The sequence below is a fragment of the Miscanthus floridulus genome, chromosome 16 (genome assembly GCF_019320115.1).
Source record: "Miscanthus floridulus cultivar M001 chromosome 16, ASM1932011v1, whole genome shotgun sequence".
Taxonomy (NCBI): Eukaryota; Viridiplantae; Streptophyta; class Magnoliopsida; order Poales; family Poaceae; genus Miscanthus; species Miscanthus floridulus.
The window spans coordinates 112497132-112569220 of NC_089595.1; the positions used below are offsets into that span (position 1 = coordinate 112497132).

Sequence of the window (72089 nt, forward strand, 5' to 3'; positions counted from 1 at the left end):
AGCCAGCACGCCGTATGTACGGCGCATAACGCTCGTCCCACTGGTGCGCCCTGGTGTGCGTGTGGGGCCTCAAAGGAGGCAACGACACCTCTGCGTCATTGTCACTCAAGATGTGTGCTCGGTGTTGATCGTCGTACTCCACTTCAAGAATAGGGTACAACAGGTGCTGTGTGGGAGGAGCAATCTTGTTACGAATTGATAAACAAAGCGTTAGAGTATTCAAATTAACAAAATTTAAATTAACATTAGTAAGTTCACAAATAAATCACTAACCTAACTATCCTAAATCCCTAAACCCAAAATCATAACTATACTAGATAATAAATATATAATCAATCCCTAAAATACCTAAATCCTTTTGGGTTTAGAGTAAACTAGTATCTATACCCAAAATCCCTAACTAAATAACTAACTATAAACTAAATAATAAATACATAAACAATCCCTAAACCCAAAATCCTAACTAAACTAGAACACACAACCTCAAACCTACATAAATCACAAACAAATTCACTAACCTAACTATACTAAATCACTAACTATCATAAATCAATACCAATCATAAAACCCTAACTATCCTAAAATACTAACTATCCTAAATCACTAATTATCCTAAATCAATAATAATCAAAAAAATATAAAATCAACCCTAACTATCCTAAACTACTAACTATCCTAAATCACTAACTATCCTAAATCAATAATAATAAAAAAAATATGAAATCAACCCTAACTATCCTAAATTACTAACTATCCTAAATCACTAATTATCCTAAATCAATAATAAGCAAAAAAATATATAAAATTGAGAGGAGGTACCTTAAGAGCGGACGGCCTTGACGCGCCGGCGTTCGTGGCGCGGCAGGCGTGGGCGCTGCGCGGCTGCTGGCGGCGCTGGCTGCTGACGGGCGACTGTAGGCGTTGGCGGCGGGCGGGCAGATGCATGCGGGCGGGCGGACAGTATTTATTTGGCTCTGGCGCGCCATGGATCAGAACGCGGCACTGCCGCGCCAAGATCGGTGGCGCGGCAAGAGCTGCCACGTCACCGGTCACCGAAACCGATCGCCGCCACGTCAGACCTGTGCCGCGCCACCATGCATGGCGTGGCACAGGCATTTAGCCGCGCTAGGGCAATAGACGTGGTCAAAAGTGTTAGTTTTTAAAAAAACTTGCAGTGTTAGATTTAAATTAGTTATCAAAAAGTGTTAAAATTAAAAAAAAATCCTGCCCCCCCTCTAGCCGAGCCCTGGTCGCCACGGTCTCGCCTCTGCCCCCGTCCCGCCCGAAGCCCCAGCGGCCATGCTCACACGTACCCCCGCGTCCGGCCCCGTGACCTGGCGGCTGTGCCAACTCGCGCCCCGGCGGTCGCGAGTAGCCTCGACGACCGCGCTCGCTCGCGCTCTGGTGGCCACGCCGCTCGTGCCTCGGCAGCCATGCCCGCTCGCGCCCCAGCAGCTGCGCGTGGTTGCGGTGGCGGTGCCCGCTCGTTCCCCGGCGGCCACGCCCGCTCGCGCTCCGGCAGAGCTCAACCGCGCCCGCACCCCGGCGTCCATTGGCCTGTTCGGCAGGACTGAAAAATACGGTTCCGGCTGATTGTTGTGAGAGAAAAATACTGTTTTGGCAGGACGTGAACAGTGATTTCGTGAGTGAATAAGCCAGCCAGCCGAACAGCCTCCATGTCGGCAGCTACGGCATCCGCGTCCCCAGCGGCCGCGCCCAATGGCATCCGCGTCCCCGACAAGCAGAGCTCCGCGGCGGTGCCGGGGGCACCGCTCATCCCTGCGTGCTCTAGCTGAGAGAGAGAGAGAGGGCACCTGCAGTCTTTTATGTTTAGTGGGCGCACTTGTGTCGTATCAATATATGATAAGCTATTTTTTCAGCTCATTCCTTGGAAGAGAAGAAAAAAACAGCTTTATGGACGAAGTTATTTAGAAAAAAAAGATAGTTAGTAAATAAAAATGGTCCCTTTTAAAACTGTAGTAAACTGTGCCAAATATGTCCTTATTATTATCCTGGCTTGGGAGGCTGATGGGTGATCCCACGTGCGTTGGTTGGATTGGACAAATGCCTCATATCGCTTGGTGTACTCCTCCTTCGTCCCCATATCCCCACCGTGTGGATGCTTGTAGCAATTAGTACTAGCAGTTTAGTTGCTTGTTAGTACTTGCTTACTTGTCCACGTTCAAGTATGGGACATTGGGACTTCTATTTCCATTGATGAAGTTTACTAGTTTAGGATCGAACGCACCCATCAATAGTTTTTGTAATTTAACATGACATCCATTGCATCCTTAGAAGGGTTCCTTGCTCATAAAGAAGGTCCTCAAATTTCACAACAAAAAACTGTTACTCGCTGATATTGTGATATCACAGGACCAAAGTGCTTTCAAGTTTCAACTCACAGTTTTGCAACAATTCAGCACCCACACCCTATGGTAGAACACACTCGGCTACCAAGAGTCCAAGAGTGTGGGTGAACAACACTCAAGCATCAAAAGAGTGAATTAAGCTCTAATGAATAAGAATTTCATGTTCGGAAAAAATACGTGTCAAGAGGTATTTATAGAGCGGGAGTATTGATAATCCTATTGCAATTCCCCTTTTGCCCCCAATTCGATTATTACATACGACTTCGGTCTTCTCTATTTTGAAAGGCATTTTTGGTCACTACATGGTTGGAACAGAACTTATACTTCGCCTATTTGTCTTCGTTAGGCAAAATGGATGAGTCTTCCTAAGCCTGAATCAAGCTAGCTTCGTTCCATTCACCTTCGGCTACGCTCCATCCCAAAGTAGGTTGAACATCTACGGTTCTCCGCCTATGACTTCATCACTTTGCTCTTGGCTTTGCCCTCGTTTTGGCTTCATCGAATATCTTTGAAGGTTCTTCTTTAATTAAACAACGCGGAGCCCTTCATGTACAACGAGGGCAATTTGCAACTTAAGATAACATGTTAGTCAAAGCTTGTTAATTAGTTTTAGGGATTGTGTTGTCCGAGATTGAATCCCTCACAAACAACAACTTGTAATTACATAGTATAACACTATTGGTTATTAATATTGTAATTTGGCACCAATTTTCCTACTATAGTCTATATGCTGTTTATTACGCTATATATCAATGTATATGTATATATGTATGCATTAATCTGCATCTGGTCAGTGATACTACCTCGTCTCTGATCCCTCCTCCAGTCTCGTGTGCCACTGTCCAAGATATATATGAAACCTCGCATCACATTTCCTGTGGCCCCCAGCCTTTCAGTTTCAGTGCAGCTTTGCTACGCAAACTTACACAAGGCACACGTGCTTAGACCGTCTCCAACGAGGAGACCCAGACCCATTTTTAGGTCCCCTATAGTTATTTGCCTTCCCGAAAACCTCCTCCAACGGCAGACCCATACACCCGACGCATTTTGCCTGCTCCCCTGAACGCCAGGCAAAAAAGCGTCCCCTCTCTCCTCGCTACGCAAATCGCCGAGCTCGCCAGCGCAGAAGCGGAGCTCGCCCTCGCCGTGGCAGAGGCGGAGCTCGCCCGCGCCGTGGCCGAGGCGGAGCTCGCCCGCGCTGTGGCAGAGGCAGAGCTCACCCGAGCTCGCCCGCGCCATGGCCGAGGCGGAGCTCGCCCGCGTGCAGAGGCGGAGCTCGGCCGCGCCGTGGTAGAGGCGGAGCTCGCCCGCGCCGTGGCCGAGGCGGAGCTCGCCTGCGCCCGCCGCCGGTGTTGGAGGAGGAGCGCGCGGCGAGGCGGGGAGCGGGGCGCGGCCGTCGGGGAGCGGGGATCCGGGGTCCTCCGCGCATGGGCGGAGCTCGCCCGCGCGCCGCCGCCGGTGTTGGAGGAGGAGCGCGCGTGGAGGCGTGGAGGCCGGAGACAACGACGAGGATGTCCTTGGCGCGGTCCTGGACGGACGAGCGGCGACCTCCGGCGGATTTGGGGGCTTTTGCGTTTGCGGTCTGTTGGAGAGGCTCACTTTTGCGTGGTGACGTTTTTCCCCTGTGCCGGACCCAAACCGAGATATAGGTGTTGGATTTGGGTATCATGGTTGGAGTCAGTCTTAGGGGAGAAGAATTGGCTCTCCATTGAAATAAGAATTATCTTCAAACAAACTAAGCCAAAAAAAAAGAGGAGCACGCATCTCTTTGTTTTTTTTCGATCACGCAAAAGACTTACGCGTTTTTGTATTAAGTGGGAAGAAATTTGATTACATGTGGGGGGGGGGGGGTCTTTTAGATTTGCAACAAGCATACATTTGGCTATTGGCCACGTTCGCTGGTTTGAATCTTGGCTCAAACTGGCTGAAAAACACTATTTTGGGTGAAAAAATAAGTTGAACAAGCCGAATATAGGGTAAACCGAACGAGGCCATTGTGTATGTACTACTCTCTAAAGAAGACAACCAGGTTATTCGCGCCGGCTTGCACCCACAAGTTCCACAACTCTACTTCGTACTTGATGAATTTGAGTAGATCGGCCACCTGGGTGGTTGCTCCGCGGAAGCACCTTGCATTCCTTTCTTCCCAAAGTTCCCAAGCAACCAGCGTGAAGATTGAATTAGCGCCTCGGTGACACTGTCCTGTCCACTGCTCTCTCCAAATGTCCCAGCAGTCAAGAGTGGAGTTGGCATGTGCTAGTTGGTGTGTTTCTCGCAGCGCTGATCGAATGCACCACCAGACTTGCTTGGAGTAGGAGCAATCCACAATGATACGCACCCTGTTCGTTTGGATTGGTTTAGTTTATAAGTCATGGTTGAAAGTATTATTGGCTGATTTGATGTGAGAGAAAAATATTATTCATTGACTGATAAACTAAATACGACCCAGCGAACATGTTGATGGTCAATGGACTCTGGTTCTTGGTCGCATAGGAAACAGCTGTCCTGCGTTTGTAGGTCATGTCGCCTCCGCCGGTCTGCTGTCCAATGACGCCCCCTGAGGGCAAGCCAAAGGAATAGTTGTCCACTGATCTTGCTGGGCAAATGCTAGACAAGGGTCGATAAAGAGAAACCAAATTATTTTTACCAAAATTTGCCTTCCACCGTCACCTGGGGCTGGCCACTGGGAAAGAGCACCGGTACGCGAGTCTAGAATTTACCTGTTCTATTTTGTTTAAGGGCGTGTTTGGCTGGACTCCCGCCGGCTCGGGCTCTCACACTGTATCGCAACTGTAACGTGCAGAAGCTGGAGCCGGAGGAGCAAAAAAAAAACGAGCTTCTCCGGCTTCGGCGCTGTCAGTGAGAGAGGAACGGAGGAGAGAGAAAAACGACTCCGGAGAACAATGTCGCTACATGAAATAAACAGGGGAGGAGTCAGAGGAGCCGGAGCCGCTCGGAGCCCGGCCAAACGGGCTCTAAGAATAGCCGTATTGGCGAGTGTAAGGAAAATGAACCCTAGTCCCATTTACTTTGGATTTGGTGTTTGATGGCCAACACAACCAAATTGGACTAATGAATTTGCAAGTGGTTGTTTTGTAGTTCAATAGGGTGCAAGACATGACTTGGACAAAGACGACGTGATGATCCGATGATCAACACCATAAGCAAGACCTTAGGAGCACAAGAGAAGACCCAAGATATCAAACAAAGTCCAAGCATGAAGATAGGAACCAAGCCATACGCAGGATCGCGAAGAAACGAGCTCACAGAAGTGACCGGACGCTGGCAGTAGCGACCGGACGCTGGACCGGACACTCCGATTGTGGCTCGGTAGACAAGCGACCGGACATGGACCGGACGCTGGCGGCAACCGACCGGACGTAGGGCTGCAACGTCCGATCGAGTACAGAAATGTTCCAGAGCGGCGAAACTACGACCGGACGCGTTCGGTGGTAGGTGACCGGACGCTGGCAGCGTCCGATCAAGTGTTCGCGGCTCCAACGGTCGGGACGACCAGACGCGTCCGGTCAGGACGAGTTCAGCGTCCGGTCAGTAGCAAAAAAGCAAGATTTCGTCCCCAACGGCTACTTTCTCAGTGGTGCTTATAAATAGACCCCCCCAACAGGCCATTTGAGTAGGGTGGAGCTGAGGAAATATACCAAGGGTGTTATACACCATTTTAGTGATCTCCACTTGCATAGTGCTTAGTGTTTTATTAGGTGATTAGCGTAGGTGCTTTGCGAAGTGCTTAGGTTGATTAGACCACCGCTTATGCGCTTGCTCTAGGTTTAGGCCTAGTGTTTAGTGAGATTTGCATACCTCTTACCACTCGGTGTTTGCAAGCACCATTGTTGTATATCGGAGGGGCTTATAGTCTTGCGAGATCACACCAACAGCGTTTATGGTGTGGCCGCCACCGTGTACCGGAGGGAATAAGGCCCGCGGCGTTTCGACCGGAAGCTTGATAGCGAAGACGGCGGAGAGCATCCAAGAGAGGCTTGCTGGAAGGCACGTCGGAGATCCACTTGCGCGTGGGGAAGGCTCGAGGCTATCCACGGAGTTACCCGACCGGGAGCTTGGCCCTTGCGAGGGATTCCTTACGAGGGGCTCCAACGAGGACTAGGGAGAAGCTTGCGTGCTTCTCGATACCTCGATAAAAGTACCAGAGTCATCGATGAGAGTTTGCATATCTCTACCTTGCTCTTTAGCTTCCACATTTACTTTGTTTACATTATTTCGTTTGCGATAGAGATAACAACACACTAGCAAAACCGTAGTTGCACATTTAGATAGTTTATCTATTGCATAGGTTTTGCTAGGGTTAGAAAAAGAGGCCATAGTTTAGAGTTAGATTTTTAAGTTGCCTAATTCACCCCCCTCCTCTTAGGCGTCACGGTCCCTTCAATTGGTATCAGAGCCGGTTGGCTCAATTTGGACCTTTGGCTTAACCGTCATTGAGCCGACACTACTTAGAGTGGTTGGGATGGATATCTCTAGGCCTCCGCATTTTGACGGCACTAACTTCCCATACTATAAGGCTAGAATGGCTTGCCACCTTGAGGCGGTTGATTTGGGTGTATGGAGAGTCACTCGTGACAGGATGAAACCCATCAAGAATCCTGAAAAACCCACAAAGAGTGATGAAAAAGAAATGCATTTCAATGCTAGAGCTAAAAATTGCTTGTTTGAATCATTTAGCATGGATATGTTTAACCAAGTGTTCACTTTAAATACGGCACATGAAATTTGGTTAAAACTCCAAGAGCTCCATGACGGCACAAGTAATGTCCGTGAGCAAAAATATTCTCTAGCTAAACAAAATTATGACTCTTTATAATGAATGATGATGAGCTTGTTCGTGATATGTATTCTCGACTTGAATCTAATTATCAATGAGCTCCATTCAATAGGATTAATAAAGCTAGATGATGCGGACATCGTGAGGAAGATCATCTCCGTGCTACCACAAAAGAAATATGCAAGCATCATCACCATCCTTCACAATATGGAGGACTTGAGCACCATGACTCCAGGCATAGTCATTGACAAGATAGTGGCATTTGAAATATCACGCAAGATGGGTCAAGAAGAAGCTTCTTCATCAAGCAAAGGCAAAGCTCTCGCATGTAGCGAGAAAAAGAAGATGAAGGCAAGCAAGTTGAGACAAGCTCAAGCTCAAGCTCCTCAAGTGAAGATGAAGAAGAAGATGAGGACGATGATGATGAATGAAGATTCAAGTGATGATGATCAATCTTCCTCCTCCACCTCCGACCTTGATGAAGAATCAATCAAATTAATTAACAAGGTGGAGAAGATGATCCAAAGGCTCAATGTCAAGGGTGTGCCCATCCAAATTCAAGATCTCATTTTCACCAATCAAAGAAATGAGCAAAGAAAGAGAGGATGCTATGGATGCGGCGAGTTGGGACACTTTAGTGGAAGTTTGTCCAAAGAAACCCACACCCAAGACAAAGAAGAAGGACATGCAAGAACCAAGCCCTCACATCAATAAGATCATGGGATGATTCTTCAAGTGAAGAAGAACACCATCACAAGAGGCGAGGCCCGCAAGCACTCATCATCGAGCTCTTCTCGTGTGTGCCTTATGGCACGAGGTAACGAAAGCTCATCCTCTAGTGAGAGTGATAGTGATGATGATATGCCTTCTTATGATGAAATTGTGCAACAAAATCTTAATTATGCTAAAGTTTGCACTAGTCAACAAAAGAAGCTCAAAAGTTTAAAAGAAAAGATAAATAGTTCACAAGAAGCATACAAAAACTTTGCTTGAATAATATGAGAACTTTGCTAATCTTAATGTTGAACTATCTACTAAAATTGAGCAACTTAAGGCTAGTGTAACAACAAATGAATGCACAATCAATGATGAGCAACTTACAAAGAAAAATGAAAAACTAAAAGAAAAGTTAGCTAGCTCACAAGATGCTTATAAAAGTTTGCTTACAAAAATGGAAACCATGTGCAAACATTGTGATGAGCTAACTAATAAAGTTGCTAATCTTGAAGCCGTTAGTACAACCCCCACCAAGGCATCTAAAAAGAAAAGTTCTATGGTTAACATGTCTAAGAAGGATGCCTCTACTTCTTGTAATAATTTGTGTTTAGACTCATCTTTGTGCAACCAAGTTTGTGTTGAGAAAGTTGTTGTAGATACATGTACACAAGAGGTTGCAAAGGAGAATGAGCAACTCAAGCAAGAAGTAGCTCACCTCACTAAGGACTACTCAAGTGAAAGGCAAGGCGAAGCAAACCCAACTTCATCAAGATAACACCGTAAGGGAGTGAAGAAGCTTGATGAAGGACAAACCGTGGTTTGTTACATGTGCCACAAGGAAGGTCACAAGTCCTATGAGTGCAAGGTGAAGAATGGGGAGAGGAGCAAAGAAGAAGGAGAAAAAGCAAACAAGCAAGCTCTCCAACACCTACACCAACAAGGTGGACAAAAAGGCCTCCACACCCTTATCTTTTGAAGAAGAAAAATGACAAGGTGGTGGCCATCAAGGTGAACAAGCAAGTCAACAATGGGGTCAAACGCTTTTGGGTGCCAAAGGAAATCATCTCCAACATAAAAGCACCAAGAAGGTTTGGATCCCGAAAGGGAAGTGAGAAGTCCAATGAACTTTCGGGGAATTTGGAGACTTGACAAAGTTTGGGTGCATTTCATGGGGTGCATCAGTGATGGACAAAGTCATTGCCTAAGTGGGTTAGTGAATATTATGGACCCAAATTCCCCTTCCCATGTTAGGTGACTAGATGTTATTACTTTCAATTGGTATCTTTAAGCATCTAGTTACTCTTAATGCCTAAATTTGCATTTGCATACTTATATCTTTTGTCATGCATACACTAGGTATATCTTATGGTAGACTTGCTCGGTTTCATTCTTAACCCTTGGAGCAAATCTACATGGTTTAAAATTGCTTAGGAGCACGACACATAGCTTGTCTCTCAATTATTCATCTAATATGTGCCAAAGTCCAAATTGTAGATAATTTCTCCCGAATATCATCTTAAAAAATGATTCTCACATTCATGTGATGTCATCTTTCAAGTGGTATTTTGATTCTAAAATCAATGTGCATGACTCCTACAAGAATTCCACACTTGTGTGCGCAAATTTAGGGAGAGGTTATTCTACAAGTTGGATGCTTTGAGACTAACACCTTTTCAAGTTTATCATGTGTGTAGTAGTCTCATTGCAAGGAAAATGGAGTCCCCAGAGTTAAGCATCATACTTCAAGTATCCACCACCTATTGCAAGTGGTAGAAATCAAATTGGTTTTCACATGTGGTATTTCTAAACCGATATCATCATGTTGATTTCATTTTTTGATATCTATATGCTTTCTCCATGCACTATATAGATTAAATTTCCTTGAGAAACAATTTGCCAATTATGCATATGCTTTGCTTTCTACCATATGTATGCATATATTTAGGGGGAGCTTAGTCTATATAATGTGAGAGTCAAATTTTATGATCTATTCCACTCTACATACAAAAGGATCATAAAGTTTGACCCTCTCTTGTGCTACTAATGTCTTCCTTTTCGGAGTTTGATTTCAAAGGGGGAGAATTTAGAGGACCAAAAGCAAGCATTATTTATAGGACCTATTGGTCTACAAATGGTAATGGTTCGAGAAAGGGAGGACAGTGGATTATGTATTAGTCTAAGTAATGGGGATAATTTATAGGAAGCAAGGCTTAAATCCATAATGCCACATGGGGATATTTGCAAGGGCAAGATAAGTTTGCATGTAGTATCTTACATAGAGTATCTTTTAGCATCATATAATCTTGTCCCTTGCATTGCATCCTAGCAAGTAGATAGTTTTAAATTTCAAAAAAAATTATTTGCTTGCTTTGGTCGTGTTGTCATCAATCACCAAAAAGGGAGAGATTGTAAGGAGAATGGACCCTAGGCCCATTTACTTTGGATTTTGGTGTTTGATGACCAACACAATCAAATTGGACTAATGAATTTGCAAGTGATTGTTTTGTAGTTTAATAGGGTGCAAGACGTGACTTGGACAAAGGCGACGTGATGATCCGATGATCAACACCATAAGCAAGACCTTAGGAGCACAAGAGAAGACCCAAGATATCAAGCAAGGTCCAAGCATGAAGATAGGAACCAAGCCATACGTAGGATCGTGAAGAAACGAGCTCACAGAAGTGATCGGATGCTGGCAGTAGCGACCGGACGCTCCGATTGTGGCTCGGTAGACAGGCGACCAGACGTGGATTGGACGCTGGCGGCAATCGACCGGACGCAGGGCAGCAGCGTCCGATCGAGTACAGAGAGGTTCTAGAGCGGCGAAACTACGACCGGACGCTGGCAGCGTCCGATCAAGTGTTCGCGGCTCCAACAGTCGGGACGACCGGACGCGTCCGGTCAGGACGAGTTCAGCGTTCGGTCAGTAGCAGAAAAACAAGATTTCATCCCCAACGACTACTTTCTCAGTGGGGCTTATAAATAGACCCCCCAACCGGCTATTTGAGTAGGGTGGAGCTAAGGAAACATACCAAGGGTGTTGATACACCATTTTAGTGATCTCCACTTGCATAGTGCTTAGTGTTTTATTAGGTGATTAGTGTAGGTGTTTTGCGAAGTGCTTAGGTTGATTAGACCACCGCTTATGCGCTTGCTCTAGGTTTAGGCCTAATATTTAGTGAGGTTTGCATATCTCTTACCACTCGGTGTTTGCAAGCACCATTGTTGTACATCGGAGGGCCCTGTAGTCTTGCAAGATCACACCAACAACGTTTATGGTGTGACCGCCACCGTGTACCGGAGGGAACAAGGCCCTCGACGTTTCGACCAGAAGCTTGATAGCGAAGACGGCGGAGAGCATCCGGGAGAGGCTTGCCGGAAGGCACGTCGGAGACCCACTTGCGCGTGGGAAAGGCCTGAGGCTATCCACAGAGTTACCCGACCGGGTGCTTGACCATTGCGAGGGATTCCTTGTGAGGGGCTCCAACGAGGACTAGGGAGAAGCTTGTGTGCTTCTCGATACATCGGTAAAAATACTGGAGTCGTCGATGGGAGTTTGCATATCTCTACCTTACTCTTTAGCTTCCGCATTTACTTTGTTTACATTACGGTAGAGATAGCAACACACTAGCAAAATCGTAGTTGCACATTTAAATAGTTTATCTATTGCATAGGTTTTGCTAGGGTTAGAAAAAGAGGCTATAGTTTAGAGTTAGATTTTTTAGTTGCCTAATTCACCCTATCCTCTTAGGCGTCACAGTCCCTTCAGAGAGACAAAAATACGATACTGAAAAGTTGTTTCGGGAGATGCTTTCGGCCCTGTTCGCTTCGCTGGAAAATAAGCCGAAACACTGTTCCGACTGATTTGTTGTGAAAGAAAAACACTATTCCAGCTAAAAAAATAAGATAAAAAAGATGGATTATAAGAGAAACGAACAGTGCCTTCGTAGTACTAGAACAACACCCCACGTGTTGATGTGGGAACTACTAATTTAGAATAAAATTTCACTATTTATACAATTCTTAGAAAGAGATTAACTATTATAAACTAATGTTAGTGGATAGCGTCACACTGATGTTGACAATTAAATGTATGTTAGTTGATGATGTGTTTCGCTGACATGATATCATAATTGCTTGTGTTAGGGAACTTTAATTGCAAGTGATAGTGAACTATTGAGATAGACATCTTGTATGTCAAGAAAAATTATTACTGGGGTTTTGCTTTATAAGAGTATACGACTAGTATTTTGATTGTGAATATTTAAGGCCTCGCACTCAAATTTCACACGAATCACTTCTATTTTCATTGAAAAAAAACGGACGAACAGAAAAAAATCCAACGTTCTAAGGAGGCCTTACACGGGATGTTTTCTTAAAAAAAAAATCTAAACAAGCTCTATTCTCCCAATATTGTTTTTTTAACATGACCACACTGTCTAAGATAAGATGACACTCACTCAAATCTTTTCTCAAGGACTTGTGGTAACATTAGCATGACAAAATATCAATCCAAGTTTTTAAAACCCATCATATAGGCATATAGCAAAAAAGGTAAGGCAGGCCAACACAAATTTTTTAGAGTTAAATGCATAACAGGTCCATAAATTTGTCGTGGGGTGCTATTTAGGTCTCTAAACTTTGAAAATGCATTTCTGGGTACATAAACTCGTTGAATGATACACCGCAGGTCTAAGTTGCCACGTGGCGGAAAATTATGCACTGACCCCCCCTGAAAAATATGTCCCCTGAACAGATCAGCCCCTGAACCGAACCACCTCCCACCCGCGCTGCTCTCCAACTTCCTCCCTGCTCAGGCGCGCTGTGCCCCTGCAAGAACACGAGCCTGAACTTGTACTTCGCCAAGAACAAGCACATGCCGGTGACCAACTGCATCTTCCGCGTGGGCAGCGCGGCGGCGCTGGTGACGGACGTCCCGCACGGACGCAAGTACGAGCTGGTGCGCACCACGGCGTGGACGACGTGGCCTTCAACGCAGCGCTGCAGATGGAGGACTAGGAGGGCAACCTGGGCACGGCGCTCGGGAGGCACATCACCACGCTGGGTCCGCAGGGTGCTGCTGGTGTCCGAGATGCTCCATGAGTCGGCGGCTGCACGCTAGTACGTGGTGACCGACGGCCTGACCTTGAGCATGCTTTACCACAAACCCCTTGGGCAGTACGTCGTCGTTCTGTTCTACCACGTCGCAGGCGACGATCTTGCCCGTCACCTCGGCACGCTTCAACAATGGTGCCGCCCACGGTGGACGACACGTGTGTGCCGTGCCCTTCGTAGTCCCGCGGTGACGACAAGTTCGCCTGGCTCGCGTGCTGGCCGGCACCTGACGCCCAACACGGCGAGGCACATGGTGTTGGTGTCGAGCAGCGCGATCGACCTGCTGACGATGACGTAGAGGATGAGCAGCCCCAGACCGCCGAGGGCGCGGACGCCTCCCTGCCAGGAAGATGTCGCCGCGGCAGATCGCCTAGTGTGGAGGTGTAGGGCCCTGCCGCAGTCGCAGGCATAGGCGTCGCAGAGGCCCTGCCGCAGGGAATTCAGGTACGAGGAGCATGCTGGGCAGCGCACCACGTCGGAGTGGCGCCAGCATCGACACGACCAGCAGCGACGCCAGCATCGCCACGAACAACAGCGGCAGTTTCGTCTTCTCCGTCTGGGACTGATCTGTTTAGTGGGCATAGTTTTTAGAGGTTTTAGTGCATAATTTTCTACCACGAGGCAACTATGGACCTGCGGTGTACCATTAACAAGTTTATGTACCCAGAAATGTATTTTCAAAATTCAGGGACCTAAATAACACTCCACGACAAGTTCTAAGGACCTCCCATGCATTTAACTCTTTTTTTTTTTACGTAAATGAGCAAGTTTCTTCTAAAGGGGAAATTTCATTTCGACGCCAACAAACCAAACGCATGTCGCCCGGAGTGATCCAAAATTTCCAGCCTAATCAGAGATTGTAGCTCATGAATATTATTTTTCGACACAAGATCCGTTTGCTCTTACACTGACGGAAGCTAGGGTAGTATGCAGATCACTGGAACGATTGGCATCGTGCCACTTCTTCAGTGTCAAACTCGCCTAAAGAACAACTGCGACTAAGCAAATCCTAACTCTGAGCCCCTTGGTTGTGTATTAAGGTCCTCCAAGTATGGCGTTCTCGATGTCTTCTCTGCTTAGGGCATAGCTAAACCTTCTCTCCACATCCTTCTCAAGATTTCCAGGTCCGCTTTTCAAGTACCTAGTTGAAGATAACATTAGCAATTTTGCCTTCAACTGACACACAAATGAGTAATCGATTCATATTAACAGTGATTTGATGTAGTTCTTGCAACTCAAGAGTAGCTGAAAAGGGGTAGGACAATGATACAGTGAAGAAATCTTCAGAACTATTAGATGAACAGTCCTTCATTCCTCCTCAACAAAATAATATACTGAAATCCTAGCTGAACAAGTTGCAACGTGCATGTACAGAAGAACGAAACCCACAAACCGCAGGTTCATTCCACACGCTCACATAAGCCGATCGAGCAAGCTAAAACGCAGGAGCATTTTGGTCAAACTACGAGCATGAATTGAATCCCCAAGCAAGCTAGCACAAACTGACATACAGTACCTGATGTGGAGGTCGGTGACATCGAGGCTGAGACGCGCGTGCCAGAGCGGCTTCTCGGCGACCCAGACGGCGGGGTCCTCGCGGGACTGCGTGAACCCGAGGCTGCGCAGCCACGCCTCGATGCACGGCAGGCTGTGCGTGTACAGCGGCTTCTTCTTCTCCGGCAGCCGCTCCAGCCACTGCGCGTCCGACGGCAGCGCCGCCGCCAGTGCCACGACCCCCGCACCTCTCCCCGGTCGACCGCGCGCGCGGGGTGCCGGGGCCGCCGCGGCCCCGCTCGGGCGAGCGGAAGGGAGGGCCGGCGGGATCAGGGCCACCAGGGCACGGAGCGAGCTCGAGAGGGCCATGGGCATGAACGATTGCTGCTGCTCCTTTCTTCTCCCCCTCCTTTACCTTATCCATCTGTTGGGCTGTCATTTATGGGCCTAATTGTCCGGAGCCTCCCGGCCCATAAACTGTGGGAGGGCAGTCCACGGAGCGGAACCAAAGCGCGGGAAAATCCGCCCCGAAATAGCGCGCGGCGGCGGGAAAATCTCCATTCTCATCTGCATCCCGGAACCGATCTCGCTGCCGCTCCCCCACTTGGATTCACTCTCTTCTTCTCTCATCCTCCGTCGCGCAGGCGCAGCTATCCTTCTTCCCCTCTTTCGCCTCCGCTCCGCATCCATCCGACCGTGGCGAGCTCCAACTGCGCGCACGGACCAGGCGGCTAAACCCTAGCGCGCGCCGCCATGGACTCGGTGGTGCTCTCACTTACCTGCGCGGGCCTCGGCGCCTCGCAGGAGGACGAGGACGGCGCCGTCATCGGCTACGCCAAGAGCGACCACTGCCTAGGTACCCCCGGCTCCCTTCCCGCTTCCTGCGCTTCTTCGGCGACGGCTTGGGTTTGACCCCATTTCTGATCGGCGGATGTGTTTGCTGACTAATTTCTGCTGTGCGTGCGTTTTCGCCATTTCTGTAGATAATCTGAAGGACCTGCAGAGATTCCTGCGGCGGGACGACCCGCAGCGGCGGGAGGTTTTCAAGCAGGTCTGCAAGTGGAAGATTGCGTCGAGGGATCTGGTGCCCATCATCGAGAATTACCAGACCGACCGCAATCTGGTCATCACTGCAGGTAATTGTTCTTCCATTTTGATTCCTTGAAATCTGAAAGTTCTGTGTATGGGCTTTCAATGTGAATAGGATCTCCGATAAACACTGTATCTTTGTTCCCCACTAATATAGCTCTGAAACTACGTATTCGAATACCTTTATTTTAACTAATGGTGCTCTGATGTAGCGCCCTATGACTAAGCCTTCCCCACTTGTTTTTGTATCGTAGTGAAAGTATTGGTGTTCCTTACGATGCCTGTGGAGCCCTCGTCAGAGGATGTTCCACAGCAGATTGAGTATCTGTGGGATTTGAAGGCTGCACTGACACGCAATGTTGCAGTGACTGTCATTGTGTCTCTTCTTGAGGACCCATTGGACCGCTTGGAAAGGTGAATCTATTCTCTTGTTTTTATCATGGAGCTCACACAACTGACTAATTGAGCACACTGTTGTTCATGAGGATCACAGAACACTGTTACATAGTTAATCTTTATATCTTCTAATATAGCCTGGCGCAAACATATTTTTTTTCCCAAAAGGCCCACATTATGAGCTACTGCCTGATACAGTTGGAAAGAGCAAGGTCAATATGAGTAACCTGCTGCAAGCTCTTGGAGGTTGCAGTAAAATTTTTTTTACCCCCTGTTGCACTTGTCTACCAAAACATCTCCAAGACCAAGCTGATTGTATTCAACAAGGGTAGTGTAGGTGCAAAACAGAGAACTCGAGAATTTCAGGACTATTTCTTCAGAACTGTTTATCTATTTTTTTTCTTGAGTGCTCATTACTAATCTTAAGCATTTGTGGCCCTGAGGCTTTCAATTAAATCAGTTTGCAGACCAATTAAGTTTCTATGTTATAGTTTCTGAGAACACTTTTAACGTTTGTCCCTAGGAATGCAATGCTAAACTGAAACAACTGTTCTTTTTTTCCCTCTACTTGCCCAAGGAGAGTGGTGATGGAATTTGAATGAGAAATTAAATCTTCAACTAGATGGATTTGTATTAACTTTGAGCTTTACATGAATTAATCAATCAAATACGGTTATATTCTGTTTCACAAGATTTTTTTTCACATCATTCGACCCACATTCCAAGCATATTGTTTTTGTGGATTCCATTTGGCAATCGGATGACAGAAAGGTGATAAGTTTCAGTGAGATTTTACTTGTGCCATTGCCTTATCAGCAAAACTAAACGTGGTGTTTGTGCTATACATGTTAATTTATCAGCATGGTTCTTCCACTATCTTCACCTGCCTCTATGCTCATTAAAAATCCTATTTGGATACTGGTCTATATATATATCCTGTTCCCAAAGGGCAGAAGTAAAAGTTTTATTTGATTCACTACCATTATTACTCCATTCTGTTCCCATTTATATTATGCTATTTACTAGTTTTAAACGCTATAAGTATATATTCTTCATCATAGTGACTTCAGCTGACATGATTTTCTATTCAATAACAATCAGAACTTTATTCTCAGAAGATGACTGGAAGTTAGTTCAGTTGGTGCTTACTTTGTTCCGCAACGTCTTGGCTATTCAAGAAATCACATTGACACAGAAAGCATCTGGAGAAGCTACCCACTTACTCTTCCTGGCTGACAGCTTTTTGGAGCTCATGTTCCAAGAGAATGTGATGGACATAATCTTAGTTTTGACTCAGCATATTGATGAGCCCTCTGGTTATCTTAAGGAGGAAAACCTTCTTTTAATGGAGATCTATCATTATCTCTTCTTAGGCCGAGACCCAGGACTGATTGCCCGAGCTTCTAATAAAGGTTCAAAGGTATTCCTTCTTTTTGTTATTTTCTTTCCATTTTGTGAGTACTATTCTGTATTTTGGATGCCCTTTTTTCTGTCAACTATCAGTGGAAAAAGCTCAAATTTGTTTACTCCATTGATACTCTATAGGATCAGGTTAACGGAGATATTGTTTCATCAGTTGATTCATTGAGATTGATGATGGAGGAGGAAGAAAGGAAAAAAAGAATGTTCAGGCAACGGAACTCCGAAAATAGCTCACTTAGTGGGACTTTTACGTGCTTTTCAGTGGTACTACACATTTTTGAATTCTACCAACTGGCTCCTACATCATAACCAGATAATCAGATGTACTTGTCTCTGCTTGCATTTGAACTTACAGGATGGATCTAAATCATTGTGCAAAGGGAACCCAAGCTCTGCATCTGCAAATAGCCTCTTGAAAATACGTAATGACCAAAGAGGTCCTCAGAAAAGGATAGCCTGGGACAATGAACTTCTGTACATACCAAAGGAGGGTATTACAGAAATGCTTAGAAGCTTCATGGATCAATTTTTATCTGGAGCATACAATAGTAAGTTTGTCTCATTTCCATTTAACAGAACCATTTTGTTTTGTTCATGTAATCTTGAGATAACGCGGTTCTTATCAGTCCTGATGCAGTCAGTTTGTGATGATATCATGGATGAGCACCACTCTATTGAGAAATCTGATATAATTACATTCTTCAAAGTTGCTCGATTTGTTCTAGCTTTTCAACATGAGAAGGCTTCAAATGATCAGGTCCGGAACAGAACTCATGGGCTGTTTATTCTTCATTCACTTATGATTTATGAATGTTTTTATGTGCTATCATGGAGATTCTTGTCTCATTTCACTCTTTGTCCAACAAGGATGACTTGAATTGCCAAGAGGCACACTTACATAACTGATTTCTATTTGCTATTGGACTACATGAAACTTAAGCTGCAGTTAGTTACATCTTTGGCTTATTTGTCATGAATATCATAACTATGTCTATCCAGACAGATCTGATTATAATCCTTTCTCTTCCATGATGATTCATGACAATGTGAGATTTCTTTTGGCCAGAAATCTGTTAAAGGGATTCAACCATCTGAGGTTTCTCCTAGCAACGAACATGATGATAATCAGCCATTCCATGGTGATATATGTGGACCTGTTGCGGCCACATTGAATGAAGATATGTTCAATATAGTCATTTCCAGGTGGCGTGAGACGTATGAGGGTCTTAAGGAAACTAACGACTACAAAACTCTTTCAGCAGCTGGGTCTTTAATGAAGAACATGGTAAGAGAATGTGTATTTTGTAAATTTTACAATGACAGTGATGCTAAATTTAGTTTTCCTAATAACCCATGGTTACATGCACATATCAAATTTGCCTTGTTTCTTGCTTTGAAAAGACTGAACAAGAAAACTAGAGAGCAGTTTGCGAAAACTGGCAAGGGGAGAAGCACTTGCCAAAAATAAGTCAAGTTTGATCAAAATCCCAATGCTTAGCTCTGAAATTTTGATGCAGCTCACTTTTTAACCTTGATTCACTATCTAGTTCTTTAAAGGTTTATAACTCAAGTAGAGATAGTATTAAGTCCGAAGGGGCATCTATATTCTATACATATACATGTGCGTAAGCCTAACCAAACTGAATTAGAGCTATGTAGAGCTTGACTTCAGAAAAATAGAGATTAAAACAATGTCGAGTTTAAATTGTCTTAGTTTTGAACCATTGCCAAACTTTAACCTATATTTTGCTATCAGCAAGAGTTTTTTTTTTCATTCATCAAGCTAAGTGCTATGAGATTTTAACTTGATGAACCTTGTAAACTGCATACATCCTCATGTCAGGATCCTCAACAAAACTTGGTCTGAATGGGAATTACAATGTCTTACTGTCATGTGGGGGCAGCAGTATAACTGCAGGCCCAGAGCACGAGATGCAGCCAGGGCTGCCCCCGAGGGCACAGGCCAGCAGGAGCCTGAGGTGGTTTAGGTGGCTGGTTGTCTCAGCAATTAAGAAGTAGTTGAGAGGATAGAGTTAATGCAGGAATTAGAACCAAGGAGCCAGCCGACTCCTATATGTATCCAGGACTCAGTTGAATGAAGTAAGCAATGAACAAACCTATTCCTAATCTCCCTGTTCTCTCTTAATCTCACCCCTCTTCATCTTAATCTCATCCCCTTCAACATAGGGCGTCCAGGGGATAAACCCCACGCCATTATCAACCCAAGCTACGAGCTTCGTAGTCGAGGGCCAGCTACCTTGAGCACCAATGCCCTTGACACTTACCGACTTTAATGGAGAGATTGTCAATTCAAAACCATACGAGTACTTATTTTTCAATTGTGATGTCCATTAGAATATCCTTGTGGACTATTCAGTTAATACTGCAGGCATCAAGTCTCTCTCTCCTCCCTCTGTTTGTGTATGTGTACTCTGTATATTTCTTCTTAATGCAATTATGCACACTGTGTTTGTACTCTATGTATATTTTTCTTGATGTCATTATGCACACCTCCCCTGCATTCTCGAGGAAAAAAACTACTGCATGCATCTTGTGGACCCTCATAGTGCAGTACCTTGCATTGCAGATTGACATGATATATTTGGTGCTAAAAGTACTTCCTGAAGATTCAAGGGAATCTCAAACAGCTCGTGTTTTACTGTATAAACTGTTCTATGATCAGACAGAACATGGTCTCACTCAATTTCTGCTGAACTTGTTCAGATCGTTTGATAGTCACAAACAACCCAAAAGGTTTGTACGAAATATACCCTTGGGAATTTCATCTCTGTCATTTGCTACTAAAACTGAAGCTTCAGGACATACAATAAGTCAATTAGTAGGCACACTTCCTACACTAGAAAATTCTCGTCGAGGCATTTAGAACATTATCTACATAATACATGTGTCCCTGACTTTACAAAAGCACAATATATAGCTTTAATCTATGCATCAAGTAGATGATAATTCATTTCCTAAAATACATAAGCTGCTGGACATTCTAGACTGGAAATTTGTCATCCTTAGAACTCACAGGCTAGATTTTCATGCTCTCAATTCCTTCAATGGTATTATGCAGTTTGGATGTTCATACTCTCAAAGGTTAGATTTTCTTTTTTAGAACTATAGATGAAATATCCCCTTCTAAACATGTAATCAAAATAATCCTTCAATAACCAGCAAGTTGTTGCGGACCTGTGTTTCTTTTCTAGTTGGCTGTACTTTTTGGTTTGTGTTTCTATTACATGGTTTGAATTATGTTCCCTTTCTGGTTAGTGGAGATCGACACTACCTTTTGCAATTTAATCCACTAAATGTGTACCATACTGTCATTTACTCTTATTTAACTTCACCGCCTGTTTTATTTACCAGTGATCTAGTGAATTTATTAGAAACAATTCATATCATGCTACAGCTCATGGAAAAGCTTCAAGCACGCGGTGCATTAAGGGTATGATGTTCTCTTCCTGTCTGTAATATGTCTCTTGCTCCAGTCATAGTAATGTTCTCTGTGCATCTTCATTTTTCTAGCAACTTTTACTCCTATAGGTTCTGAACTGTTTTAAGTGAAGATGGGTAGCATCACACTCAATCAATCATTGCTCTATTTTTCCTTTAGGTTGCAAAAAAGACAAAAAAGGTCAGAAGAAAGAAGGCAACAAATGGTAAAAACGAGAATTCAGAACCCAAAGTGGAGAATGTAGAACTAAACGACGCTCATCCTACAGATGGGACCAAATGCTCACCTGAATCACTTCCAGATTTGAGGATTGATGGTCCTGCTTTAGAACCTTCTCCCTCAGAACGTGGAAAAGTAGACACCAGTGGTGCACATGTACCGGATACACTTGACACTGCAGTTAACATGGAGAGTACTGCACATGCTGAAGGTGGCCCATCTTGCACAGACAGTGGTGTAATGAAGAATCTCATCGATGAAGAGGGTGAGACTTCAGATTCTTCAGTTGATCACCAACCTGCTACAAGTGAAGTTGATTTTAACGTTTCCCGATTAATATCTAGCCTTGCAAACAATTCTGTTGTGCAAAATATTTGCTGGTTGTTGAAGCATTACAAAAGTAACTCCTACCGTACAAACCATTACATAATATGCATGCTGCGGAGATTCTGTGAAGATCTAGAGTTGTCACCAATGCTCTATCAGGTAAAAGAAACGCCTACTATGTTTCCTCACAGTTGTTTCTTCTTTGGGAGCTTATATTGTACTGCCTTTTGCAGCTATCGCTTGTAACAACTTTCTATGATATATTAGCGGAACAAAAGTCGTCTAGTTCAAAAGAGTACACAAACATTGTAAATTTTCTTTCTAAAGTTGTGAGGAAAATGTTGAGGGCAATAAAAAAACAGCCATTGCTATTTGTCGACATACTATTTTGGAAGACACGAAAGGAGTGCCACTGCATTGATGCTGATCTACTACTGAATGAGCTTAAGAAAGATGTTGGAAACAAGGATGGTGAAATTGGTTCAAGTAAGGGGTGGAGAGGTCCAGTAAATATAGCAGATTCTCTTGGTGACGATGAAGTTGACTTGGTTATACCGCAGGCACCTTATGATGCTGATAAGTAAGTTCTGTGCATTTCTTGAATGATGTTTTGTGTTACTATACATACAAAGATGTGCAGTGGTAAAGTGAACAATATCACATGTTAATTTCCATTGACATGCATACAGGGATGGAGATCTATCAGCTGATGAACATGGGGATGATTTTAGGAAGAGTAGTACTACATATAAAAGGAGCAGATTAATGTCACTTTCAGATAGTGATGCTGAGGAAAATGAGAGGTTCATTTTGTATGCTCTTCTGTATTTGAACACATAGCTAATTATCTGAACTTCAATCCTCACTTTGATATGAATGGATTTAATTCAGGAACCATTCATCGAGAGATTCGGTGCCCAAAGTTCCAAAACGACGAGGTCGTTCTCTTTTTACGGAAGAGCAAGAGAGGCTTATAAGAGACCTTTATGAAAAGTAAGGGTTAAAATTTCTTCCGAAAAAGAGCAATGATATGTCAATGTCCCTCAGTGTACTTTATAAAGTTAGCATTATGCAGAAATCACTGGATCTTTTTTACGCAAGATTATTTTCATAGTATGGATTGCATGCTGAATTGCTGATGCCAGAATGTTTATTCCTTTATGTTGTACTTTGTAGATATAAGGATGATCGCAAATGCAGTCATGTAATAGCTGATGCTTTAGACCCCAGCGGGAAGATATCTTCTGCTCAAGTTTCTCGTAAGCTTGCACAGTTAGGTCTCAGGAATGTCACAAGGAGAAAAAAGGTTGCAGATGAATCTCTTTCAACTGGAGATCGGGCTACAGAACCACAAAACAACTCACTTGATGATCTGAACCCCATGCTAGCTGAACATAACCATGTCCCCAAGTCTAAAAGCTCCAGGTGAGTATTATAAATCGTAGTTTGTGCGTCCATTCTTAATGGTACCTAATCTCTATTCAGATGCCCAACAATTAGATAAACGCATTTTACCTGTAGAATCGATACATTTGCATACTGATATGTTCAAAATAAGTACATCAGGCCTATCAGCTTCATTGGGAACTATATCTATATTTTACTTATGTGGTAAATGTTTCTGGAAAGTTAGTGTGAGTTCCTTAGTTTTTTCTCTCGAACACACAGGACAACCGTGTATCTTTTTATATCAAAGAGGTGATTTCCTTAGTTTAACTATCCAAATACGAGTTTGCTGGTATCTTATTAAACCTTAAGTTGGGCGGTGAGATCAGCGTGTTCGTAGTGCCTGACATGGAAGTAGTTTTTTTTTTGTTTCTTTTGTTTTTTCGGTTCCTTTTGGTTTGTACTTGTCCGCTTGGATCATTTTCTCAATATAATATAATGCTGCACAGTTCTCCTGCGCGGTCGTGGAAAATAATCTTCTTATTAAACCTTAACTTGCATTTTTCCAGGGCTAGAAGGAAAAGGTTAAATGTGTCAAGCGATGGCCATGATGACACAAGTCATGGAAGATCATCCGATGAAGAAACATTACAAGTACTTAAAAGCAGGTAATAATATACCCACTTAATTTTAATCAGCTGATAAAGGAAACTCAACTATGGGTGAGAAGACATCACCGTGGCTTTGCCTAAGAGAGGTGTACACCCTTAGGATGTACTCATGTGACTTTGGGGCCACCCTGTTTCAACCATTCTAGTTCGGGTGGGCAGCCTCCCACAGATAGATGAAGCTGTTGTGATTTTGGTTTTTCTTTTCTTTTCCTTTTTAGATATGCTCATTGCCTTTTAATTATTGCAGAACAAAAAATAAGAAAGTTCCATTGGTGGATAGTTCACTGAGTGCTGCACTACAGCATCAAGAAGCTCAGCATGACCCAGACTCTGATGATGTGACCATAGGATCCATGATTAGGTGAACTCATTCAGCTGTAGTATATACATAAATACATGCAATTTAAATATCCATGATACCAGCTGTGAACCCTCTCATTAATTATATAACGTTCTCATTTGCCTCACATTTGACAGAAGTAGAAAAAAGAAGAGGTTATCCACGTCAGATTTTGAAGGGAATGTACAAAACCATCAAGAATCTTCAGACAACACCAACGCCAAATATTGTTCACCGACTATATCCCAACATGAGAAAACTTTGCTAGACACTTATCCTGATGATGAGACCATTGGATCCATCTTTAGGTGTGGTCATGCATTTTTATATAAACTTCAGGACTGCATTTGTTTAGATTTCATTAACTCAATCTGTTCCCAATTTTATTTATTATAAATCATTTCCTTTTCATTTTAACAGAAGTGGGAAAAAGAAGAGGTTAGTGACGTCAAATTTCTCAGCGAATATAGAAGACCAAGAGTCTTTGAGAAATATTAACCTACATGATGAGACTGTTGCTTCTAATATCACGTAAGTACATTCAACTTCAAACAAGAAATCCTTCAAATTAACAGGTTGCCTTAAGTTCATGACTATTCTTATTGCGAGCTTCATAAAAAATCAGGGATGGTTTTTGGTTGCTTGTAGAATTAGCCTGTGAAAATGTCATAAAAAGAGCATAGCCTGCATAGCATGAACTTCGAAAACAGATAACTTCCTTATTTTGACATATAACCAAATAAGCATGTGAAGTTACATGGCAGACGCCAGATAGACAGATAGTGGCAGTGGCTTCTAAGCTGTAGTCTGCGGATATGTTTTTTTTTTAAAATACTACATAAAGGAAGAATGGCATCCTCTCTTTGAATGTAGCTATAGATGTCGTTTTGTTCTGCCAACATGCAGAGTTTATTTGTGAACATTATGTAGGAATTTGCATTTTTGTAGAGCATATGTGCATCACATTCTCAAGTGTTTATTGATGCAGGGAGCCCTTTCTTTTCTTAGTTCCACCTTTTCAGTATGGCTTAGCATTCTAGGATTGTGCTATACTATTGTTTGTCATATTATGTAAGGCATTTATGCCTATTGATTGAAAACAAGTAGCTAGATCATCTCATGCCAATAACTACAGTACGCATTAATCAATTACAAAAGATTTTTTCTCACTTGCAGGGGTGCTTCTGTAAATCATGGGTCTGATCCAGTCGATAACAGTGGCAATACCGTTGAAGCTGAACTTTTGGATGACTTTGAAGTCGAGCTAGATAATCACGAGAATACTGACCAAAGGATCACTGATGATGGAAACATGACTGAATCGGGGGACGGAACAAACTCTGATGCTAATCGAAGGGCTGGTTTGAAAAGAAGACACAGATTGGTTATTGATGACGACGATGAGGATGAGTAACTGTTCAGGGCCAGAATTATTACCAAATCAAATGTGGGATAAAAAAAAAGCTGTTTCAGGATGATCTGCTACTATTTCCCTCGTGCTGCTGAGCTCTGAGCAGGGTTCAGGATGGCCACCTAGCTGTATCACACTTCCCAGTGCCAGATGTTCTTCACAGAAACTTCATTCTGACCTGCATTTTCATTTGTAATAGTTAGTGGGGTCACAATCAAATGGAATTTTGCAGATGCAAAGTTCAGGCTGTAGAGCTGTCCTGTGTGGCCTCTTGTACAGAGTCCTTTTAGGGGGTGTTGTGATGGTAATTTCGAGTACTGTTAGTTGTAATTGAAACTACCAGCACTGCAACTCTAGGGAATGTGATCAGTTATGAAGCTCCGTAGTTGAGGAGGACATGTCTCCTTGCAGTGTGCTGGAGAAGCGCCGGCGCCTTCCCCCGCCTGTCTGCGTTGATCTTCGCGCGCAGAGCATCCCCAGTGAGGAATGGGGATCCAGCTCCAGCCACGACGGAACTGACGTGGCAGTCAAGTCGCGCCAACCTCCGTGGCGTGATTCAGTTGTGTCAAGCCTGATTAGCATGAATGGCTACTTTAGTCGTGCCGAAGCATCTGCGTGACTCAAGATATTTTTTTTTTGAAAACCTGTGACTCAAGTACCCGGTCGAGTCTACCTAGATTTTCAAGTTGTCTTTTCTGCTGTTGTATAGGAAAACCGTCGCTGCTTTACTTGAACTGGTCCCTTAAGCTGCTGCTCTAGTTTCGAATTATTGTTTCTCTTGCACCATCTATACACATACTACACAAGATGGCATTTTTGTATGGTCTCAATTTCAGCCTTCAGTTCCATGTATTCGCGCCACCAATTTCCCTGAAGCTCATGTCTTTTTTTTTTAACTGAACATAAGTTTGGCCCACTGCAGTCAGCTACTTAACATCAATTTTGCAAATTAAAGATAAGAGCTGACACGTAGACAATACTTTCAAGAATTCAGCTTTATCATATGGTTATCTAAATATTGGTGCAGTACATTGAAGCAAATTATCACTTGCATTCTCCAAACATGTCATCACAGTAATGCCAAAATCAATAATAACTCCAGGATCTGTACAGGTTCACTACAAGTAGTAATGCCAACCTCTATGAGTGCTACTACTACCACAGTTTCGGGAGTCAAGTTATAGCACTCAAATTCACTACAAACTGGTTTCATATAGTGTTTGTGTCATGCGGCTGTGACATTTAGGGTTGGTAGGGGGCACTCCCCACGTCCGTGCAGTCCTATCCCTACGAAATCCAAGAGGGGTGAGTAAGCTGGGACACTGGTGGAGTATCACGCAACAGACTAATCCCAATCTCGTCGGCTCTAAACCTGAGGTCTCGTCTCACAGTTGGCGTCCTGATCAGCCTCAGGGTCTGCAGCCTTTCCTCGCTCTGTCGAGGTCGATTTTTTTTAATTTTAACCCTTTTTTAATATAATTTTAAATTTAACACTGTCGGATTTTTTTTTAAAACTAACACTTTTGGTCGCGCCTATTGCCCTGGCATGGCCAAATACCTGTGCCGCACCATGCATGGTGGTGCGGCAGAGGGCTGACGTGGCGTGGGCCGGCCTGGGGGACCGATGACGTGGCAGGTCTTGCCGTGCCACCGAACTTGGCGCGGCAGTGCCGCGCCCTGATCCGTGGCGCGGCTGAACCAAATATATACCGTGTGCGAGCCTGCCCGCCCGCACGCACCCCTGCCCTGCCCGCCCGTCCGAACGCCGCCGCCGCCGCCGCCAGCCGCACGCGCCCCACCGCCAGCGCCCTGCCTGCGGCCGCACGCGCCCGCCCGGCCTCGCCTCGCCTCGCCCCGCCCGCGCCCGCTCGCCCACGCCGCGCCCGGCCACTCCCGCCGCGCAGCGCCCTAGCTGGCCGCGCCACGAACACCGGCGCGTCAAGGCCGCCCGCTCCTAAGGTACCCCCTCTCGATTTCATATTATTATTATCTAGTATAGTTAGTATTTTTTGTATCCCTACGGTACCCCCACGTGCCCTCGCAATCCTCAAGCGGCCAGCGCAGAAGCAAAAGAGTTGATAATGGTCTGCTAGTGCTAGCATTTCTAGGAGCATGTAGGGGCATCGATGCTATTTTCATTGAGTATTAGTGTCTTTGCGATATCTTAGAACGACTATTGTTATGTGACGGAGGAAGTACCCCTTCCGTCCTAAATAAATGCACATCTCGCTTACTGAAGTTAAATTTTTTTTAAAAATTTGACCAAATTTATATAATAGCGTACTAATATTTATGATACATAATAGGTACTATTGCATTAAGCATGGAGTATACTTTCGTAATAAACTTATTAGGAGATACAAATATTGATATCGTTTTTTTAGTTTTGATCAAACTTAAACATATTTGACTACTCGAGAAGCAAGATGTGTATTTATTTTGAGACGAAGGAATTACTTGTAATTTTGGAACCAAAGTTTTATATGGATTGATTATGTATGTATTATCTAGTATAGTTAGAATTTTGGGTTTTGGGATTTAGGCTAGTTAGGTTAGTGAATTTGTTTGTGATTTATTTGTGAACTTACTAATGTTAACTTAAATTTTATTAATTTGAATACTCTAACGCTTTGTTTATCGATTTGTAACAGGATGGCCCCTCCCACGCAACACCCGTTGTACCCCATTCTTGAGGTGGAGTACGACGACCAGCACCGAGCACACATCTTGAGTGACAACGACGAAGAGGTGTCCTTGCCTCCTTTGAGGCCCCGCCCTCACACCAGGGCGCATTAGTGGGACGAGCATTATACGTCGTACATACGGCGTGCCGGCTTCCTCGAGCTTGTCCGTGTTGTCAACCACGGTCTTCCGCCCCTTAACCCAGCACTACTTACTGCAGCTGTAGACAGATACGAGTGCATTATTTGTACGTAAACTTTCTTGTAACAAATTAGAGGCAACTAACAGTCGTTCTATTCTTATAACAGGTGGAGGCCTGAGACCCACACGTTCCACCTACCTTGTGGCGAGATGATCTTGACGTTGCAGGATGTGAAGGCTATTTTAGGCCTTCGGTTGGGGGGACTTCCAGTGACAGGGATAGTTGACAACGATCACTAGAGGGAGCTGATGGCTCAGTTTACTGGCTTTCTTCCACCGGACGACGATGCTTCCAAGAAAAATAAGTGAGTAATTCAAGCTTATTTAATACTTGCATTGCTTTACAGCTGGCATCAGGTCTCATTTTCTTTGATCAATTACAGAAAAAGTTCCGGTGTTTCGTCGTCCTAGATCACAGAGCGCTTTAAGTACTTGGACCCACAAGCTGAGGAGGCACAGATCGATAGGTTCGCTCGAGTGTGGCTCTGACACTTTCTTGGTGCTTTCCTCTTCCCAGACGCCTCGGGCAACACCATCAGCTGGATCTTACTTAACATACTTCGCCAGCTGTGGGAGAACATAGCGGGGTACAGCTAGGGCAGCGCAGTCCTGGCATGGACGTATTGACAGCTATGTGTTGCCCGCCGTCGCACCTCAAGACATGCGAACCTTGGGGGTTGCTCCTACCTACTCCAAGTTTGGTGTTGGGAACGATTGCCCGTTGGGAGGCCCCTTAATAATGGTTTACCGGTAAGTACTTCGGTTCATTATATTCTTCTAGGCAGTTAGATATGATGAGATTATTTGTTGCTAATTCATTATCGTGTTCAATGCAGCGATGGAACGGGCATGATACACTCCCTACAGCTCTGTATATCTAGATAGAAGCATAGTTAGTTAGAGGGAATGCGTGGCGCAAGTACAGGGAGTATACGGATGGTCTCGACGTCCTGACACAGCACCAGGTTACACTCTCTATACTATCGTAGTAGTGTCTTCTTCGATGTACACTATATCACAATGTAACACAATTATGAAATTTCAGGTGTTTTGGTGTCCTTGGGATTCTCCGGAGCTCTAGGGCTATCTGAGTCCTGTCACTAGGGACGAGTCACACGAGTATCGCTGCGACGTCCCTCTTATTTTCTTCCATGAGGTCGAGATTCACTTGCCCATCCGAGTCTGTAGACAGTTTGGAAGAATGATAGGCTGCCCACCACCGCTTTACTCCACCAATCAAGAATTGTACGGGTGCGTTATCAATTAATAACAATACTACAATTCAGAGGTGTGTTTGGTACAACTAACATCGTTTTGTTGCAGGTTTGACCGTAGGAAGAGGTACAAGACCAAGGATTGGCGCGTGACACATAGCTCGTACATCCATTTGTGGTAGACCACGGTACCACATGCGGTCCTTGTGGGTCCTCCACACGACTAGCACACCTTCGACGAGTACCTGCGGTGGCTTCATAGGTCTACGAGGACACATATCAAGCCCCCATACACTGATGTGGCGATTGACGAGGACTCGGAGGAAGATGTCATCGAAGATGTGTATGACGTTACCACTAGGGAGGATACACAGCTACAGAGAGCCCTGCTTCAAAGATGCGTGGTAAGATACTTGAATGGTACAATTTGTTATCCTTTTGGTATTAAGTATGTGTACTAAAACTGTCCAACCGCGTTTCTGTACCCAGGTGACACAATTGTCAAGGCTGTCCAACGAAGCAGCGTTCTGGCTTCACGAGTCTAGAGGGCAGGGGCCAGGCGTTCTCGCGGCTTTTGTGGAGGTAAACATAAACTTGTCCGTTTCGAAAATGTTTCTTTAGTGTATATGCGTTTGGGTAATGAACTAACTTTAACGTCTATTTATGCAGAAGGTAAAGAAGAGCTGCAGGAAGCTAGCTCAAAAGTTGAGCTGCATGGACACTCCTTATGAGGAACCGCCACTCCCCGCGTGGTCGGGTGGCACGTCTTTAGCCTCTTTGAGGACACCAGCTAGCTCTTCTCAGCCGATGACGCAGGGTGCCACTTCCACGGTGCGTACATCACCACATCATAGCACTGGGAAGGACCCTGCAACCGAGGACGAGGAGGAGGACGGTGACGACAACGATGAACCCCCGGGCTTTTGTGGACAGCATGACCAATGGGACGAATGGCCACAGGACGAGATCGGCATGTCTCAGCTAGGTGATGCCCCGCTTGGCACCCAAGGAGCCTCACAGGTACTAACAAAGATAGTTTGTTTCAATACGTAGGCTCCATGAACTAATGATCATAAAGAATTATAAGTAATCGTGCGTATCATATACCTGCAGGGTACGAGCCATACGTACCGTCGACGCGACCATACTGATGTTGGCTACACTCCCAATGTGTTGCCAACAAATCTGAAGAGACAGAGGCGTCCGAGGGATCCTTACACTCCTAGGTCTTAGTTTGTTAAGTCAAACGAATATTGGCATCCGAAACTTACGGGGTTATTTGGTTATGTTATCTCAAACTTATGTCAAAACAATGAATATGTTATGTGGCAGCTTGTCAACTTGCTTCTTATTTGTTTCTTTGAGTCACGGCAGCACTACCGGTGAGATTAAGTACCCTGCGTTCGGGAACCGACAGTCCCGGTGTATCTGGACGCCGGTGGCAATTTTTCGTAATTAATTAGTTAAAATGGTGCATAACCGTATTATGAAAGACGAAAAACTAATCATTGGCTTATCAAATTCTCTATTCGGCCATGAAAAAAACTCAACAAAATACGGGCGCGACGCGTTTCGATTCAACCATCCAGGTAGCCCAGGCGGGCGGTAGGCGCAGCGGCCAGGTGGTGTGGTTGCTCGGGCGGTATATTTGGTCCAGTCACGCCACGCAACAGGGCGCAGCACTACCGCGCCAAGGTCAGTGGCGTGGCAGGACCTGCCACGTCATCGGTCCCCCAGGCCGGCCCACGCCACGTCAGCCCTCTGCCGCGCCACCATGCATGGCGCGGCACAGGCATTTGGCCGTGCCAGGGCAATAGGTACAGCCAAAAGTATTAGTTTTAAAAAAAACCGACAGTGTTAGATTTAAAATTATATTAAAAAAGGGTTAAAATTAAAAAAAATCTTGAGGTCCCAGCACAAGCACAAGCTGTTACACCTACAGAGGTGTAACTACATCTATTTGTTGTTTAATTAAGGTAATAATATAGAATGGACCACCGAACATCACCTGCAGTTGATGTTGTGCCTCTGGAGGTGGTGCAACCGGAGTCTAGAGGAACCGGTGCCATAGTGATAGTGGTACTTAGATAACCGCATTGAACTTTGGAGTTCCCTTAATAATAAGTCTATCTAGCATAAATCCAATCACGCACTCTATCGTGTCTTGACCGGCAAAATAAAATGTCCTAACTTATACCTGTACCTTGAGCCTATACATTTTGTTTTTCTCTTTCTTCTTTTTCAAGAATTGAGCACTTGATCACAATTTGGCCACCATCATCTTCTCTATGAGTGTCATCCTTGCTTAACCTTGGTGTAATGGCATGGACTTAACCTATCTCAATCACAACACTTTGAGTAGAGTTTAGTCCACTAGTTACCTCAGTTACCAAAACCAAATGTATGGCTTTCAACATGTCACCAAGTGCCAAACATGGGACTTTCAACATGTCACCAAGTGTTAGATTCTCAGCCCCCGTTCCTCAGCCATGAAAATCTAGAATCATGTACCTAAAAGAGCCTAGCCTCTTAAGCACACCAACAAGGTAAGTAGAAAGGAAAACACACAATGGGAAACAATGGTAAGACATGAGTTTATAAGACTTACTCATAGGACAATAAATAAAGCTCCTTGTCATGACTATCCTCCCTTCCCAATCAGCATTCCTAGGTTAAAGTGCATAGCAACGCACAAATGCTTAACAAGCGAAAGCAGCAGCTTGCGCCCAAACAGCTGAGCAAAATCATCTTGTCAATGACATGGAATTTCTGGTTAGAGCTTGATTAAGAAATATGACAGACATTTAGAATCACATCTGCTCTTCTCTAGCTATAACGTTCGAAATTGGTTTTGTCAACCAATGTGTGATTGCTCAAAGAAAGCCGGAATGCATATGTTGCGTTGGATTTGTGGTCACACAAGGATGGACCGAGTTCGGAACGATGAATACGTGATCGTCTAGGGGTAGCACCAATTGAACAAGAGCATATCCAACATTGGCTGAGGTGGTTTGGCCATGTCCAAAGAAGACCTTTAGAGGCACCAGTGCATTGTGGAGCCCTAAGTCGAGATATCAATGTGAGGAGAGGTAGAGAAAGACCGAAGCTAACATGAGAGAAGGCAATAAAAAGATATTTAAAGGGTTGAGATATACCTAGATATCTTTGTTTGGATATGAGTGCTTGGAAAACAGCTATTGACGTGCCTGAACCATGACTAGGGGCTTATGTTGGGTTTCAGCTCTAGCCTACCCCAACTTATTTGGGACTAAAAAGGCTTTGTTGTTGTTGGTGATGGTGGTGGTGCTGCTGCTCAAAGAAAGCTGAAAACAGAAGGAGTGACCTATTTCAACCTTACCTAAAAAATAACCTCAACACTAAATCACTAAACCTTATTTGCCACTTAGCATGTCTAAATGTCAAACAAAAGGGGATTTGGTCCCATAAAGGAACCGTAAACATCTGGTACCGGGCTACAAGCAGGTCCACCGTCCACAAATCACTCACCTCGCCAAACCCCGCCGCTCGATCTCACCTCCACTGTCGCCACCACCTCGGCTCTTCCACACACACCACTCACTGACTCACTCTCTTGCTCGCTCTCGGGTGTTGCTGTGTTGTGTTGGGTTTGGGCCATTTGGGTCTCCAGTAGTTATAGACTGGTCCACATGCAAGGCCACAAGTGCTGACAGACACCATTTCTACCACACGGCATGACGATGGATGGCAGCCGCCCAACACCTCGCTAATCGAAACAAAACATATTTAGAACAAGTTTCAAAAGAAATTGGCAACAAGCTTCATTTCGTCAATGAGTATTTACACCATTTGTAGCTTCTAAAATAGGGTTATTTTAGGCTCAAGGTCGCTACCCTTCCAAAGGAACCTGCACATGGTGGGGAGAACTTTTGACCAAATGTCAGATTTGGGACTTCTCTTCAGGCCTAGCCGGAACAATGGAGAGCTTTGGAAACAATCCGGAGCATAAAGTATTGAACTGCTACCGCTTATCAGTGTGGTGGTGCACGCGTTCACTAGGTACAAGGACAAAGCAGTCCTGAAGAGGTCCATGTCAGTGAAGCATTTGCGATTGCTCCCATTTTTGTTAATAGCTCAGGTAGCATCACTAAGCTGATGTTGTTAGCTCCAGTGTTGATCTTGAATGTCCAAATCTTCCCATGAGCTCCCCATATGTGAGTATGGCATATTGCAATGGCAACTTCCACACTGCTCATGTGCATCAAATCTTGATGTTCTGTGTCATAATTCTCTGTCCTTATCTATTCTTTAGGATAGAACTTCAACTCTACTGACATAATACCGTACATTGGAAATAACTTCTGCATTTCTATTCCCTCCCTTTGAAAGTTTTTGGAGTCCACAATCATCACCCATGCATATTGTAACACCTCGATGTTAAGCATGCATTACCATTTCATCCCATGAGCATAATCATCATTACCTCATGCATAAGCATCATTCATGCATTTCATTTCTAAAGAAATGAAGTATCATTTCATGTGGTGCTTAAGTTGATTGAAATTCATTATGTTTAAAACAATGTGAAATGCCATGCTCATGTTTGGATGCCATAATTTCTTGTTTTGATCACTAAGATAGCTTATAAATATTTAGGATACAATTTGGAGCGAAGTTCATATTTAAATTTTTACCAAATTTTGCCTTTAAAAATAATTCTTCAAAATTAGGGTTTTGAGTTAATATTGATTTTTATTTTGTAATTCAAAATCTATTTGGAATTAGACTTTGGTCATAAAAGCAAAATTGTAGGTCTTGAAAAATGGAACAACTTTCATTTTTACACCAACTTTTGAAACTGCTTTGAAATGGTTCAAAAATTCATTTGAATGAAAAAGGAATTGAAAATAATTTGAAAAAGAACATTTTTACTTAAATGGGCCTTACGCCTCGCCTTCGGCCCAGCTGCGCAAGCCGGCCCGGCCTGCCTCAGCGCCGCGCCCCTGCTCCCACGGGCCGCGCCCGTCGCCGCGCACTCACCCGACCGCGCTAGGGTGCGCACGCCGTGTGGCCGCCATGCGCCGGCGAGCACGCCGCGCGGCACCGCCGTCCTGCCCCACGCCCTCCTATCGTGCCTACACCTGCCCGACCACGCTGTGCTCCTCCTCACTCCTCCACTTCGCTCTCTTGCCTCCTCCAGCGCTAGCAGCAGCCACAACGCTCGCCTCCGCCACCGCCCGCACCAGCCGCTCGCCGGAGTTGGTTATTCCGGCTGCTCCAGTTTGCCTGAGCCATCTCCATCTCGTCAACAGCTCCGTCTCCACCTCGCATAGCTTGTGCTCGTCCCCATTTGATGTGGTAAGGCTTGAGCCGGCTGCTATTGCTCGCCGAAGCAGGGCCGAGCTCACCGGAGAGCTCCGCTTCTGTGGACCTCCCCTTCTTGCTCCCTTTCTCTTTCTATTTTCGCGCGCGTTAGCACCGCCTTGCCCTCGCGAACCTCATGCGCGTCTCTCCGCGCCCTGCAATGGCCGGAGTCAGTGTACCACCGACGAGCCGCGCCACCGCTCTACCATGCATGCCATCGAGCTCCCTTCCAAGCTCCTCTAGTGCCCATTCTTGGCGCATCGTGTCTGCCTTGTTGCGGAAGAGCCCCTGGTGGTGACCTCACCGCCAGCGAGCTCACCGGCGGCGAAAGCCGGCCGGTCAGCGATGGCCCTGCTCGGCTTCGGTTGACGTGTGGGCCTGGATTGACCATGGGTCCCGCCTATCAGCACCTCTGGGTGCACAGCACCGGGTGCACTCAGCGTTTTCGTCGGCTGATTTTTAAAAGGGTTTCAGAAATGATTTTCAGATTTCTATTTAAATGCTTTGGGAATTTATAACTTGCTCAAAATGGCTCCAAATTTGTTGAAACAAATTTTGTTGTGTTCCTTGTCACCAGATCTACATGATAAAAATATTGCATGTCATTTTTGAGATACTTTAATGTAGAGCTTATTTAATTCTTGATATTGTTGATATCTTGTAAAATGTTTAGTAAATCCTATATGTATCAGAAAAATATGATTCTAAGTTTGTTACTCTTCTTGTGTAATGTACTTTCTAGGAAAAATATATGCCATGCATGTCCTATAGAAAAATTATGAGGTGTAGTTCAGGTGCCTTTAATGGCTGATTTTTGTTATTTTTGCTAGAGAGCAAAATTTGTATAAAACATGCATGTGATAATTTTTGTACAGTGATTATTTACTATTTAGAACCTAGGAAAAATTCTAAATCTGTTGTTTGACACTTTTCATAATACAAAGTATTTTCATGCTCATATTTAGGTCCAAGCTTGTCATTTTTGTGTAGGCTATTCCACTAATCCAAATGCCATAAAAATCTGATGGTAGACTACTTAGGGTAGTACTGTGCTATGGTAAATTTCTAAGATTTTTCTATACTATAAAAATAGATGTTGTTATTCAAACCTATTATTAATTAGGGTTTAATCAAATGTTGCTTTATGCATGATTAAGAAATTAGTGAAGCTTTGGTGTATCTTTGAAGCATTTAATGAGATGTGTTGACTTAGCATATTAGTAGTAGAAGAGAATGCAGTAGATGACATGTGCTTGTAGTACATGTTCTTGGATGATGTTGACTACCTTGCATGCAAGCATATTCATTGTGTTCATTTCATCCGATGCACCTTTTGCATAAGCACTTACGCACCTGCATCATATAGGATCACAAACCGAGAGCCCAGTCATTGTACCCGAGGAGCCCGAGGAGCAGTTCGAGGTGCAGCCACAAGAAGTGACCGAAGCAGACGAGGAGGACGTTGAGGAACTTCTGGAGTGCCCCGATCACCGCCCGAGCTCCTTTGAGAGAGGCAAGCCCCGGAGCATTTTCTCCCCAGTTTGCGATTATTAATTAATGCTTTACTTTAATTGATGCATTATGTTCAGGAGTTGTTTGCAACCGTTGCTGCATTATACCTTGTCTACCTTTGTTATACTATATCCTTGTTATCCTGGTATCCGCAGTCGAGTCAATGCTTAGCTGGCTTAGACCAGTAGAAGTCGGGTGATTTCCTGTCACCTGCGAGCTATAGGTGGTTACCTGGATCTGCTTGGATAACTATGTAGTCATGGTATAACTAAGTGTTAATTTGAAGTTGAGACCGGACGGAGACTTATAGAGTTCTGGACTGTAGTGCTTTCCGTCTGTGTCGATTAAGGACCGACTGTTGTTGGGCCTCAGGTCATGTTGAACGCATGCCTTACATTTAGCTGGCCAAATAAAGTACCTTTCGACCATGAAGCTGGGAGATTATTTGGGCCGAGTAGATTGCCCATAGCGCACTGTATCGGAGCAGGTGTGGTAGGACACGGGGGCGCGATGATAAGACCAAAAGGTAGTCGGTCGGCCCCCGGGTACATGTGGTTCCTAGCAAACTCAAGATTTTTCCTGGATAGTTGACTCGGTGACCGATACCTCACTTTAGCGGGCGAGTGAGGTTTGTGTAAGGAATAAATTACCAGCTGGTTAATAATCGATTTGAATCACCATCGTTCACTAGATAGTGAACACTTGACTTGAGTTACTTCATCGTAGTAATGTTGATGGAACACTTGGATAGTTATAATGGATATGATATTATGGAAGTTGTTAATGATCATTGGTTATCATTATTTGCTTAATCACATGCTTGCTCTAGTATAGGTGCAAATATAGTCAACAGGTTAATAATAATTAACTTGACAATAATGCTTTTGGAAAGGTTCTTGAAATACTAAAAATGCCTTTTTGCAAATGAGTCAGCTACCCTACTATAAAGCCCTTCATAATCCTTGGTGTCACTTTATTTTCGGTTATGTCGGGTAAGTCTAGCTGAGTACCTTCTCGGACTCAGGGTTTTATTCCCACTTGTTGCAGATGGGCAGATGTATTATGGCTACTATATCAACTGCCTTTATCCTGCGATGGGTGATGCTTAGGACCATGGGCATGGTCATTCCTTACGTCTCGTCTAATGCTTTTGTTGGAGATGATCATTAGCTGGCACTGTGTTTGAACTCCGTGTGAGTGTGTGTGGTTTTGAACAAATGGCTTCCACTACTTCTATTTGAACTCGTTTTGTAATAACTATGTTTAAACTCTGATGTACTGGTGATGCAAACTTTTATGTAATATGTGATGGTGACCGCTAAACTTATTACGATCTTGGCTGGTATGTGAGTTGGTTTGAAATCCTTCGTGATTTTACGGACTACCGGGTTATACGGGCTTAAGTTTGCTAAATCGTCTGCTCTGGCGGGTGATTTTCTTACTTAATTTCGTATAATTGGTCGGTTCTGTTACACATATCTATCATAGCTAGGTGTGACAAGGAATAGAACCCCCTACAATCTTAACATTGGAACAAATGGTAGCTCACGAACAACAATTCTAGAGAAGCAACACACTATCAGCAATGCATCTGACCGAGCAGTATGAGCTATACCAGTCCTCTTGTCTCTTAACCTCAACAACAATTCCTCCAAGTTTGCTTTTCCCTTCTCCAATTTCTCACACCTAAATTTCTCACACCACAACCAATGTGGTGAAAGCTTTTCAAGTCGTCATAACTCTTGAGGAAAATGTTCTTGAATGAGTTCAGAAAGTCTCTCCTATTTTATGGCATCGTATGAGCTCTTTCTAAACCTATGATCAGATAACCATAGTTTGAGAAACCCTTTACATAATTTAGGTCATTGTTGTGTTCTTAAGAACACCACACTTCCTCACTTCCTTAGCAAATCAATAAAGTCATTGAGAAAAACTCCTTTGCCACCGTGTTCCTGGAGATGCGGATTGGTCTCCTTTGAATTTGAATACATGGTCTCCTGGGGGTAATCCAAATATGCAATAGCAAACCCAACTTGAAGCAAATCACTTTGGTCAATGCTCAATCACATCTTCGCATAAGATTCATATACAAGAGGAGGATTCATCATGGAGGAGCTGGTAGCTCCTATGGACAAAACTCTGTATCCATTCCAATGATCCAGCTATTAGCATAAGGTTTTAAATCTGATCCAAAGCATACTCAATTTATCTTTCCAAACAACCAAGATAATGTCTTCCTTCTGAATTTTTTATGAAATTGTCTCATCATTGGTAGCAATGGTACCATGTTCTAATTTGATACAAGCATGCAACAAAAAACATTGAACTATTTAAGCATTCTCTAAATTCAACAAATATGTATGCACATAAATAAGCTCTGTCCTTTCTCTAAATTTGACAAATATATTTCCAAGTCCATTATGTTGGAACTGGCAATTCTGAACAAGAGAGAGGGGACAGAGAGAGCTCAACGATGGGTTTTGAAGAAGTGGAAATGAGTGGAGGTGAGCTCCCTTGGCCTCATGCCTTTGGGCACTTATATAGGCGGTGGCTATTTACAGTTGATCCCTTGGTGGGCTTGGATTTCACAAGACACTACTCTAGCTACTAGTTGGGCCTCTTCTAGTGGAGACTTGGCCCGTATACCTCATGGGCTCCCCCAACATCGCTCCCCAGCAGGAGAGGCTTCGCCAACACTTCAGTGACTACAAAGACTCACCCATGCCAACACTTCAACGGGATGGGCCTCACCATCATCTTCAGTGACTGCAATGACTAACCTTTGATGCCAACAGCTAGAGGGGCTTCTCTAACATCTTTGATGTCAACACCGACAACATATCTTCGTCGATATCTTTGGTGACTACAGCAACTTGCCTGCACCAAAACTTCGACATGAGGACTTCATTGACATCTTTGGCATCTACACCAATATCGCCTTTGTCAATACCTTCGGCATGAGGGCCTTCGCCAATATCTTCGGTGTCCACAACGACTCACCTCCACCAACACTTTGGCATGAGGGGCTTCGCCAACATCTTCAGCGACTACAATGACTCATCTCTGGCAAGCCTTGTAGAGACCTTTAGCATCAATGTTTATGATTTCCTTCATCGCCGAGCTCTAGGGGCTACATCAACTCCTTCGGCACCGAGGTCTACTTCACCTTCCTCCACCACTTCGGCTCGAGAGGCCCATCGATAACTTTGGTCTGGACATCTACTTTTGCTACTATAACTATGTCAACTACAACAAGCACAACTAAAGATTCGGTCATAATTGCCAGCCAAAAGGAGCAAACAGAGCATATTGGAGGACCTGGCACTCTATAGGAAGTTTTTTGCCCGATGCTCATGAGAGAAGATTTAGAGGCTTCCCGACAACCTTCAACTATGACTACTTTGACTACATCGACTATGACAACTACACCCATTCGTGAAGAGAAGGTGTGTCTCCAAGAGAAGCCTCAAACGAGAAGGCCCCGGAGGCAAAGATTTGCACACCGAGAAGGTCTTGGAGATGAAGATCTACGCAACAAGGTCATTTTGGCGTATCGTAGCGTACACGTCGACCCACATGAGCAAGGCTCTAGAAAAACGAAATTCAGTTCTATTGCATGGGACGAGGTTTTGCATGCTATGAGCCTAGTCTGTCGCATGCCCAACCATTCAAATACCCGAACACTGCATGGAAGGAGCTAGGCTGGGGCTCTGATGCCTTATGGGGGCATGGTTAGCCCATAGAGACTAGAGCTGGGACTTGGGCCATGCCATTTGATGGCAGGCCACGACATGGTCATTTGGTACGGCTCAAAGCATGGCACATCACAAGATATTTTGGACCGTGCTAGCATGACACGAACGCGAGGGCCGTGTCGTGCCTAGGATCTCAGCACAATAGGCTACATGGCCCGATCCGCATGTTGGGTCGTGCTTGGGCCGACACGACATGAAAATAGCATGTAAGCACATCTACAACCCTACGATGCAATTCTTGCATTTACTATACCATCTCTCATCTAATTCTTGAATACATTATGAAAATCATTAAAACTGTCATGGAACTAGTATACACAAAGTATATGTTTTTGTATATCACGAGCAAACGAAAAATTAGTAGAGATATCTTGAGGGCTATGCTTGGGCCACAACGACCTAAAGGTGTGCCGACGTTCCACGGGGCGTGTTTGGGCCGAAGAAAAGATTTATTGTGCCATACCAGCACGGCCCGATATGCCTCGCGTGCCTAGAGGGCACTCTAGGCACGACCCGAAACGGCATGAAGTACGAGAGGGTCATGCCATGCTGACTTGGCTCGGCCCAAGTCCCACCGGAGACAACGACCACCCTCGTCCCGTTGACCATCGATGTAGAAATTAGAACGGGTAACACACAATTAACTCTTTTGCGAGGAAAACACAATTAACTTGATGCGAATACTATATAGTTGATGCAAATACTATATAGTTACAGCTAGGCGCTTCTGCCCCTGCTCTCATTGAACAAAGGATTTGAAAAGTTCAGTGGCACCGTGTCAGGCGAGTCGAAGAAAGCATGTGGCACGAGGCTCTCGCTGAACCCCCAAAATCGATTTTCTTGCCCACCTTATTGTAGTCTTTGAGAACATGACCGTCCTAGCCCGTGGGAATCCGACGAGGATGGCGCTACTCCCATGGGGTGCATTGCCCATGGCCATGATAATGGACCGCGGTCGCTTCACCTTGAGCCGATGGCGCAGCGTCCACTTCTCCGCCTCGTAGTCTGTTAGCAACCTCAATACTGCTTCACTAACAACACCCACAATCAGATACAATCGAGATGGAAATTGGGGATAAGTAGCAAGCAAGGGAATAAGATGCTAGAGGAAGGTACTAGGAGGATCTAGAAGGACTGGAAGTAGGAATCCGGGTACAAGAGGAAGCGGGACTGGAGGTCTCGGAAGCCTTCAGGCGGCCGCGGCATCAGCCTGAACGTCTCGGAAGCCGTGTCGAACGCCAGCATCTTGCCCGTGCTGCTGCCCTGGGGGTGTCCAGACAACCAATAGAGGGTCTCGCGGTAGGACACGGGGTGCTCGTAGTAGGGAAAAAGCTCCTCCGGATCCATAGGAGGAGCGTGAGCCAGCCGCCGAGGCATATGTGCGCTGCCAACCGAGACGACGCGGCAGTAGCGCTCCAAGTCCCGGGGCGAAGCTCCCCTTGCACAGTGGAGGAGGAGGCGGTACTGGCCGGACGAGGCGTGGAAGTAGAAGCCGCAGGCGACGTTGGTACGGAAGTCAAGAGCGCTGCGGCGGCGGGGCACGGGCACCACGGTGAAAGGCGAAGCTAGGTTGGCCCACTGTCTCGTCACCGGGTTGCAGATGACGTGACGTAAGTGGACGGGCCGGAGCCGGACCTCCTGCAGTGCTGAAGCACAAGAAGGCCGTCGAGCGAAGCATACAGTAAGAACTCGGAGCTCATGCCTTCTCCGTCCGCAGGTGGTGGACGCGGGTCGTAAAGGTAGCGATGATGATGCCCGTCGTCGTCGTCGCCGCCGGCCGTCATGGTGTCGAGATCGTCGTCTGTTGGAGGGAGAGGGACGGTGCTGTCGTCATCTGAGTAGGCAGCCGCACAGATGCCGCGTGCGGGAGTCCCGTAGCCTAACAGCCTAACAGGTGCACCGAATTGGTTGGGGTTCAAGACATTGAGATGCCGATTTGGTCTGTGTGCAGGACCGAGCCACCGGGGCCTTTCTTGGCGCGCGTGGCGCGTGGGCAAGAAGGCCAGGCCGCTCGCCCTCGGCTCTACACAATTGGGCCTGCAGCCCTAGATCGAACAGGCCGAAATAAAACCTCTAGAGGATTTGGGGGCTGTTAGGTTATATTGACTTTGGCAAGAGTGGTCTGAGAAATTAAAACCATGGATTAGTCAAGGCTAGGGATGAAAACGGATCGGATCGGTGCGGATAATGTCTTTCCCATATCCTAATCTGCTTTTCTTTGTCGGATTCGGTGCGGGGCGGATAATACACGAATGTGGATGCGGATGTGGATGTGGATTTTTTTGGATGTCGGAGGTGGTCTGGATGTGGAGCGAACCGGATTGGAGACGGATTTAAATAGTCGAGTAATATGTGCATTCGTAAAGACTTATAAGCTTGTCAAGAATTGATTTAGTAAAGAACCAAGAACAAGCAATAGATAATAAGCTTGCATTGCATTCCATATTGCGGCTATCACACAGATAATTAACACTTAACATGATATTTTCACTAAAAATGATAAGTTACTAGCCAATAAATAATAACACCTAGCAAATTCTTAATTTAAAAATTAGAACATCAAACACCCACATCACAAAATAAGAGTTCTCAACTAACAAACTTTTTTAAATCCCAAATTCTTTCATCTAGGGAGAGAAACTTTCGGATATCCTATTTTAAACATCGGATAATTTGCATAGAAATTGCGGATAATCCATATCCGCTGGATTTTACCTATTCCATATCTTACCTCGCATTTGCACAAAATCGGATTCGGATTATCCATATTCACATGGATATTAAAAGTTCTTCTCCATATCCTCTTGATCTCTGCCCTTGACATCGCGTCCAACAAAATTTTGATAGTTAAACTTTTCTTTGCAGCCACAACTTCCATAAATATTGGCGACTGTAGAAATTTTCCTTTTGGCATGGAGCATGGGTACAAGGGCATCAACATTGCGATTTCACGCTCAACCTTTTCAATATTTATATCTATATCTATACCTCTATCTATATCTATATCTATACCTACTATTAAAGAGACAAAATTTCTTCCCACCTAATTTTCGTCCGTCTGTCTCTTTCTTTTTCTCTCGCGAGGTATATGAATGCATCCACATATCAGGTCCGTCTCCTACCAATGTGCGGTGTTCCATTACATTTCCGATTCCCTTTCCCTTCAAGAGCATGTTCTTTTTTTCTATTGGTTGGCCGGTTCCCCGTAGAGCAGAGAGCATACGTTCTCTTTTTTTTTTTTGAATTTTCTATTCTCCCTCCGCCCCCTCCCACCCCCTCCCCAATTGTTTCCTGTTCGGTTGGATCCTATATTTCTTTGTTATACAAATTCGTGCTTGGATTTCTCAAGAATTCTTTTTTCCTTTTTCATGTTCAAGTAAATATGAGAAATAGAAATAGAAAGATGAATAATATAATAAAAAAATATTTAATAATTATCCATAATAATATAAAAAGCGAAAATTTTGCTTCCTTTGTCTTTTATCGCTCACAACCGTCCGATGTGAATTCAATGTATTCAATTGTTTCTCGTTCCAACTAAATTGGAGGATGCGATGCGATCCATCTATGTGACTATACCTAATATTAAAGAGTTAAAATTTCATCTTAGTTTTAGGTTCACCTCCCCTCTAACTACGTGAACATGAGAGAGTTTTTTCCGTCTCACTTTTTTTACTTGACCCACGCTTATGACCCATACTCATTCGAGGTAGAACGACTCACGTCTACCGATGATAGATACAAGATCCTATTACAGTACATATTCGGTCGCATCCTGGTATCTCATATGTGCTCATATTTGACAATTTTTGAATTTTCTATTTTCCCTCCACCCCCAATTGTTTCCTGTTCGGTTGGATCCTATATTTCTTTGTTATTATATACAAACTCGTGCTTGGATTTCTCAAGAATTATTTTTCCTTTTTCATGTTCAAGTAAATATGAGAAATAGAAATAGAAAGTTGAATAATATAATAAAAATATTTAATAATTACCCGTAATATAAAAAGCAAAAATTTTGCTTCCTTTATCTTTTATCGCTCACAACCGTCCGATGTGGATTCAACGTATTCAATTGTTTCTCTGAAAGTGCATTTGCCCCCTATGTGGGTTTTGGTGTTTGATGACATCCAAATTAGGTACTAATGAGATCGTAATGAGATATATTGCAGCTTTAGTCCCATGAAAGTTTTAAAGAGTTGATCTAAGATGAAATGATATCCCTCAATTCTTGAAGTTGAAAAGGCAGATGAACTCAAAGCGCTCTCCAAAGTTTTATCCTTATTTTGAGTTTAGGTTTCGCCGTACTACAAAGAGGGATGCAAGTTTAGGTGGTCTGAGGAAGATAGAGTGCTCAAGCATAAAAATAAAATCAAAAGAGTGACAGAAGTTTGTGGACTTTTGGTTGCCGGAAGTCCCGACTCCCGCCAGAAGTCTCGACGCTCTTGGACTTAGTCGCCAGGCTCAGCTGTCTACCGAAAGTCCCGGTACGAGCCGGAAGTCCCGGCAGTCGGAAGTCCCGACTTTCGCCAGAAGTCCCGGCGCCTTAGGACTTAGCCGCCTGGCTCGCTTGTCTGTCGAAAGTCCCGACAATCGCCATGAGTTCCGACGATAACCGAGCTAGCCCAGTTGACTGCCCCATGAATAGTGTTCTATAGTAGAGCCGAAAGTCCCGGTGATTTGTGTCAGAACTTCCGACGCAGATCTGAACAGTTGGATTTGCCTATGAGTATAAATAGCTCTCTCCTCTCTTCTAACTGTTACCCTACTCATTCATTGCTCACCAACCTTCATCCAAAACAGCTCCCAAGCATTCAAGGCGCCCCTCTCCTCTCCCATTTGCTCCAATTTTTTATTCCCCTAGGGTTTTGAGTGAAAGGAGAGTGGATTGAGTGAGAGAATCACTTTGACAAGCTTGAGTACTTGATTTCTTCGTCAAGCTAGTTGGATTTACGTCTATTACTCTTGGAGCTTTGCTCCTAGCCGGCTAGGCATCGCCCAAGAGCTTCCAACTTGTGGAAGATCTATGGAAAGTTTGTATTACCCTTGATTTCTTAGTGAAAAGCTCAAGTGACCTTTGTGGTTTTCTTGAGAGAGGCAAGGAGGTGAAACAGACTCTGACTTTTGTGGTCACCTCAACAACGAGGATGTAGGAGCTTCCTTTGTGGGGTTGCCTGAACCTCGGGATAAATCCTTGTGTATTGCGTGCTTGTTGTTATTGAGACTTGTGCTATCATATTTGTTATTGTTTGTCTCTCTTCCTCTCCAAAGCTTTTCTTAGGGTTCGGACTCGATCTACAGAGTGGTGACCTTTTCAGAGTCAAAGGAGCAACCCCAATGCTTCACCTTACCACTAGAAAGTGGAGTTGTAAGATATCTTGCACTCAAAGTTCATTTCCGCACTTATAGCGAATTCCACGTAGGTGTCGGAAACTCCTAGCTGTTTGCGTCGAAACTTCCGGCTATCAGAAGTTCTGGCTCAAACTATCAGGACTTCCGACTATTGCTGATATTTGATTTTAAGATTGTGTAGAAATTTTTTAGATATGCCTATTCACCCCCTCTAGGCATTGTTTAGATCCTTTCAATTGGTATTGGAGCAAGGTCTTCTTTTAGTGCTTCACCGTGTGAGAAGAAACAATGTTCAGAGTCCGACAAGATGCAAGCCGATGCCACCGAGATGGCTAAGAAAATAGCTGAAGAGTTGATGGCTGCTCAAGTCAAGTTTTTCCAAGATGAAATAAAGAAAGATGAGATGAGCAAGATGAAGGAAGAACTAAGCAATAAGGTTGAATATGCTGTGAGTGGCAAGAATGATGCAACCAAAGACACCACAAGTGATGTTGGAGCTAGGCGAGCATGCTCATGGAAAGGGAATGTATTCAAACATGGGCTTCGACTATGGACAACTCATCAAAGGTCCAACTCTATATTCTCCTTCCGTCAACCTGATGATTCCTACCAATAAAGATAGAGAGATAACTCCAGAAGAAGCATTCAACCTCTATCAAAATGCACAAGCCATGTCCTTACTTATCTCAAGTTTGGGTCCGAATGAGTTCAATAAAGTGAATGGAATGAAAAGTGCTAAGGAAATTTGAGAAGCCTTGAGAACATCATTTGAAGGAGACAGGAGTGTGAGAAAAGGCAACATTGAGCTACTTCATGGTGAATTGGAAAGATTTGTATTCTTGCAAGGTGAAACAACTCAAGCTATGTTTGATAGGCTTATGGCATTGGTCAACCATATAAGAACCCTTGGAAGCACCTAATGGGATGACAATAAGGTTGATAGGAAGGTGTTGAGAACTTATAGAGCTAAGAATAACATGCTAGCATCCGTGATCATGGAAAGGTCCGATTATGATAAGATGACACCTCAAGAGGTTCTTTCAAAGCTCAAGCTTCATGAGTGTCTAGATGAAGATGCAATCAATGCTCACAATCAAAATCCTAATGTAATGGGATACAACAAGAGTGCAACCCTTAAAGCAACTCAACAACATGAAGGTAAAGGTTCAAGTAAAGAATAGGAGAAGAAAATAAAGGATGATTCCTCAAGTGAAGAAGAAGATTCCAATGAAGAGGTTGTATTTGTAATTAGAAGAAGAGCAACCACAAGGCTTATGGTGATGGAAGGAAGAGGTACAAGAAGAGATTTTGCTATGGGTGTGATAAAACTGGTCACTTCATTGTTGATTGTCTCGAAGAGAAGAAGAACAAGTACAACAAGGATGAAGACAAGAAGAACAAAGGCAAGAAGAAAGGTGAAGCTCATCTTGGTGAAGAGTGGAAGTCAAATGATAGTGACTCAAGTGATGATAAGAAGAAGAAAGGAGCCGCAAACATCGCCATCCACCACTCTTCGTCACCTATCATGATCTTCCCCTGACTCAACTTCACCATCAAAACTCTTTCCTAACCTATCTTCATCACCGATGCTCTTCTCCAACCTCATCGACAATGAATACTACACTCCAACTTGCCTCATGGCTAAGGGGAAGAAGGTACATGTTTCACCCAATCCTTCTAGTGATGAGTATGATAGTTATGATGAGAACATAGAAGAAATTGAAGCAACCATGATTAAGAAATTTGGTAAAAATGCCTTCACTAAAATAAAAACCCTAATGAAGAAATTAGAGAGAGGGATAGATGCTTGGAGTTGCAAGATGAAATAATCACTCAAGAGAGAGATAAAAACCATGCACTTGAAGCATCTATCAACAAAGGTGTTGCCCTTGATGAGCTCATATGCAAGGCAAACAACAAGGAAGGTTGCACCTACAAGTGACAAGACAAACAAGACGAAGCAAGTGGAGGCCCCCAAGCCACAAGCACCACTCCCACGATGCTATGCTAGTGATTACATGTGTTGTTGGGGCAAGGATGGTAAGATCGTGGTGAAGTATGTTGGTGCCCAAAAGAGGAAGGAGATTATGAGGAGTGTTTGGGTGACCAAGTTTTATATGAATAACCTCCTAGGACCCAAATCTTTTTAGGTACCTAAAACCAAAGCTTGATTTGTCTTTGTAGGAATATTCCTCCGGTGGAACAAGTTGGGTGTTGGATAGTGGATGCACCAATCATATGACCAGAGAGAATGACATGTTCACATCATTCCAACCTAGTCATGATAAAAGTGGAAATATTGTGTTTGGTGACAATGAAAAAGGAGAAGTTCTCGGTTTGGGTAAAATTGCTATCTCAAATGACAATTCAATTTCAATGTTTTACTTATGAATTCATTGAGATACAATTTGTTGTCCGTTTCACAACTTTGTGAGATGGGTTACAATTGTATATTTATGGATAAGGGTGTGGAAGTCTATAGAAGAGAAGATTCCTCTATTGCATTTATGTGTCATTTAAAAGGGAAACTCTATCTAGTTGATTTCACATCAAATAGAGTAAATCCTTAAGACTTGTTTAATGGTAAAATCTAGCATGGGTTGGTTATGGCATCGCTGACTTGCCCATGTTGGGATGAGGAACTTGGCCGAACTTCAAAAAGGCGAACACATCCTTGGACTAACAAATGTTTCTTTTGAAAAAGATAGAATTTATAGTGCATGCCAAGCCAGAAAGCAAGTTGGTGCCAAACATCCCGTGACAACCGAAAAGCCATTGGAATTGCTTTACATGGACATATTTGGACCCGTTGCTTATATAAGCATTGGTGGTAATAAATATAGTTTTGTAATTGTTGATGATTATTCTCGTTTCACTTGGGTACTCTTTTTGCGTGATAAGAGTGAAGTGCAAGGCATCTTCAAGAAGTTTGCAAGAAGAGCCCAAAATGAGTTTGATGTCAAGATCAAAAGAGTTAGAAGTGAAAATGGGATAGAGTTCAAGAATACCAACATTGAAGAGTTCCTTGATGAAGAAGGCATCAAGCACGAGTTCTCGGTTCCATACACTTCACAACAAAATGGAATTGTGGAAAGAAGCAAGTCAATATTGAGATTGTAGGTAATGAAGAAGCTCCACACAAAGCTATCAAGAAGTTTGCCATTGGTGAAGTAAAGCCCATCAAAGTACAAGATGAAGATGAAGAAACCATTGTGCATGTTGATCATGATCCTACCATTCATCATGTTCCATGCAATGAACATGGTGAAGCTTCTAGAAGAAGAAATAATCAAGATGGACGATCAAATGGTGCACAAGGTCATTCTCATGAAGATGGTGCTAACAATGAGCAAGTCCAAACTCAACTCAACAATCAAGAAAGAAGTAAAGACAACTCTCCACAAGACCATGGTGTTGATCCTCCAATCAATCATGACCATGATGATGAAGATGATGGTCCATCCAAAGATCAACTCAAGTGTCACATCCTAGAGTGCATCAATCCATCCAACGGGATCATCTAGTTGATAACATATTGGGGAGCATTCGATGAGGGTAATGACATGTTCTCATTTAGCAAGTTTTTATGAACATTACTCGTTTGTTTCTCCTTTGGAACCCTGTAGGGTGGAAGAGGCACTTGATGATCTGGATTGGATGATAGCCATACAAGAGGAGTTGAACAACTTCACTCAGAATAAAGTCTGGTCCTTGGTGGAAAGGCCCAAGCAAAATATGATTAGAACCAAGTGGGTCTTTCGCAACAAGCAAGATAAGTATGGCATGGTGTTGGGGACCAATACTAGGGTACCCGAAGAGGAGGGGCTAATGGTCGTCAACATTAATTCATCCAAGAAGTCAAGAGCGTGACTATAGCTCCAATCAACCCCCTGGTACATGGGCTCTGCCTCACCCGACCTCTAGGGAAGGGTTCCTCCTTGCCCGACCCTAAGGTCATGCGATCTGCCTAGCCTGACCCTAAGGTCCTACGATCTGCCTCGCCCGAGGGTTCTGACTCGCCTGACCCCAATGTTGTGGGCTCCGCCTCACCCAACCTCTGGGGGCAGGCTCCGCCTCGCCCGACCCAGAGGCCGTGGGTTCTGCCTCACCCGACCCCAAGGCCATGGGCTCTGCCTCACCCTACCCCAAGGCTGCAGGCTCCACCTCACCCAACTCTTGGGTTTTCGCTCTGCCTCGCCCAACCTGTGGGGGCTGGCTCTGCCTCGCCCAACCCCGAGGTCGTGGGCTCTGCCTCACCTGACCCCAAGGCCACGGGCTCCACCTCACCCAACCCTTGGGTTTGCGCTTTGCCTCGCCCGACCCCAAGACCATGGGCCTCGCCTCACCCGACCCTTGGGTTTGCGCTCTGCCTCGCTCGACCCTGAGGTTGTGGGTTTCGTCTCGCCTGATGGAGACCCATACAGCCACCAACCACTCCAGGTCCAAGCGTATGGGCCTAGATCAAAGCTCTGATATCAAGGAAGAGATCGGCACACCCCGAGATAACCCATGGCCATGATGGGACATACTTGGGGATTCACATTAGAAACAACATCGAGCATACCAGTGCTGTTCTGCCTAACCCTCGTACGAACACTGACAGGCACATCGGTTCACCATGACGTCCATTAGGATGGAGTGGAGTGCCATGACTGGCAGACGATGCCTGCGCATGGCGCCAGTGATGGACAAGACCACGATGTGGCCCCATCCCTGTTGACCTCTATAGGGTCGTGGGACCACATAAAGGAGAGGAAGGACCCAACAATCCTGAAGGACTTCTTCTCTCTCTCGTTCTCCTCTTTCCCACCACTATAACCTATGCTTTCCCTTGACCTATAAAATAGAAAGCAGGGCACCCCATTAAAGGGCATCGACTCATCTGACCATCGTTCGATTCAAGCCAGATCCAAACAAACCCATCGAACCCCGAATACATAGCCGAGCATCGACCGAGCTCTCGGCACCCATTCATTCTTTCCATCAGAGACTTGGGACCTGTCCCTCTCTTGCCCGTTTATAACCCCTTCTATGGACTTTCTATGCTAGTAACACGAGCAACAGCAATGAACTGGATATAGGGACATTCTGCCCGAACCAGTATAAACATCGTGTCCTTTAAGCACACCATCCGAGCCAGGTTTTATTATTTAGCAAATTTTACTTTCAACAATTTTTGTTTATAAAAATTGTTTTCATGCTTAATCAAATAAACAAGCCATTCGCTATTTATTTGCCATCAGACATTTTTAAGCACTAGTCCAAACATCATACTAACTCATGGAAACAAAACATCTAGGAACTAATTAACCCATTGTTCAATATAATTCGCCAAAATTGACACTTTTAAATCCAAGTTAAATTTTAAAATCCAAGAAAATTGTTTTGGTAAATCCTCTTAGGTCTAAATCTTGGTGCTAAGCAAGCTCGTAACACCAGAGGTGTTACAACCAACCCCCCTAAAAAGAATCTTGTCCTGAGATTCGAAACAAGAATCAGAAGAGGGGAAAACATGATTACATTTCGTAGACTAGAAATTACACGAAAGATTACACGACCTCGAATACTACACCACACGGGGATTTAGGGATACATTGATAAGAGCAACCTAATCCAACCAAAACTTAATCTAGAAGGCGAGATAGTCAAGGGCAATGGAGAAACAACAAGATAATGATTATCCAAAATATGGTGTATGACCAACAGATCTAGGAACAGGAGACTGAGAAGTCAAACATCGTGAACCCTAAGACCATCTAACCAAAGGGAATTTGAACTTCTTTGGAAACAGATCCTTTCTTCTTAGATTACACCATTGAAAGCTCTAGTTTGGTTTTGGTGAATTGATGAAACCCTAAGTGCTAACCTAGTTTATCAAGTGATCATGAGATAGGTAGCACACTCCAAGTGGTGAAGCAAATGAAGATCATAGCATGATGATGATGATGCCATGGTGATGATCAAGTGCTTGGGCACATAAGTAGGGTGAGCAAGCTCATGAATTTGTATGGTGCATTTCATATGTTTGCTTGCATGGCACAAGCTTTTAAATTTCAATTTCTATGCGTGTGTGGTGTATGCTAGTTGTAGGTTTGAATGATAGAATGAAAAACTAGCATGCATAGGATATATAATGATTTTATTTCCAAGTATTTCCAAGTGGTGTCTTTTCAAAGTATGTTTTCAAGTAGTATAAAGCTAACCATGGTGCTAAGGATGGTATAATGGTGCACTCCGACTGGTATCACGCTTCAAAGGTCCATCTTTTATACCTTAGCATCATTTGGTAGACATTAACTCCTACATTTCCTATCTAAGCATATGTGCAAGCTATAATCCAAACTCTTAGCACATATGTAGGGGGAGCAATTGCTACCATATGAAGTTCATGAAACTTGTCCATATCCTTTTACACATGGTAAATATGTTTGGGCAAGCAACATGGATTCAATTGAATTTATTTCATATCTTTGAATAAGGGTTGTCATCAATTACCAAAAAGGGGGAGATTAAAAGCTCTAGTTTAGTTTTGGTGAATTGATGAAACCCTAAGTGCTAACCTAGTTTATCAAGTGATCATGAGATAGGTAGCACACTCCAAGTGGTGAAGCAAATGAAGATCATAGCATGATGATGGTGATGCCATGGTGATGATCAAGTGCTTGGACTTGGAAAGAAGAAAGAGAAAAAATAAAAAGCTCAAGGCAAAGGTATAAACCATAGGAGGTATTTTATTTTTGGTGATCAAGACACTTAGAGAGTGTGATCACATTTAGGTTTGATAGCCGTACTATTAAGAGGGGTGAAACTCGTATCGAAATGCGGTTATCAAAGTGCCACTAGATGCTCTAACTCATTGCATATGCATTTAGGATCTAGTGGAATGCTAACACCCTTGAAAATGTTTGTGAAAATATGCTAACACATGTGCATAAGGTGATACACTTGGTGGTTGGCACATTTGAACAAGGGTGAAGAAGTTAGAGGTGAAAAGGAGTTAGTCTCGCTGGTCACAAGGTGACCGGACGCTGGTCCCAGTGGAACCGACGCATCCGGTCAGTTGTAACAGCAGAGATGCTGGCGTCGGTCAAACTGACCGGACACTGGGTCTTAAACGATCGAACACTAGAAGGATGTGTCTAGTCCTATTGTCAGGCAGCGCACAAAGGCTAGGGTCTCTGACCGGATGATGGCAGGGTCCGGTCGTGCATGACCGGACGCGTCCGATGGGCGAAATGCATTTTGGAACCTTACTGGAAATTACCGGACACTGGTGGCTCATCGTCCGATTAGTTATAGTACAGCGTCTGGTCAACTCAAGTGACCATTGAGTTCAGGACACGTGGCTATCGTCGGGCGACCGGACGCTGAGGTCCAGCGTCCGGTCAACATGATCGAAGCGTCTGGTCAGCCCGCGTTGTGCCCTGTGAAGGGGTACAATGGCTCTATTTCATGGGGGCTTCTATTTAAGCCCCATGGCCAGTTGAAGCTCACATTTTTGGCCATTTTCATTGACATAGCAACCTTGTGAGTCTAGCCAAAGCCCTTCTCACTCATCTCCATTATTGATTCATCATCTTTGTGAGATTGGGAGAGAATCCAAGTGCATTGCTTGAGTGATTGCATCTAGAGGCACTTGGTGTTCATGTTTCGCTACGGGATTCGCTTGTTACTCTTGGTGGTTGCCGCCACCTAGATGGCTTAGAGTAGCGAGGATCGTCGAGAGGAGGGTGGTGATTGTCTCCGGCTCCGATCATGGTGATTGTGAGGGGTTCTTGACCTTTCCCCGGTGGAGCACCAAAAGGTACTCTAGTGGATTGCTCATGGCTTGTGTGATCCTCATCTTGTGTTGGTTGTGCGGCACCCTATTGAGGGTTTGGCATGTGATGCCAATTAGCGTGTGAACCTCCAAGTGAGTGAATAGCCACAACGAGGAGTAGCTTGCCGGCAAGCAAGTGAACCTCGGTAAAAAAAATCATTGTGTTCATCCTTTGATTCTGAGGTAATTAGTCTTCATTGTTATTCACTCTTGTGATTGATTGGTTCGTTCATCTACACGGCGGTATAACTTTCTTGATCACTCTCTTTACATTACCTACAAACTAGTTGTCAAGCTTCTTTAGTGTAGCTAGTTGTGAGAGCTTGCTTGCTTGGTTGGTGTGGCTCTTTAGTTAGCCTTTGAGAGCACACTAACATAGGGTAGTGTCATAGCTATTGTGTGAATAGATACTATCTAAACTAGAATTGTAGGAAGGTGACTTGCATTTTGAGTAGGCTAGCGCAACTCTTGCTTCGCCTCATAATTGTCTAACCATTTCTGTTAAGTGTTGTTGTAGAAATTTTTATTAGGTCTATTCACCCCCTCTAGCCATTAGGACCTTTCAAGTGGTATCAGAGCCGAGGTCACCGTGATTTGAGGCTTAACAACCTTCGGTGTAAAAATGACTCAAATCAATAACACCAAGAAGCCACTCCATTTTGATGGCTCAAATTATCCTTATTGGAAGGCTAAGATGAACAACATATATCAAGTCAATCAATAGGAAGATTTGGAAGGTGGTAGAAACAAAAATTGAGATTAAGATGAAGATGCTCTCACCATCACCGAAGAAATACTTCTCCAAAACAATGACATTGCTCTTAGTGCCATCCATGATGCTTTGGATGAGAGAACCTTTGAGCAAATCAAGAACATTGAGAGAGCTCATGAGGCTTGGAAGAAATTAGAGGAATCATTTGAGGGCACTCAAGCCATGAAGGGTGCAAAGGCATATATTCTCAAAGAGAAGTTTGCAAGCTTCAAGATGAAGGAGGATGAAAGTGTGACAGACATGTTTCATCGGATGGAGGTGATTATCAATGATCTCAAAGCACTTGGTGAGAAGATAGAGGACAAGGATTTCTCTAATAAGTTCTTGAGATGTTTACCCACAAGATTTGGCATATTGGTCACCTTGCTAGTAAGGACCGGGTTGGACACAATGACACCAAACCAAATCTTGGGAGATATTATGACCGATGATGCTTATAGAGATGATGATGACAAGGAAGAAAAGAGGGAGAAGAAAGATGAGAAGAAGGATGACAAGAAGAAGAGCATGGCATTCAAGGCCACATCATCCAAGGGTAAAGCCAAGCAAGAAACATCAAGTGAAGAAGATGATTCATGGGATGATGATGATGATGAGAAGATGGCTCTCTTTGGCAAGAGATTTGGCAAGTTCACTACAAAAAATCCTTCTTTTTATGACAAATTCCCTTATGACGGGTCCTATTTTTGTCATGTAATGTAATATAACATGACGGAAAAATATTGGTCGTCATAATTTTATGAGCCCCAGTAGCATTTGTGATGACATCGTATATAGTGTCACAAAAAAGTAACAAATTTCGTCACTAAATGTTAGGCGCCAGGAGCTGGTTGACGACTTGTTTTTTGTGACGCCATATGCTAGTTTTATGTGACAGATTGTCGATGTCACTTTATCATCTTTCAAAAAATGACCGGCCCCAATGTCAATATACCCCCTGAAGGTGGACCCTACCTCCTTGCTGTTGACCAATTTCATTTTTCCCATCTCCCCTGACCGAACTGAAGAAGGAGGCGAGCGGAGGGCGGCGAGCCTCTAGCGGTGCGGCAGGCGGCGAGCAGAGGGCGGCGAGTGGTGGTTGGCGTCTATGTGGAGCACGGCCATGGTTGAGCAGGCTCTGGGCGAAGCCGACTCGCCCTCTCCCTAGGTAACGGCGAGGCAGTGGGCTAAGGCAGCACGAGATCTGCCGCCAGGACAGCCGGCGAGCGCAGATCACCGGGTGAACGTCGCCACTGCCTTAGGTTGGTAGGTGGTGGCGCATGGTGGGCAGTGCCACCATCAATCCCCTCCCCATTCGCCTCCATTTGCTCAGCTGTGGCACCCTCATCCCCCTCCCTGTTCCTCTTTCTTTTGCTCATTGCTCTACTGTCAATCCGATGTGCAATTCCTAATCAATTTCTTGTGTATCAATCAGGGCTCATGTCTCAGGCGTCATCATCTACCACTTGCACTAGGGCGGTCTAGCGCAGCTAAGGTTGCCCTGCAACCCGCACCCCTTGTTGTTGTTGCTGCAGCTCCTCTGCCCACGGCCGTCGATCTAGAGACGCTGATTGATGATGTGAGCGGGTTGACGTTGATTATGTGCCTAGATTGCAAGGATGTCAGGGTCTTTGCTGCTAATACCACATAGTCTGGGTTGAACTTTGGAAAGAGATATTTCAAGTGCCCTAGGAAGAACTATCAAAATGTCAGTGTTATAATCATTTCAATCTTGTTTGAATGGGCATGCTTGAGAATGGTAGTGTTTTTAGCATTCAGTTGATGTAGTGTATTGATTTTAATTTCCCTGTTGTTTAAATTTGGATGCAGGGGACATGTGCTAGGTATTGGTTTGAGGAAGAATATGTGGTGTTCCTTCTTGATAATGGTTATCTACCATCAGCTGCTTCTACCATTGCACCAGCTTCGACAACTGAAGTTCCTGATCTTGTTGGAAAAATTGATAGCTTAGAGCAGAGTCTGAACAAGGTGAAGGAAATGGTTGGCAAGAACAGGGGAAGGCATGGGAAGCTGCATTTGTCTTGTATGTGGTTGTCTGAATGTAACATTCCTGGTGCTAGCCATTCTTTTGGTTGTAATTGTAATGTTGAAGTAGGCAATGATGATGTAGCAGGACATGCTGTGAAGTGGGTTGGATATGTTTGCCACATTTGATATGCTTTTGGCTATGATGATGAAGTAGGCTAGCTAGGACATGTAGTGAACCTGCTGTCCAGGATGTATTTGTAGTTGGTATGAAAATATGGGCCTTCGTGCTCTTGGACTTCTCTTATGTAACCTGTACATTTCTGATGTATGTTGGAAATAAAGATCCCTTTTGCTTATGATGATTTACTTGTGTGGAATGAATTTTTGGCAGCATGTCTGTAACTTCTAGGCTATACATTTTGTGATAGATTCTGTACATTCCATGATAGATTCTGGGCATTACATGACATTATCATGTGTCATGAAAACACAACAATCTGGGCACTATATATAACTTGCATCATGTGAATGAAGTCTGGGCACTATATATAACTTGCATCATGTGAATGAAATCTAGGCACTGTAACTTCCATCCACTAAAAACAGAGTCATTGCATATAAGGTCTTACAATTTCATAATTCAGATATAAATGTAGTAGCATAATTCAAATACAACAATATCAATAATAGAAAAGTTCATGGTTCACAAATCTCCAGAAATGCAAAGGTCAGTCATCATCACTGTCTTCTCCTGAAGTATTGCCTTCTTCAGGACTATGGTACTCAAGGTAGGTTTCATCTTCATCATCGCCGTATGTTTCATCACCTTGAGTTGTATGTTTTTGTCGACGGATGCTCTCGACGAGGTCTCTACTAACAGGGCTGCCTGGTTCATTATCCATGCACAACAAATCCATATCAAGATGAATGTCTCCCACTGCACCATCTCTTGATGAAGTATGCTCCTCTTGGTATGCCTCCTGACATCTCATCTGTACTTGTTCATGGATTGGTTGGTTTGTGTCAGTCTCTTCAACATCAAATATATGTCGGTGGCCAAATTCTTGTACCACTCGCCAACATGGACCTAACTTTGTATCTTCCAAGAAAAATACTTGTGAAGCATCAGTGGCTATAATGAAAGGATCATTCTTATACCATCGGCCTTGGCTATTTATGCTCTTGAAGTAACCATCATCTTTCAGCTGGTATGTCTTTCCCTCTAGATTGTACCATTCACACCGTAATAAGATAACAGTTCTATGCCCTTTGCTGTTCTTACTGTAACTCAACTCAATAATGTCTGTGATTATCCCATAGAAGTCAATTGTGTCACCACCATGAGTACCTACAGTTTTGATGGTGGAGTTCTATGTCTTCTTGTGTTCGTCATGAGCCATACTGTGGTACCGTACCCCATTGATTATGCAGGCTATGTATGAACGCACTCACAGATTCGACCGACATGCTAGTGAGTACAGGTCTTCATCAACATGTGTTGTGCCTTCATATTTCAATTTTGTAATCTGCAGGTTGTAAACATACAAAATTATTGAGTTTCAGAGTGTATTGTATTATAAATTATTAAGTCATGTTGTAGAAGCTACACACACATGATTCTCAAACCATGCAGCGAATTGTGTTGACATCATTTTTTCAACATCATTGACCTCTTGTTGTTCTAATTCTGCCCTATACATGCTGCAAAGGAAGAAGATAGTTAGTCTTTTTGTAACACTTGTTTTGAATAAAGATGGCTCAAATGAAATTACAGCAATTACTCACTCTTTGTATTCATCAACCTCTTCGCAGTTATTTAGAACAAACCAAACCATGGAGTCATAGTCTTTGTCTTCATAATGAAGTTTTGAAGCACCCAACAGGTTAACACCATGACCAAAAATAGAGTAACCATTGGGTGAGATGTTCTTTTCTCCATCCAAGTATCTTTCAGGCCTAGTGAACCTATTAATAATGTCACTAAAATATGTTGAGCACTGGGTCATACACTCATAGGCAGTGTATGCCTCTGCAATAGAACCTTCAGGTCTTGCTTTATTGTGGACGAAACGCTTAAAGGTGCGCAATCTTCTCTCAATGGGGTACATCCATCCATACTGCACCGGTCCCCTAAGGAGTGCCTCATCAGGTAAGTGAACTGCTAGGTGAACCATGACATTGAAGAATGCAGGAGGATAAATTTTCTCTAGCTTGCAAAGGATAAGCACAATATCTTCCTTCATTTGTTTTAGTGCATCAACCTTTAGAGTTTTTGAGCAAAGTTGTCTAAAAAACCTACCCAACTCAGCAATTACTTCATATACGTCTTTTTGCACCAAACCACGAAGGCCAGCTGGTAAAATACGCTGTAGTAGTATATGACAGTCATGTGTTTTCAGCCCATGCATTGATCCTCCTCCCTCCATATTGACACATCTTGATATATTGGAGGCATAGCCATCTAGAAACTTAACATTGCTCACAAATTGCAAGAACTTCTTCTTTGCTTCTAGTGTTAGAGCGTAACAAGCTCTTGGCTTTGAGGATGCAGCACCAGTGTCATCTAACAAATGAAGCTCTTTTCTTATACCTCTTTCTTCCAAATCTACTCTAGCAGCAATTGTGTCCTTTGTCTTGTTCGGAATATTAAGTAGAGTTGACAAAATGTTTTCACATATGTTTTTCTCTATGTGCATAACATCAAGGTTGTACTGTAGCTTCAATTTTGACCAGTATGGCAAATCATGCAAGCTAACCTTCAGATGCCATACTGGTTCTCCACCACGGCGTCGTTTTCTTGATTTCGGCTTATCTGGATTCTTTGCCAGGAACATAGCAAACTTCATCCAACCTTGCCATAACCTCATCTGCACTAAATTTCCTTGGCTGCTCCCTATTTTCATGGTGGCCATTGAAAGATCTATTTTTCCTCCACGGATGGTTGTTTGGGAGGAAACGTCTATGGCCTATGAATCCAATTTTGTTGGTCAGACATTCGGAGCATGGATTCTCATCACAGTGCACACATGCGAAGTAACCCTTAGTGCTTCTACCTGACATGATACCTAATGCAGGGTAGTCATGGATTCCCCACAGAATCGTTGCACGCAGACTGAAGTCTTTGCCTTCATATGCATCATAAGTAGGGACACTATCCCAAAGAGTTAGCATGTCTGCTATCAAAGGCTGCATGAACACATGGAAATCTTTGCCCGGTGATTTTTTGCCAGGAATTAGTAAAGCAAGCATGTAATTGGATTGGTCCATACACATCCATGGTGGAAAATTGTATGGAACCACTATCACTGGCCAGATGCTATATGAATTGGTCATCTGACCAAATGGGTTAAATCCATCAGTAGCAATGGCAAGCCTCAAACTGTGAGGATCATCTGCAAAAGACTTGAAAGTATCATCAAATTCTTTCCAAGCTTCTCCATCAGCAGGATGTCTCATTTCATTCTCAACTGCTACCCTCTTTTCCTTGTGCCATCTTGCATATTGTGCCCGCTGCTTTGAGATAAAAAGCCTTTGGAGGCGTGGAATTATTGGAAAGTAACGGAGGACCTTGTGAGGAACTTTCTTTTTGCCCTCCTTGTTCACTTTCCATCTTGTGAAGCCACAAACTAGGCAATGATCATCCTCTTCATGGTCTTTCCAAAATAAGGCACAGTCATACTTGCACACATGAATAGAAACATAACCAAAACCAAGCTTCTGAAGTAGAGCTTTCATTTCATTATAGGACTTAGGGAGGCCGGTCACATTTTTGAATGATGTTGAAAGCAACTCAAGCATTGCATCAAACCCAGAATTTGTTATCCGATTGTACACTTTTATATGCAGCATTTTAATAATGAAACTTAGCCTAGACTCCTCGGTGCAACCTACATAAAGTTCACGCTTTGCCTCTTCCATGATTTGCTTATATAAGTTGGCACCGACGCCATGGCTTGCTGCGGTGTACAGATCTTGAATCAAACCCTGAACTCCCCGTTCACTATCATCTAATATGACATCTTCAGCTTGTCCTTCATCATCAAGTGGAGCCTGGTCATTTCCATCCCATGACATATCTTCAGGTACAACAGGGAGTTCTCCATCTTGTACAACATCATTATCTCCCTCTCCATGGTGAATCCAACTTGTGTACATTTTAGAAATACCATTGATTTCTATATGCTCTTGTACCTCAGCTTGACTTTTATCTCTTTGGTTCAGGCATTTGCGGCATGGGCACTTGATTTCCTCATGAGGCCTATATCTAGCTCTGACATGTGCCATGAACTATTCAACACCATCCATATAGGCGGGAGTAAATGGCGCACTGTTATAAACCCAGCTCCTATCCATCTGGACAATGTAAGTGCCAAGAATTTAAAAATCATGATGTGGACAAATTATGTTTATGCTTCATATATGTTGAAAAATCAACCTTGAACAATGGCTGCTGAGCCAGTGGCAAGCAGATGGGCTGGGCTGCGAGGCTTCAGCAGCTCCTCTAGCCGGCCGGAGATGCACCAGCTATGGTGTCCGGCGAGGCTTCAGCAGCTGGCCAGGCACTGAGCAGGTGGCCAGGCGAGGAGCAGCCGACTGGCGACACGCTGGAACCTGAGAGGAGGAGCAGGCATCTAGGCGACGGAGCAGTCGAGGTCAACGCGCTGGGACCTAAGAGGAGGAGTAGCTTCACGCGGTTGCCCCCTAGCGCGCGCTCATCGAGCCCCAGCGAGGAGCACGTGGGGTACGGTGTTGCCGACGAGGAGCAGGTGGGATAGGGGTCGCCGGCTATGGAGCAGGTGGGGGTGGTCGGCGAGGAGCAGGTGGCCAGATGTGGCCGGCCTCAACACATTTGTGTCTTAGCCAGTATGCTAAGTATGCCTTGGTACACACATGTGGCCCCTGCAAGTGGAGCAAAGTTTCTATGATAGGTGGGGCCTTCATGGTATTTAGGCCTTCATTGTGCAAAGCTCATTTCTTTTTTTGATCTTTGGCAAAAAATTGTAACTAGTATTACTCCCACATACATGCTCCAAATTTGATGTTTTTTCTAAAATTTTCTAAAATCATGATGTATCCATTAGTTGCATTGAGTTTGGTCATATTTGAATGTAACAAAAATTGAACACTAATAACTTTGAATTTCCAAAAAGTGACAAAAACAAACCACATTTAGACACTAAAAAATATTTCAAATGAAAAAGTCATGAATACAAAAATTGAACAACTCATCAACATATAAAAATTTTGTATAGACCATTTTTTCATATGACAAAGTGATTAAAACTTTGTTCATATGACAAAATGGTCTATACAAAAGTTTTAGATGTTGATGAGTTGTTCAACTTTTGTATTCATGACTTTGTCATTTGGAATTACTTAGTACCTCAAATTTGAGTTTCAAGTTCAAAATTTTCCAAATTCAAAGTTTGAACTCTCTAAACAAAGTCAACTAAAAAAATGTCAGAAATACAAATGGTAGATCTCGATGCGCTGAACAACTTTGTTTCTTACCATTTTTCCAGTTCAAATCATTTAGTACCCCAAAAATGTATTTGATTTCGTAATAATACTGTTTCTATGACTAACATAGGGGCCCCACCGCGCCAGGACAGAACAATGCAAGTGCTGCATTCTGCCACCGACACAGCGGACCCACCGCGTTAGACCAAAATTGGCTACCTCCACCGCCCGCTCTCCCGCGCGTTGGCTGTGACCGACAAATGGGACCCAACATGCCTCCTGCCTGCCTAATCGAAATTTTTCCCCTCCTGCCTTATCCTCTTTGGCACCACAGTCCACTCCCGGTCTCAGTCCACTTAGCGCCGCCACACCGCCACACCGCCGCACTGCCGCCTACCAAGCCACCGCACCGCCGCCCATCCCCTCCATCCCTGGCCAGGATCTACTCCTCCTCGCGCATACCATGGCCTCCTCCTCCCTCCCCAAAACCTAACGGCACCCCGCCGCCACCCACGCAAATCATGCCGCCGCCACTCGTCCCCGACGCCGGAGGCTAGATCCATTCTCGGACTCCGTCAGCGCCGACGCCGGAGGCCGGAACCACCCCGACGCTGGAGGCCAGATCCGTAGCTCACGCTGCCCCAACGACATCCATGGCTCATAGGGAGCCCGTCCACCACAGGGCGTGTGCTTACCGCTGTGGCTCCACGTCACATCATCTGCCTCGCCGGCTACCCACTGACACTTGGTGAGCCCGCTTGTAGCATCCTTGTTTTCACATCTTGGCAAACATCTTGCACTTGTAGCATCCTTGTTTTCACTTAGGTATTTACCTTACTAGGGCCTGTCTGCTTTCCACATTGTGTGCTAAAAGCACCTACTATTTGATTTGGATGTACTGAAGCAAGTTGCCTAGAATACTGTCAGTTGCTTATTGTTCCTGATATTGGTTAAGTTCACAACTGATTTGAAACTGTTATTTCAATTGGATTGGACAAGTCATCTGTAACTGAGTGAAGTATATGCTTTATATTTACTATAAGTACTAGTGAAATTCAACCTTGGGTGTCTGGTAGATGGTTGTTGTTTATTGGCTACAGGCAAAGTAATCCAGTTATAGTGTTTATCATAATATACTAAGATGGACATAAATCATGCATGACTGAAAACTATTAGATGCACAAGAAAGATGAATGTACATAATTCTAATCTTGTTCTACCATTGCAATGTACATGTCTTCTACTGACTGAGTTGGAATGCACACGCTGTAGTTCTGTTTTTGCAAAAAATTGTGAGTTGGAATGAAATGAAAGATGGATACATGTTGAGACATTGTTGTCATCTGTTAGTTGTTTCTTGTCACATTTACCTGCATAACCATGTTAGTTGAATTTACTTGATACTTTGCCTTCTTTCTACTATTTAACAGAGTACTGATGTGTTAGTTATTTCTTCAACTCCTTTTACAGAAACTGAATCTAGTTTCTGCTCTTTCTACATTTCATCGTACTAAGTAATAGAGGAAATGACAAAAACCAGTTATGAGCAGAAGAGAGATGAGAATGTAAAGCATGTTTAGGAAGTTTTTAAGTCTTTTGGTATTCCAATCTTAGCTCAGTCTATTAGAGAAGTTATATCAAAAAGGAAAAGGGCAGGGGGAATTCAGAATCTGACATTGAATATGACCCCTCCTCTGATGTTGATAAACAATCTGACACTGATGATGACTATGACGATGACCTCAATAATGAGGTCAATACCGAGGTGAGATGCATTACTAGGCCAACTAACAAGTTTATGGTATATCTATTTCAAACATATAGTTCATTGTACTTAATTATGCTACTTGACACTTCTTTGTTCATTACTAAGATGCATGTTTCTCTTGGTAGGTAGGAGCGATGGTTCCAGGAACTCGCCCTCAGAAGAAGCAAAAGGCAGCAACAATGGTGGCTGCCAACCAGCAAGAACTACGGACGCCAATAAAACTCACTAGGCAAAGTGCAGCCATGCCTTTGCCTGGAGGCTGTCCACCACCTAGGATAAGAAATCCCTTGCCTCCTAAGAACACTTCCAAAGCCAACCCAAAACCTATTGCCATCTCTAGTGCCAGCCAACTGCAAGTCCACCTCACACCAAACACCATGACTTCGCTGCCTGGTGCTAACCCTGAGCATACTCCTAGACCCACTATTACCATGTCTCAGTCGAGGCAAATGACTCCCGCAACTAGTATTAACCAGCCAATCCCTACAGACACCTCACCAGGTGGCCAGAGCTCTAGGCAAAGCAATGACATCAATGAGTCAGCTGAGCAATTTGACACTGCTAATTTAGAGGGTAATACATGTGAAGGAGAACCAAGTGATGACTTAGTTCCAGGTAAACAATACATACTGCCAAGCATTTGTTTCTCCAATCATTATCTACAATTGTTACTACTTTGATAACACATTTTGATCAATATTTGCTAATGCAGCGCGCCAAAAGAATGTTCGCAAGAAAACCATGGGTCATGGCTTAGAGAAGATGATAAATAGAGGAAAGAAGTTGGCTATCTAGGTGGCTGAAGGGAAGAAAAGACCTGATGTACCACTTCAGGCAGCGAAGCTGGCATCAGAAACTGGTGTTGCCCTGAGAGACAACCTGCCTATCTTAACATCTTGGAAGCTATATCAAAAAGATGCGGGACCAGCACAAATAACAAAAGTGCTTGAGAAAGTGGCGGTAAGATAGCTATTTCACTCCAAATACTTCCTTTCATTACTCCACTACCATGTCAAAAATTGTGTCTAATATCTCATATGTGTGACTGCAGTCAAGGTTGGATGTGGATATTAAGAACGAGGGACCAAGCAAAGCTACATGCACTGATATCATCAAGAAGGGAGTAAGGCAGCAGAGGTATCACACAGGCATGAAAAGCACACTAATCGGAGCTAAAACGGCGAAGACGTGCTAGAACTAAACTCTGAATGGCAATTCTGTAATTACTGCAAACTAGTTTACGAATTAAAATAAATTAAAATAAAATCCGGTTTTTAGATCAGAAAAGGGGTGGAGAGTTAATTTTCAGGAAGCCGAGGGTCTCTTTAGAAAAACACAACCGCGAAGGGGTATGTTCTGTTTTGGATCGTCCGATCCAGATCGGACGGCTGCGGCAGATTGAAGCTAAATCCGCCGACGGAACAGAGACCAGCGGGCGGCAGCCATTGCCGACGGCGACCAACCTCGCCGGTGAACTCGGATACGGGACTACAGGCCACGGTGGAGCGAAGAGAAGGCACAGGGAGGTATTCGGGATGATGGCGAGCCCACCCTAGGGATTTTCTAGGTCGGGGACGAGATGGAGACGGCGTGGGGCTCGACGGGACGGACGGCGAGTTCCTGCAAAGGTTCGGCGGTGGCGCATGTGAGTTACAGAGCAAACGATTCAGGAAGAGAGGCGTCTACAGCTTCTGAACCTTGACGCGAAGAGCAGCAGCGGGTGAAACGCATTGACGGAGCAACGAAGAGCGGCAAGGAAGGCGGCGGGCGGCTCTGCTCCTTGCGACGGGATCCGGCGTGCGCGGCGGCGGTAGAGTCCTCTCCTTCTTATATGGGTGGATAGGCTTGCGGAACACGTCAAATCCCAAAGAAATCAGGATCGGCCACGGAGATTTCCAAACGGGAGAGAGAGAGTCCGCAGCTCGGATGGAGGTAGGAGAAAGTGCCGGGAAGACTAGTGGGGACACGGCGTCAGCGAGAGGGACAGCTTGGCCCGCGTGGCAGAGAGACAGAGGGGGAGCATGGGCGGCTTCCACCTGGGCCGAGGGCTCGCTGGGCCTGTGCGGGGCGAGTGAGCGGGCTTGCGCGGATTGGGGCCGCGAGAAGGTGCTGGGCTGACGGAGTGGGGGAAACAGGCCGCGGGGAGACAGAGGAAGGAGTGCGCGTGCTGGGCTGTCCCGGCTAGGCCGGCATGCGGGCCTGTGCGTAAGAAGGAGGGGGGCCGAAGGCCTTGGGCCCGAGGGAAGGGAGCAGGCTGGCTGTGCGGGCCAGAAGTTAGACAGCAAGGATTCTCTCTCTCTCTCTCTCTCTCTCTCTCTCCTCTCTCTCTCTCTATATATATATATATATATATATATATATATATATATATATATATATATATATATATATATTACAAAGCCTTTTCAAACTCATTTCAAAAACATTTGAAATCATTTTTAGATTTGGTCAAAGCCACTCAGTACAGTAAATAATATGCATCAGCATGTATGCACAACAATGTTGCTACACCTTAAGATAAATTTTAATTTAGTGAAAAATATTATTTTACTACGTTTTCATGAGCATAAAAATACAAAATTAAATCAATTTGTATCTATTTCGAAAGGAGAAAATTTGAGGGTATTACACACGTATTATGAACATATTTCTCATGATTAATATAGAAACATAAATCTTACAACGTTATTATTAAACTCTACAAATATCCATAAATCATTGACCAAATTAAGGGACAAAAAGGAGATTTGGATAAAGTTAGAACTACAAACTTAATAACTCCTAACAAATGAATGGCTCTGATGTCTTATGGGCATGGTTAGCCCATGGAGAGCCCGTCCTGTTGACCATCAATGCAGATTTTCAAGGCTTCATCAACGGGTAATAGTAAAATAACTCGATGCAGATATATATAGCTAGGCAGCGCTGCCCATCCTCTCATTCAACAGAGGATTTGAAAAGTTTAGTGGCACCGTGTCAGGCGAGTCGAAGAAAGCATGCGGCACGAGGCTCTCGCTGAATACCTTGAAGGAAACCAAACCTCCAAAATTGATTTCTTTGTCCACCTTATTATTGTCTTTATTAAGAGAGTACGCCATGACCTCCCCAGTGGGCGGGAATCCGACGAGTATGGCGCTGCTCCCACGGGGTGCATTGCCCATGATAGTGGGGTGTCGGCCGCCCAATGACCGTGGCGGCGGCGGCGGCGGCGGCTGCACCTTGAGCCGATGGCGCAGCGTCCACTTCTCTGCCTCATAGTCCTGCAGTGCCCAAATGTCTAGCGTCTTCGCGCCGTATATAGTCGCGACGCTGAGCTCTCCGTCCAGCTCCAGCAGATCGCTCATCGCCGCATCTGTCTCTGTCGTCGTCGGCTCCGGAACTGCAGGCGGCCGCGGCATCAGCCGGAACGTCTCGGAAGCCGTGTCGAACGCCAGCATCTTGCCGGTGCTGCTGCCTTGGGGGTGTCCAGACAACCAATGGAGGGTCCCGCGGTAAGACACGGGGTTCTCGTAGTAGGGAATACGCTTATCGTCCGAAGGAGGAGCGTGAGGCAGTCGCCGAGGCAGTGCCCTGCCAACCGAGACGACACAGCAATAGCGCTCCCCGCCGTGTCCGCGCCGATCTCTTAATACGACACAGTGGAGGAGGAGGCGGTACTCGCCGGACGAGGCGTGGAAGTAGAAGCCGCAGGTGACGACGTCGGTGGCGCCGCGGTGGGGCACGGGCACAGGTAGGTTGGCCCACTGTCTCCTGACCGGGTTGCAGATGACGTAAGTAAACGTGGAGAGGTTCTGAGGGTCGTACCGCCACTGCTTCAGCACAAGGAGGCCATCAAGCGAAGCGTACAGATCGAAGTCGGCGCTCTCGCCGTTCCCGTCCGCGGCTAGCGGGCGCGGTTCGAAAAGGTAGCGATGACGCCCGTCGTCGTCGCCAGCCATCGTTGGCATGTCTGTTGGAGAGAGAGGGACGGTGCTGCGCATGAAGCCGTATTCAGTTTCGACGATCATCTCGGGCGGGCGGCTGGCGGCGTGGGCGGCGAGGAAGGACAGGTCGGTGGCCACGCGGCGCCAGCGTTTGCAGACGGCGCGGCAGCGGAGCACGGACACCGCGTCAAGGCGGACAAGGATGTCGGTGAGGTTGTCGTCACTAAGAGCGTCGATGCTGCCACCCGACACCTCCATCATATCGTCGTAACGCCGCGCCGCCGTGCCCTAGATTACTACTAGTAGGCTAGTAGATTATTGGCGCGTACGTTGTGCTTCTACTATCTCGGTTTTAATAAGTACTCCGTATGCAATTAAATGTGTATATAAGCGTATATATATGCATAATAATAGTCGATAGACATCGGTGTCGAACTGCCGATTGCTATCAGAACTTCATGAGAGGATTCGAGGATCCGATCCGATTACGAGGCCTGGAAAAAGTTCTCGGCATCACTAGCTTTACTCCAAGTCTGCTTTGCCTAGGCGTAGGTGTCATGTCACCTAACAACATGCCGATCAAGGTTTTCTTTTTGAGGAATGCTCGAGGTATTTATTATCGAAAAGAAAGTCGAATTGTTAATATGTGACCAAGCTTGAAATAATTTGCTTGTTCACCATCTGACAATTCGAAACGTAATTGTTTCCTCTGTTCAAAATTATTAATCTAAAAACAAAAATGTCTAATAATTTGAATCCGAGGGCCTGGAAATTGCCTAAAATTTGTTTCCTCGAATGGATACTATTTACACAAGTACAAATATTATTTAGTTCGCACGACAAATCTGAGAGGGACTTTTGTTTTTCCATATTTTCTGCATTCTTTTATTTATATTATATAGTCACTCTTTTGAAGGTCAGCATTTGTTGTCAAGCATATATATGTGCCGATGCAAAGGAAAAAAATCCAATTTACCTCCCTCGACTATCGCGTTTGTCCGTTTTTCCTCTCTTATCTACAAAACCGGTTTTTAACCTCCCTCACACTACTACAGAATTGATTTTGCATGACGTTGCACTTTAATTAACGGAGACGGTAAAAAATTCAACCGCCTCGAAAAATACCAGACGATTAATGGAGACGGGGATTTTTATTTATGGAAGCGGTCACTTTTGCCCACCTCCAAAAAATGATTTATGGAGGCGGTCCTCTTTAAAACAACCGCCTCCAAAAATAATCTATTTTCGGAAGCAATTGGCTAAAGATGTTCGCCTCCAAAAAGGCCGAGGCCCAACAGGGCTAGGCGAGCCCAATAAACGTCTTCAAATATAAATAGAAGATGACTTAGGGTTCACTCCTCTCTCTTTCTCAGACACCGAGCGGCGCCCTTCCCCTTCCCGTTCTCTCCGACACCGAGCCCGAGCCGTGACTCCGTCTCTCCCTCCTCGCGACCTCCCTCTCGTCCGAGACAGCCCCAACGCCGCCCCTCATCCCTCCTTCTTCCTCCGAGATTTCCCTCTCCCTCTTCGAGACCTCTGTCTCCTTGCGACCTCCTGAGCGGCACGGCGCGCGGAGGACGGATGCCGGCGGCGCGACGCCTTCCTCTTCCTCTCGCACGCGGTCCCTCCTCCACTCCCGACGGCGCGCGGTGGCCTCCCTCTCCTCCTAGTCCCCGCGGCCCTCCTCCCCTCTCGGCGGCACTCTTCCCTATGGCGGGCTGCTCGATCCGGTGGCGGGCGGCTCGATCCGGCAGGGTGCGGCCAGATCCGGTGGCGGGAGGCGGGATCCCGGCGGTGGGAGGTCGGATCCAGCGACTGGAGACCAGATCCCGGGGGGCGCGGTCCAGGCACCGGCGAGCGGCGGCTACTGCGGCGGTGGCGACGACCCGTGGATTTGCTTGGCGGGCCCTTGGATGGGCTCAGTGGGCCTACCACGGGTTTTTCTTTTTTTTTGTTTTTCGTGTTTGATTTACGGAGGCGTGCAAAGCAACCGTCTCCGTAGGTCATGGATTAACCGTGACCTTTGATCAGAGATGGTTACAATGCCCGCCTCCAGAAACCAAAATCGCCCGCCTCCAATAATCATTCTGTAGTAGTGTCATCTTTTAAAAACCATTCACCTTTACACTTTGAGTGGTTTTTATGGTAGTTTTGCTGACGTGGTGCCACGTTAAAGGAGATAAATCGAACTAAGCAGAAAGTGTAAATTGGACTAGAAATATTTTATAAAATAGCTAAAAGTTATAAAAAATAAATAAAAATCCAAATATATTTTTACATGAAATATAATGAAATTAAAAATACTAAAACCTGGTTTAAGCTTAGAAAATTCATAGAAATTTTGTTTTAGATTGAAAATTATGAAACTTGTTTTAGAGTATTTTTTTGTAAAATCAACCTGTATGTTATGGTGCCTAGCTTCAAATGTCTTGTTCATGTCACTTAATTAAATCTGTATGAATATCATGACCCATGCGCAACCATCTAGATTTTTATGCCACATTGCCCTCCATAATTCATTGCACTAAATTTTAATTAAATTTAATTGTTTGTAAAACTTAATTAAATATGTTAAACAGGGTGCGTCGGCAATTTTTTGAAATTTTTTATTAATCTTTACATATTTATTATAAATATTTCTAGTCCGATTTTCCTCCTTCCACTTCTAACTTAATCTGATTTACCTCCTCTGACGTGAAGCCACATCAGCAAAATCACCATAAAAAACACTAGGATGCAAAAATAAAATGGTTTTTAATAGTTGAGTAGGCTTTAAAAACTGATTTTGTAGATCAAGAAGGAAAATGGAATGACTGCGATAGTTGGGGAGGTAAATTGGACTTCTTCGCGCCACAACGATGATTCATCTACGGACTACGCGAACGTGATCCTGCGTGGAGAAAGTCTCTCTACTAGGACTAAGAACTTTACGTGGCAATTTAATTGTACTAGGCTTAATACGGCCCAGCCCAGGGGCTTTCGAGCCACCGGCTCGGCCACGCACCGACGCGCGCCCAATCAGAACCACATGTGCGGCATGCCAGAAACATATAGTGGGGGGCACCAAAGTACCAAACTGAGGCATTTTTTGCCCAAAAGAAGACCAAACTGCAGATTACGAGGCGATTGCTAATAATAGTCGATAGACATCGGTGTCGAACTGCCGATTGCTATCAGAACTTCATGAGAGGATTCGAGGATCCGATCCGATTACGAGGCCTGGAAAAAATTCTCGGCATCACTAGCTTTACTCCAAGTCTGCTTTGCCTAGGCGTAGGTGTCATGTCGCCTAACAACATGCCGATCAAGGTTTTCTTTTTGAGGAATGCTCGAGGTATTTATTATCGAAAAGAAAGTCGAATTGTTAAGATGTGACCAAGCTTGAAATAATTTGCTTGTTCACCATCTGACAATTCGAAACGTAATTGTTTCCTCTGTTCAAAATTATTAATCTAAAAACAAAAATGTCTAATAATTTGAATCCGAGGGCCTGGAAATTGCCTAAAATTTGTTTCCTCGAATGGATACTATTTAAACAAGTACAAATATTATTTAGTTCGCACGACAAATTTGAGAGGGACTTTTGTTTTTCCATATTTTCTGCATTCTTTTATTTATATTATATAGTCACTCTTTTGAAGGTCGGCATTTGTTGTCAAGCATATACATGTGCCGATGCAAATGAAAAAATTCCAATTTACCTCTCTCAACTATCGCGTTTGTCCAATTTTCCTCTCTTATCTACAAAACCGGTTTTTAACCTCCCTCACACTACTACAGAATTGATTTTGCATTACATTGCACTTTAATTAACGGAGAAGATCAAAAATTCAACCGCCTCGGAAAATACCGGACAATTAATAGAGACGGGCATTTTTATTTACGGAAGCGGTCACTTTTGCCCGCCTCCAAAAAATGATTTATGGAGGCGGTCCTCTTTAAAACAACCGTCTCCAAAAATAATCTATTTTCGGAAGCAATTGGCTAAAGATGTCCGCCTCCAAAAAGGCCGAGGCCCAATAGGCGAGCCCAATAAACGTCTTCAAATATAAATAGAAGATGACTTAGGGTTCACTCCTCTCTCTTTCTCAGACACCTACAGTGTGTCTCCATGATTCTATTAAATGTGAATAGATCTGTTTACTTTAAATGTTTGATTTATTGTCTTTATCACGGCTGTCATTGATCCAGTCGAACCTCACTGTTAGAGATAGTAGGTTAAGTCTGATGAGTTCATAGATTTGTCCATGTTAAATAGTCGATTGTTCACATGCTGTAGTCCATTTTCCACCTGAATCGGCTATTTTAGCCGATTCGCATGAGCTTTCACACATATAGCACGTCTTTCGGAAATGCCTGTCAATGTATAAATGGTTTTACGGATTCTTCGGTTTTGGTTTGTTATTATCATCATAGCTGCCATCCATCCGGTCGAACCTCACTGTTGATGGTAACATATTAGATTCAGAGCGTTTGTAGATCCATTTGTACTAAACAGTCGATTTGTTCGCATGTTATATCCTTTCTCGTTAGATTCATCGGCTCAATGCTTTACACTGGTAATACCCACCTAGCTGATGATTTTATTTAAATCTACGTGTATTGTACTTGTGAACATAAAATCAATCACGATTCACGAGCTTTACAGTCCGTAAACAGCCGATTTCTTCGCGTATCGGCCGTTTAGTCGATTTTTCCCGTCTGGTTGCTCCCAAAGCGGCACACTTGGAACTGTCTAGGCAAAGACCGGCATGTTCTACCTTAAATTACTGATAAACTTTCTCTCTTTGTCAATTGCAGGTCAAATTGATTGGCACGCCTCAGGAGGAATTCGTAGGATCGGCTAGCCCTGCGTTAAGCGGATCTCTAGCCTTGCTCCATCAAATAGATCCTTTCGGCTTGCTGTGTGCCAGGTGCATCGACACGTTTTTGCGCCGATATAAGTAATAACAAGTAAATTGGTACAGCATTCGGCCGACTCCATTCTAAAGCAATCAAGCCTTGCTCTTGTACTAACCTAATTAGAAAAAATCATAAAATCGTTTGAGGAACCATAATTCATTAAAAAGGTGTAAGATCCGATTAAAACACCTTTTAGAATACAAA

General features: G+C 44.4%; 3 protein-coding genes and 1 pseudogene across 3 annotated transcripts; 1 reads left to right on the forward strand and 3 right to left on the reverse strand.

The window, feature by feature from the left end:
- Positions 1-13767: 13767 nt before the first annotated feature.
- LOC136513895 (uncharacterized) lies at positions 13768-14888 on the reverse strand. The gene is made up of 2 exons (XM_066507877.1): positions 14516-14888; positions 13768-14140 (listed from the first exon to the last, which is right to left on the reverse strand). The coding sequence occupies exons 1-2, from the start codon at positions 14866-14868 to the stop codon at positions 14035-14037; spliced, it is 459 nt and encodes a 152-aa protein (XP_066363974.1). The 5' UTR covers positions 14869-14888; the 3' UTR covers positions 13768-14034.
- Positions 14889-15090: 202 nt separating this feature from the next.
- On the forward strand, positions 15091-25972 carry LOC136513221 (uncharacterized). Its single transcript, XM_066507211.1, has 20 exons — positions 15091-15349; positions 15477-15629; positions 15837-15996; positions 17080-17398; positions 17524-17664; positions 17756-17948; positions 18027-18157; positions 18467-18685; positions 19988-20154; positions 20773-20851; positions 21020-21565; positions 21640-21986; positions 22096-22209; positions 22298-22399; positions 22583-22831; positions 23362-23460; positions 23711-23824; positions 23941-24111; positions 24224-24334; positions 24980-25972. The coding sequence occupies exons 1-20, from the start codon at positions 15247-15249 to the stop codon at positions 25215-25217; spliced, it is 3756 nt and encodes a 1251-aa protein (XP_066363308.1). The 5' UTR covers positions 15091-15246; the 3' UTR covers positions 25218-25972.
- A 30588-nt stretch (positions 25973-56560) lies between these two features.
- On the reverse strand, positions 56561-59987 carry LOC136511301 (uncharacterized; annotated as a pseudogene).
- Positions 59988-65975: 5988 nt separating this feature from the next.
- LOC136511302 (putative F-box protein At2g02030) lies at positions 65976-67241 on the reverse strand. Its single transcript, XM_066505419.1, has one exon. It carries the CDS (start codon positions 67239-67241, stop codon positions 65976-65978), a length of 1266 nt encoding a protein of 421 aa, XP_066361516.1.
- Between the last annotated feature and the right edge of the window lie 4848 nt (positions 67242-72089).

Excerpts from the sequence above, each read along its gene's own strand:
- LOC136513895 (XM_066507877.1), bottom strand. The coding sequence starts at position 14,868 with ATGCCCATGGCCCTCTCGAGCTCGCTCCGTGCCCTGGTGGCCCTGATC. Across the intron at positions 14,141-14,515 it reads GTCACCGACCTCCACATCAG|GTACTTGAAAAGCGGACCTG; the intron begins GTACTGTATGTC and ends ATCTTCAACTAG.
- LOC136513221 (XM_066507211.1), top strand. The coding sequence starts at position 15,247 with ATGGACTCGGTGGTGCTCTCACTTACCTGCGCGGGCCTCGGCGCCTCG. Across the intron at positions 20,852-21,019 it reads AAGCACGCGGTGCATTAAGG|GTTGCAAAAAAGACAAAAAA; the intron begins GTATGATGTTCT and ends TTTTTCCTTTAG. Across the intron at positions 21,987-22,095 it reads GCACCTTATGATGCTGATAA|GGATGGAGATCTATCAGCTG; the intron begins GTAAGTTCTGTG and ends ACATGCATACAG.
- LOC136511302 (XM_066505419.1), bottom strand. The coding sequence starts at position 67,241 with ATGGAGGTGTCGGGTGGCAGCATCGACGCTCTTAGTGACGACAACCTC.